The 54796-nt window shown below is 44.2% G+C and overlaps 2 protein-coding genes across 3 annotated transcripts; both read right to left on the bottom strand.

The window, feature by feature from the left end:
* Positions 1-1202: 1202 nt before the first annotated feature.
* On the bottom strand, positions 1203-12176 carry EIF3J (eukaryotic translation initiation factor 3 subunit J). 2 transcript variants are annotated; one of them, XM_074156645.1, is made up of 8 exons: positions 12125-12176; positions 11941-12041; positions 6880-6937; positions 6529-6620; positions 5940-6054; positions 4831-4989; positions 3758-3831; positions 1203-2286 (listed from the first exon to the last, which is right to left on the bottom strand). In XM_074156645.1, exons 1-8 carry the CDS (start codon positions 12150-12152, stop codon positions 2155-2157), a joined length of 759 nt encoding a protein of 252 aa, XP_074012746.1. In that variant the 5' UTR covers positions 12153-12176; the 3' UTR covers positions 1203-2154. The 2 variants fall into 2 exon arrangements, with proteins under 2 accessions (XP_074012746.1, XP_074012747.1); XM_074156646.1 differs by having other exon boundaries at positions 1203-2283.
* Positions 12177-18194: 6018 nt separating this feature from the next.
* On the bottom strand, positions 18195-39403 carry CTDSPL2 (CTD small phosphatase like 2). The gene is made up of 12 exons (XM_074155857.1): positions 39212-39403; positions 35216-35354; positions 32974-33123; positions 32296-32511; positions 31333-31411; positions 30950-31061; positions 30003-30089; positions 24895-24957; positions 24722-24801; positions 22311-22437; positions 20771-20866; positions 18195-20241 (listed from the first exon to the last, which is right to left on the bottom strand). The coding sequence occupies exons 1-12, from the start codon at positions 39401-39403 to the stop codon at positions 20176-20178; spliced, it is 1407 nt and encodes a 468-aa protein (XP_074011958.1). The 3' UTR covers positions 18195-20175.
* Between the last annotated feature and the right edge of the window lie 15393 nt (positions 39404-54796).

Raw genomic sequence — 54796 nt, 5'->3', positions numbered from 1 at the left:
CACTTGCCGATACAGTGCCATACTCTCGTACCACGCTGAAGAGCACAGGCTCCATGCACTGCTGTCTTGGAGTAAGACGGGCGACCAAGCACAAGTAGGTTCTTAATGGTTATTGCACTGTAACTCCTTTCCACGCTCAGCCAGTCCCACGGGGCAGACGGTGGGTACCGACACCCCGGCAGGAGCTGACAAGCAGAGGATTCCGCCGCTGGGGTGCTTTGGGAAGGTCTCAAGATGGGGTTGATGTAACCGGGGAGGGGGATGAGCCTGCGACACCCCGTGGGGCAGAAACCCCCTCTCGTCTCGGCCACTGTTCGCTCCCCACAACAAATGCCGCCTGTGGAGCCTCCGGCTGATCCAAACCCCGTATCTCCCGTCCGAGCAAGGGGCGGGGAGGGCTGGCAGCCGACTGTAGCACACAGACAACTTTTAGGTAAAATTAAGCAATATCATACTATCGCTAAACATTAGCCCAGCAAAACTACATTTGCCATAGCAACCAGCTAATTAGCAGAGATGCTAACTCTGATTTCTAGCTTAGTGTCCCTGTGGGTGGTGACCATCTCTCACGTTGGCAACCGCTGCGAATGACAAACATTTCCTTGCAGAGCCTTTATCCGAGCTCGGCAGCAGCCGCACACGGGTGGGCACAGCACGAGGCGCAGCTCCTTTGCTAAATAAAACAGTTCATGTCGGGAAAACTCCATTTACTATTCCAGTTCTAGTCAGTCTCATAAGACCAAAGGAGTCTGAGCTGGCTGTGATTAGTCAAAGTTCACTAACGATACACAAGCTTTGAGCTTCAGCTTTAAAGTTCCTGGCAAGAAAGGACACCCCCCCCCCCCCCCCCCCCCCAGCATCCTCCTGAGAATTTCCATCCCTGAGCCTTTAAAAGCTCGGGCCCACTCACAGTGGGAAGGGCTGGAAGGGTCTGCATCGCGGAAGTACCTGCTTCACCACGGAGATGCTTGGATTACGGCAGCCCTGGAAGTATTTTGTTCCCCGTCAGCATCTGTAACAGTCTTGTCATAACAGACAGGCATTTTACAAGGATGAAAACCTCCCCCGTAACAAACACTGGTTAAACTGGGCCCGGACCCAGCACCACGCGCCCAGCACACGCCTGTTACACAACTCCACCACCTCAGGTGTTTCTGTTACACGATGCTAAAAGAACTGCTCCGAAGACAGCTGTAGTGAAGTCCTCAATAGTGATTTTTATTAAATTAGTTGCTTTATAAAACATTGCAGATGTCATAATTGTTAACATAACAATTTGCCCAACTGTAGTAACTGTTGCAGTTTGCTAAGCAAGTTTTTTTTGTTTGTTTTTTTTTTTTTAAATGAAAGAAAATGGCTGAGTCCTGAAAGATCTGCCACAACCCAGGAGAGACCAAAAGGAAGTCTTGGGTTTTGGTGGGTTTTTTTGTTGTTTTTTTTTTTTTTTTTTTAAACACTTAAACCAGGCAATTAACTGTTAAAGAATACCCAACCCACACAGCTGCATTAGTAGAAATTTAGATGAACGGAAACTAAACTTCATGCTCAAGAACAAGTCTTTTGTTGGTGTTTTTTCTCCAATAAGCAACTTTTTCCTTGTTCTGACCCACCGGTGGTTGTGTTGGGGTGTCTCGCTCCGAGCGGTGGGTGCCCCGGCGCAGCGCCCTGGGGCTGAAGTCAGCAGTTCCCCTCCCCAATGTACCGAAAACCTCAAGCTGTAACGCAAGACGAAGCGACTGTAACTACGTGCACACCAAGCCCTTGCCGCAAACTGCTCCTGTCCAAAGGGGCCCTTCCCGGGTACAGTTAAGGCCGTGCCTCCGAGCTGTGCTGGGAGTAATACTTGAAATTCATCTGTTGAAATTCATCTCCAATTTAGCGGCTGTTACTATAAAATTAAATAGCAACAGTTACCATTATCAGAATTTGGGGGTTTTTAACTGCAATTTACGTAACTTTTAAACGTCTTCATTCTACCCCCGAGGCGGGACAGGGAGTGGGGCTTTCGCACCCACCCCTCGGGGAGTTCAACCACCAGCACAGAGATACTGCAATTCTGATTGTAGCATTTGGCAGAATTTAAAGGAAGAAAAGTTGTGCTACATGTTTAAGGGATTATGGGCAACAGAAAGACAAGAGAAAGGGAGATAAATGTCACATGAAGTCTTCAAAGTCTTGTACGTATTCCCCGTCGTATCCTCCGTAATCGGCCAGGTCATCTTTCATAGTAGCCTTTAACCCACCTCCGGGCACAACACCTTTTTTCTTCTTTTTGGCTTTATTCTGCTTAAATAGGAAGAGCACGTTTGTTTACTTGAAAATGCAGAGTCATTTGTCATTACTGCAATTAGAGCAGAGCCACCTGGCTGAGGAACCAGCACTCGCCTGCCCGTGCGGTGAGCCCTCAGTCCCAGTGATTCCTCCCCACGACACGATCTGTTTGGGGCGACCTGTGACATTTTCAGGTGTCACAGGATCACAGAACGGTAAGGGACTGGAAGGGACCTCTGGAGATCGTCTAGTCCAACCCCCACAGCTCCCTGTCAGCTCCCCGCGTCACACACTGCCCGTGTTTTGTCACTCATCCTATTTCACCTTGCCGCTAAACCCGTAGAACTAAGCAGTAGTTTAGCAGTAGTGTTTAGTTTTGTGGAATCACCACCTTCATTAAGGAATTCCACGTGGCTTTTCTCACCACAGAGGCTGAGTATCTTCCTTGCAAAAAAATTCAAGTCTTAAACAAACTTTACAGGACATTTCCCAGTGCAGCTCTCACTGGAGTGGTGTAGCCGTAGCTTTCCGTGGCTGACCAGACTGATGTACGTGGAAAGCCGGGAGAGAAGGGTATAAAAAGCGGAAGTATCTTTTTCTTTTCGAACCCGTTTGGTTCAGTAAGTCACCGGCTTCTCTGCAAAGTGCAGCTCAGATTAAAGCAGCTGATCCCACTTGCCAGCTCCAGACTCAGTGCATCAACGCTGGGCATAAAGTCCGGTTTGCACTGAAGTGCTGGGAGCTGGAACACGGCCCCAGAGGGACCCGTCACCGCAACAGTCTGTGTCCGAGGGGTTTCCCATCTCACACTGACAGCCCCCGGCCGGTTGTTCCCTACCAATCCTCCCACTGATGTAAAACACGCCAAAAGAGTCCCACTGCGAGTCGTATTTTCTGCTTGATTTTGTTGCTACCTGACAATTCAATAAATCACTGAACTCCACCCCACCTGGAGCTTTAGCACAGACGTGTGCTATAAAACGCGGTGTTTTGCAGCACATAAGCATCAGTTAAACTATTACGTCACTTTTTAAAACGTACTCTTCCTTGTCTACGCAGTTATTGCTCCTTTAGTTTGCACATCAGTGTGAAATCCTAGTTATCTGCTATTCAAAATCCCAGACTTTGGCAAAGATTTGGGTTACTTCCACAGCTGGGTATTCCATCGACAGGTCACTCTGAACGAGGCGGCTCCTGCCCCCAGGACACCCCTCAGCCCTTGGGACTCCAGGACGGCACAAAATGGCAGGAGGTGAGCACACAGGTAACAATCGTGTAAATCAATCAAGGTTTTGCCTGCGATCTCCAGAGTCCATCAGCTCCCCACTACCTGGCGCAGTGAGGAGCCTTTAACTCTACACCGGCACCCGGGGTTTGCGTCTCACCCCCTGCTCCTCCCTCCCGCAGACCAGCAGCTCGGGCCGGAGCCAGACCCGCTCCCACTGCCCGGGTTTGTTACCGCCGCAGAACCGTGATGAACTCTTACCTTTTCTTGTTTTTGTTTTTCACTGCATAGTACTGTCAAAGTATTCGTGATCTTTTTCAAATCATCAATTTCCACTGCATCGGGGGAAGAAAAAAAAATAAAAATTGAGCAATATTGTTCTGAGAAGACAGTTAAACAATCTAACGTCAAATTCTCTATAAACTAGAAATAACCATTAGTAATAAGTACAGGCAATTGCTTGATTTAAATCAGCAAAATACAGACTGGGTAATTCCGGTCCTTACAATCACAGCGACACTTCAGACGGTCTCTAGTGAGCAGCCTGAACGGTGTGGAAGGTAAAGCTTGTAAATTAAGCATGAACACAAAGTCTTAATGAGGAGGCTTTGACCAGTAAAATATGGATCCAGTAAAGCTTATCAAAAGGAGCAGTGCGTTAACAATAACTGGTCGAAGAGGTTGCGAGTTCCTTCCCTTCAGAAGATCCGGAATCCATGTGAAATGGAAGTTCCTGGCTCCGCTCAGCCAGCGACGGCCGGATTCACACAGCACTGAACACACCGAGTTCCCACCTCTCTGAAGGCCAAGGGGTACGGCACAGGACAAGAGCTCGAGCACCAAATCCACCGAGTTTCCCACTGCCTTCAGCTGACCAGGGCAGTGGGAAAAAGGGAGTTGGGGATAGTTTCATCTCTGTATTGTTATATGTTAAATCCCAGCACAATTTATTTTGCGGTCCCAGAATTACAGGAGCTCAATTTTATAATAGTTTCCTTCCAAATGTTATCTGGCTCCAAGATTTTTTTTAATCATTATTATTTTAGAAATGGCTTCAAGAAAACTACGTAAGATTTAGATCAGCATAAGAATTCACACATTTTAAAATGACTGTCTTTAACTGCCGTCAGAACGAGTGACTCCTGTACAAGCACTCCGTGTGAAATAGTTTGTGGGATGGAAGCGGGTACTGGGCAGTGACACGGGTCAGTACTTCACTGGGTAGAAACTACACAGATCAATCTGACGTAACAATTACTGCAACAGCAGGTTTTCAACCTCCCTCATGGCAGAGTTGTTGCGGTGCGTTCTAGGATGTCTTTCACTCAACTTACATGAAATACATACGTCTCGAACTAACGCTTCCAAAAAACTGGCATAATGTAATGATTTTTCATACTGTGTAATTTTCTCTTTTAGTAGTTTGCCGAATTCCGTAAAGTCATCTTTTGAAGAGGGATTCATGGCATCTATTCCATAAGTGTTATTTACACCTGCACAGAAAGACAGAGGTACCATAGAAAAATTAGCTGTGATCCGGAAAAGACATCCCCAGAGGAAAAAGAGACCCGGCTCTTTTTCTGTCCTTCACCCCCAGACGCTCTCCCAAACCCACGCTGAGCTTCTCTCACTCACTCCCCTCTGGCTTCTGGCACAGAATCACAGAATGACGGGCGTTGGAAGGGACCTCTGGAGATCGTCTACTCCAACCCAAAAGTCCAACCACACAGAAGCCACCAGCCCGAGTTAATGACCCGGACGGAGCTCACTCGTTCCAACCAGCTTCTCCTGTTCCCTGCAGCAGCGGGCACTGCACGGAGCCCCTTCCCTTAAATAAGGAATTTCTGTCTTAAGCCCGTAAGTGCAAAACGCAGTTGGTTCTGTGGAACTGCATTCAGTGCACCCCCCCAGGCACTGTGCTCTCTCAGAAGACTCACGGAGCAGCATTTTCACTGCGTAATAAGCTGTGTAATTCACTATAATGAAGGAAACATGCTTTCATGTTTGAAGAAGGCTGCTATGAATCAGTATCTAATTCTGTCAAAGCCCAAAACCAGAATGATCTGCTTTAAGTTTACTGCATCTGCACCAGGGACCAAGCTCACGCCAACTTAGAGGCAAGTCTTTCTCAGCACCCAGCTCGTTAGAGACTGCCCCAAGCGAAGCAGGCACGAGTTACGCTGTGCCACACTTGTCCGAAGCCCCATTAAATCCACATTTAAAGCACCTCAGAACATGAAAAAACAGCACTTTTTTTTTTATTTTTACACAGTGTCATCTTTTTACCAGCAGCACCAATACGTTGGGAAACGTGGTCACCCATCTTTTCGCTACAGCCTCCTACCAAGACACGTTAAGAAAAAGCACCTTCTATTCTAAAGATGTTGTTGCAATAAAGATGTGATGTGACAGTTCCACCGACTCGCGGCACTCGGGCACTCACCAAATGTTTCTTTTGCTAACTCCAGGTCCGACTCCTCTTGTAACTTCTTTAGTCGTAGTTTGTCTGCTAACTGTTCTTCTGGTGTGAGCTCTTTATGCTCCTCTGGTGCCTCTAACTGCAGTAAAAAACGTACAGAGGGAGAGCGTTATATTCCTTACCCTCGAGCAGAGCTGGGCCAAGAAACCGTGGTTACTCCAGTGCCACTGGAACAGCTCCCGTCTGCCCGAAGTCACTGCACCTCAAGCGTGTACAAACCTGAAACCCCCCCGCACGGCGTAACAACGCCACCCTGGTAAATAAATTGTTCATTTTACAAGAAGTAGGAAGAAACACCCCAGTTCTAAGTTTCACAACTGCCTGTTTTATCATGCGGTGTGTGCAAAAGAGCCAGCGCTAAGCACTACTCCAGCAACCTGGGTAAATCACAGGGAAATTAAAGCCATCATCCCCCAGATATTATCAAGTGCAAGACTTAAGTTTGTTTTATCAGAATAGTCAAGATCTTTACAGGTTTGTTCAACATCAAAAAAAATAATAATCAAACCTGCCCTCTAACTTTTATGAGACCTGGAAGGAAAGAAGGAGTTACCCTTTTTTTGAGCTCCTCTTGCTTTTTCTTCTGTAGCTTTTCTTTTTCTTTTATTTTTTCTGCTATTTTCTTTTTTTCTGAAACCTTCGGTTCTGTAAAACATTGAACAATACAGCTCTCAAGAGGTCTACTGATAATTTTTTTCCAGCAACTACAGAAACATCAACCAAAGACAAAGCCACAGAGCTCGATCACAGGGACCCGAACTTGGAGAGAGTTAAAAGACGCGCTTTGTCAAAACCAAACCGGCCCCATTTGGGAAGTGGGTTTGATTCTTCAGATCCCCTCCAGACAAAGCCGGTGTCTGCTCTGACGCCGCACACAGAGCCACATATTGCTTTTAAGGCTCACCTTGTTTTACCTCTGTCTCCTTTACTTCCTCCTCTTCCTCCTCATCATCCCAGTTATCCTACAAAATAAGTTTTAATTATGATTCTTTTACAGACACTTTCTACTTTTTTAGGTAACAAAGAACAGGAGCTTACACACCACCTCTCTCAATGCTCACACATCCATTGACCGTACCGTGGGAGCTGCAAGGGCACGGCTTTGGGGAGTCGACCAAGATGCTCAGGACCAGTTCTTACCGTGAAAGAGGCCACTTTTATTCAAGGAACCAGAAAGCTCAGGTCAATGTAGTTACACCAGCAAAATCATGAACAGTCAAATCAACAAATTGGCTGACACAGTTTTAAATGAGAACACGCTGTGCCCGTCACCAAAAGGCCCACTGTCCCCCCAGCTGAGCGACACTGGCATGTCCCTCTCCCCTCTGCTGGGACAAGCATTTCAGGGGGCGTCCCTGGAACCAGGACACACGAGGGACACTCACTCATACACGGTAGTTGGGGCTGTGCTGTCGGAGCAGGGACAGTGGCACTGAGCAGCCAGAGAACGCAAGGGGCCCAGCTTTGGGCAGGAATACCAGCTTTTAACAGCCACAACATCCCATTTCGAACCAGTTTTGGACCAGCGACTACTGCTTTTTTAATAAGGAGCTACCAAAGGACTCTTCCCGCAAACAAATCACTTAGATGTTCTCCAACAGCCGTCAGGTTCTTGAGTGTATTTTCCAACAGCCTGAGCTGCGGTGTCTGCGGTGACCCTGCCTCCAGCGTTCACCTTCAGCACGGTCAAGACTCCTGCTGGTCCTGCACCCAGGTGGATGATCCCTGGTCCAAAATACTGCATATGGTTCAACCGAGTACGGAGGGGAAGCATCGTTTCCTACAGCACTGACCCAGGGATGTCCCCACAGACCCTGCCAGCAGCAATTCTGCAGCTTCTTCCCGACAGTTCCCAGGGGAAGGGCTCTGGGAATGTACGTTCTTCTCCCAGTGCCCCTCCCAAGGCAAGCGAATGGCCCCCGCGTGGGAATCAAAGCTCTAGAACGGATCTGAAGTTACACACCAGGTACCACACGATGCACAGCCCAGAAGTTAAAGCCAACAAATCTCACAGGAATCTAATTTTAGTTACCCGATTCAACTCAACTCACAAGCTTAAGAGAGTATATTTGACAAGACCTGGTTTGCACAAAAATCACACATCCTGTCAGTACATCACTGTAGGTAAACTTAAGAAATCCTAAATCCTGAATTTTGTGATTTCCACCTCACAACAGTCATGCAAGCTATTTATTAATTTCTAAGGGTCGCTCCTGGCACGGCAAAATAAGAGACGCTGGCAGAACTGGGTATTTCACTGCAAAGTGCTGATCCAAGCAGGGAAGACACCGAGCTCCTCTCCCAGCTCACTCACGTTAATTGGCACTTGTGAGGGCTTCAGCTTCCCTTCCACATTCCAAGGAGCTGACTTGAATTTGGAGCAGCATTATTTTAGCTCATATCTAATTAAGAGTTTGCTACACCCACTTCTTAAATAGCTCTTTTCATGACTGCTGTACATAGCTCAGTACCTTATCCCTTGCCCTGACCTTCACAGATTTTAAAATTGGTATTTTACAGGAAAGGTGCTGCAGGGATTAAAGGAAACCACTGCATGTCGTTGGTACGTGTGGGAGACTTAACAGAGGGTACGTGGGCAAGAGCTTCCCCGCGATGACAGACACGCTCCGTCCCTGCAGCCAACCACGTCCCTGCCCGCACGGGGACGGTGACGATGGCAGCTCCAGCCTGGGAAGCCAGGATGATGCAGCAGCGCAGAAATAGCAGACCCTTCAGAGGGCAGCGACCGCCTGGCCCAACCTCCCCCGAGCTGTTGGGTGCAATTTAATATCTCGGCTTTATCCAAAGGGACCGTCGACCGCCGGGATCCCGCCTGCAGCCCCCCCGGCAGAAGAGCGCTGCTGGGACAGGGGACACCAGCTCAGAGCCACCAGAGGAACGCTCCTGGGAGGGCAACTCGCCAGACACCGCCATCTGAGGAGTCACCACAACCTGCTGTGTGAAGATATGTGGGTCTCCCCACTATGCTGAATGCTGCCTCGCTTGGCTCCAAGATTGTTTTTTGTTTTTAAACACCAATAGAACATGATTAATATACTGGGCAGGCATTTTTTTTTTTTTTTTACTCAGGATAAGGGGGTGCATCCAAATATACACCTGCTTCTGTGTTTTACAGATTCCAGTGAACTCTCTGGGAAGAAAACAAAACTGCTTTGGTGTTGTATCTTCACACCGATACTAAGTAATTCAATATACAACTCAAAGACATCCACTGAAGTAGCTTAAAACTTTGAAGTATTTCAACAATACTCATTTACACACACTTATCTAGAATAGGACTATTGAAAACATCTTCCATTTCACGTAAACAAGCCCTTGGTGAGAGCAGCTCCCTTACAATTTCATATGCTCCATCAGAAGTACCTTAAACATACGATAATACAAGTTATTCCCCCAAATATATTCCCCCAAACCCCAGAAGACGTGACTGGAAGGTGAGAGGTACTCCAGCAGTGAGAGTCCCAGCTGAACCCCAGTGCTCCCCGTCTAAGAGAAGTGACCGCACCGTGACAGGGGCCGTAGCCTGGATGAAAACAGCACATTTCCCAGTTTTGGCTTTGTTAAGCACAGAGTTGCCCAAGAGTAAATAGCTGAAAATTCCTTGGCAGGAGGCCTGTCTTCTGGGAAACGTGTGCGCTGGGTAACCCCAGAGAGCAGATTTGTTACCGATGAAGACGCTAATTTTAAATCCGGGGAAGTTAAAGTTTCCTGAACAGTTATTTTAAGTTCATTACTAAAAAAATCTTCCAAAATAAACTCCAGAATCTGAATACACACAACACATGCCAAGGTGTGAAATGCCAGCCTGAAGACAAACTCATGGTCAGAAAACCCTTTGTTCTATTTTAGACCATGTCATTGTCCTTACGTGGGTACTTCCCCGAGGTGGACCCTTGCAAACAAGGTTCCTACCACCCAAGCAACCACCTCCCAGGCACAGTTCTGTGACCTCTGGTGTTTATACAAGAAGAGCAAATCAAAGATAAGTAAAACAGCTTTTTCTTTTTGCTGCACCGGTCCTTCTCTCTAGGTGCAGCTCCAGCACTAAAACCATAATCCCTCAGAACAAGTTCAGTAGCTGCATTCTTCCTACAGGTGGGAAAAGTGTTCCCTTGTGAAAGGAGCCACAGAAAACACGGGTGTCTTCAAAAGAGTAACACTTTAGAGGCCGGTTCTCCTGGACACATTCTATCAGAGCAGAAAAGCTTCTCACTTCCAAAGAAAGGAGGAAAAACAAGCCTCAAAGAGACAACTGAGTCCGAGATACGTGTATGTATGCACATATATAAACTATATATATATATACCCTCACATAATGTTACATTCTAACCACACTCTTTACAAATGACTGTAGTTACTGTATTACAGAGATACCTTTACTGATTTTGCCTGCTGTAACGTGGCACCTGTGGTAACTATGATAACCCTACGGTAACTACAGGGTGTGGGTGTTCGCAAATTAAAGAAAGTAAATGGACAGGTTATAACTTAAAAAAAAAAAAGTTGAACAAATATTTGTAAGAGTAGATGAACTACTTGTTTCGTACTGTTTATAAAAAGAATGCCCACCCTAAGCTCCAAGGACAACTGTGCTGGTGTTTTCCAGAGGTTCTGGTAACAGAGTCAACGGCCTAAATAACAACCCCAACAGGAGTCCTGTCCCGGTGACAGCAATGCTCTGCTTCAGAAAGCTTCATCCTTGTCACCGTACTATAGTGACCAAGTCACCCCGTGAGATTGTCGACAGCAATATCACAGCAGCTGGATTTGAAACATAAAGGTTTTTTTTCAATTGACCTACTTCCATTCCTTACACTCATCACGCACGTTCCCTCTACGTTCCCTGGGATAATTTTGCTTATTTTCCACATGAACACGGAGCAAACGGAGGTTTCTGTGGCACCCACCACTCAGTCTCCTCGCCTTGTGAGGGACAGCTGGAAGAAGGAGAAAAAAGCTTTTGAGGAAGCTCTGCTTTCATAAGGATCAGAAATGAACATCTGCACATTTTAATACTGATTCCAGTCTTCAAAACACAGTAAAAATCCATTTTGAATAGTGCCTTAAGTGAACTTATTTTAAATGACGTGGGCATTACCAAATCTGAAACTGCACAGTGAGATCACTGCGCTTTCCAGCCGTGGTGGTGGGGCTGGGGGTGAGAGGGTGTGTGAAGTAGGAAAAAGAGGTGGAAAAGACATGCTGCCACGGCACGCAAATTTCTGGTTGACAGCAGAAGCACAAATACAGCACTGCTTTCACTAAATCCAATCCTAATGTCTCGCCCAGCACGCCATACTCAAACCCACGAATCTGAAGGGCTACAGAAAGCAAGGGGAAACTAGTCGGTCCCAGGGAAGCGCCCGCAGGCTTGGCAAGCAGCTGGGAAGCAGCAGGTGGATCCCACAGAGCACAGGAGACGCCTCTTGAGGCCTGAAAAGTGTCTCTCTGTCTGTCTTTTTCTGCCCTGGAAGACCCAACAGAGCAGGAACGAAGGGCAGGCAGAAACGCCCGCTCCGAGCGGGGCCCGAGGGGCACAGGGACTCCTTTCCCGCTTGGCATTTCGACTTGTCATCCGTAACCCACCGCTGCCCCGTCGGGGCACCGACACCCGAGAGTCCTTCCCGCACAGGCCCGGGCCTCCCCGCCGCTCCCCCCCGCCCCGGGCCAGGGCCTCACCGCCGGAGACGCGTGAATGCAGCCGGCCCGACGAGTCCGACCCACCCGGCCGGAGGTTTCCTCACCCGCCGCCCGGGCCGCCCCTGCCCCGGGCCGGGCCGCGCCGCCTCGGGCCCGCGTCCCCCGCACACGCGGCACCATATGGCAGCGGCCTGCGGCGGGCCCGGCCCGCTCCCCGCCGATCCCGGCCCGCGGGCAGACAGCGGGGCCGGCCCCGGGGCCACCCCGCGCCGCGAAGGCCCGGCGAGGGCCCGCTCGGCCGCACCTTCACGTCGTCCTCCTCATCCTCGCCGGCCCAGCGGTCTCCGGCCACTCCCGGCACCAGCCGCTTCGCCACCGGCTCCACCACCTCGAAGCTGTCGGCGTCTGTGGGGGAGAGGAGAGCGGGTGAAGGAAAGAGGCTGAGGGCGGGCGGGGGGCGCCGGCGGGGCGCGGCGACCGCCACCTACCCCACGAATCCGCCGCCTCCGCCGCCATCTTCCTCGCCGCGCCGCCGGCGCTCGCAGCAGGCACGGTGAGGCGGCCGCCCCAGAGCGGCCCCAGCCAGCGCCGCGCGCGGGGCACGCCGGGACGGCGGCGGACTGCCGGGGCCGCGCCCCGCCCGCCCCCAGCGCGCGCGCCCTCCCCGAGCCCCGCCCGGCGCGGGGCGGGGCGGTCCCGGAGGGGCGGCGGGCGCCATGACGGGCCCTGAGGGAGGCGGCCGTCGCTCCCCGCAGGGGCGGCCTCACCGTCCTCCTCCTCCCTCACGCTCCCCTCGCCGGGTCGGGTCCCCTCAGGCGCGGTGCTGTCCCCGAGGGGAGGGCCCCTTCCCTGCCGGCTCCGCCGCGCTATCGGGGAGCGGCAGCCGCGGCCTGGCGGGACAGATAGGCCGAGTTGCGAGCTCCGGCGGCGGGACGGGTGGGGCGGCTCGGTCGGAGCTCCGGGTTGGTTTCTGCGCTGGATCGCAGTGTATCCACGCAAGGGCGAGTTTTGAACTACGGCTGTTGCGGGAGCCGCTGCCCTGGTACATTGCCCTCTGAAGGAGAGGGAAGAAAGAAGCTGTGCTGCTACAGGAATTTTTCCGTGACTATAACTGAGCCTGTACTGGGCACCTGCTGCTTCAAATACCCCGGCAGGGTTCAAGCAGTCACATCTCGTACCTGCGGAACTACTCCGTACGAGGAAGCCGGTGATTTTTAAACGCTTCTGACACCGCTGGTGCATGAAGAGCCTGGGGAGTCAGCTGGGAGTCCCGCTGGAAATGCATTACACAAGTAATTTAATGGAATGATTAGATGGCTGAGTGGGAGAAAAAAAGAAAAATAGTTGAAGTCTTGATTTCTGAATGTTGCAATAAGGTGTCTCCTAATCCCCTAAATAATAGAAGCTTATAGTAAAGGCAGGTTACAACTTAGTCATTTCCCAGCTTTCAGGAAATGAAATCCAGGAGGAATGACGGGCGAAGAGCAGCGCTACTGGTGACAGGCTGGCAGCCAGAATGCACTTCCAGAGCTTACCCACGATGCTGTTTAGGGTGTGATTTTTAGCTCAGCTCCCTGAGGGATTGTTGCCTTGTGACCACCAGAGGAGTATGGGCAAGTCCTTGCCTAAAAACTCTGAAGGCAGTAGCTGGCCTTACCCAAAGGGAGCAGGAGTGTAAAGATCGCCCAGGAGAACGAGGCGTCCACAACTACAACACTCGCTCGTCAGCCTGCAGCCAGGCTGGAGCCCCAGGACACGAACCCAACTGCAAGCCCTCGCCCTTCTCCAGCCTCCTCCCACCGAGTCCAGGAACGTTTTATTTGGAAAGTCAGGCCCATCTCATCCCTTTGGATGGCTCTGCCCAGACCTGGAGAGAGAGACCATGGTGACTCCCGAGCTCTGGTTAGTCAGGGGTGAGCAAACCTCCGTCACAGACCTGGTGATGTTTGATGCTCCGCCTTGTTTGGATGCTGCTGATGGACCAGGTTAGAGGCGGAGGACACCTTCATCTCGGGATGAAACATCAAAGCCATGATGCGCCTGGGAGCTACAGACCAGCGCCCCCCCCGAGCCTCCTCCAGCCCAGCCTGTCAGTGGTGGTTCCTTCCACCTGGTCAGATAACATCAAACCCATAACAGCTGGACACATTCCCTGCATCCAGGGCACTTCACTGCCACCTCCCGACTGATTTCTGTGAGGATCTGAGCAATTAAGTGGAAAAGGAAAATATATTTTCTCTGAAAATAATAAATTTAGAAGAAAACGTCTTTCACATAAGGAGTGGAATGATATATGATACTATGATACATGTTTGCTAGAAAAAAAAAAACCAACCTTCCAAATTTACCATCCTTTTTTTGTTGTTACCCATTTGCCAGGCAATATAAATAACAACAGAGACACAACTATAGATCAAATAGTGTCGAAAGTTACATCCTCACCAAGTCTACGCGGAGCTTCATAAGCTCAGTGTGTGGCGAGGATAATTATGGAACCGCCAAGAACTGTGCGATGGCTGGGAACATGTTAATTAGAAAAATACTATGTATTTACACAGCACATTTAAAGTAATTTAAACATTTGGATTAAAACAGCAAAGAATTATTCCCATTGTATAGATGAGGAAATTAAGGCACAAAGGAAAAAAAAGCCGCTCAGCTGAGCTGTGAGTCAGAGGAACTCCTGCCTTTCTTTTTGGAGAAATCTAAAGGTTTCTACTTAGAAGAAACAAATAAAAATGAGGCAGATCGGGCCTTGTGGTCGTTTTACAAAAGATATCCATGGAATGTGTAGCACATACTGAAAATCAAAGCAAGACCATCTTAAAAAACCTGCTGTGACAATTTTAGTACAGAAACCACCTCTGGTTTTTTTCCTCTTTGGCCTCCGGTGTCCTTAGCTTTTAGAACACATCCCCAACACTTCTCTTCCTTCCCTGTTAAAGGCTGAAAAGTGATGTGAGAAATGTCTTCCTTCACAGAAGACAGTCTTCCGTGGAGGATGATACCAGCTAAAAATCATGAAAACGGTAGCCAGTGTAATATTTAATATAAATCTTTATGATTCTATGAACTAGAAATGATTGCAGAAGAAACACAGATGTGTGGAACGCGAGTTCTCTTCCAATCGTATGTTACAAGACTCAGCCTATCAGTACAATGACATTTTCGCAAGTATCAAAAAAATAAAGCAAACCAATATTACATTACACGGTCAAGACAACCCAAATAGTGATGTGCCTCACAAAATCTGTACAAGCTACTCTTCAGCAGACCATCCTTGCTTGCTGCCAAACAACAACGCTCGCTGCCGATGGTTTGGGGTTGTTTTTTTTAATTTTTTAATATTTTTTTTACAAAATGCTGACTACTAGCTAAGCAAGTGATGCCCCTGTGCTACTTGTCCTCAGCCATTTATCAACTTGTTTAGGATTTAAGTATGAAGAACCCAAGATGCAAATGTGAAATGAGGTGGGTTTGGTGTAACTGCATCTTTGAGAGCAGTCCTTTAGGTTGTCCAGACGCACAGTGACACCGTTCTCCAGCTGACAGAGTTTAATGCAACCGGTATTTTTTCCAGAAAAACTGTGTTCCCGCAAACCTTCGCTCAGCTCCCGCTCCCCAGAGCTGTACCCGCAGCCCTGGTCGCCACAGCCTCCCCCCGTGGTCTGTCTCGGGTAGATTCCGGCTGACCCGCTCCTGGCACCGGCACTGGCCAAGGCAGCGGGTGACAAAGGTGACCCCGGGAGGGAAGGAGGAGAGAGGGGCTGCCAGCATTCCATCAGTCCGGATGGCTGGGAACGCTGCTGCCATCCCAGGTTTTCCTGGCAGTTTGCACATCCCAACTTCAGACTATTCACTATTTTAACTCCCTTTTAACTCCAATCCTCAAAACAATGGTTTTGCCTGAAGACTGCGACGAAAGGCCTTGGATGGACGGCTTCTCCCAGGAAGAGCCGTTTGTCTCCCCAAACCCAAGACACTGACCTCGCTCTCGGGAGGCACGGGCCGTGATGGGGGGTGTGCTGCGTCTGACACTCACCCCCTCGCCTGCGGGACTGTGGCTGCTTTGGCTCTTCTTTGTATCCATCTTCGATAACGAGTTTAAAGAAGTTTATGGCACGAGCCCTGGAACTGGCATGGCCGCAGGTCACAGGTACCATCTCTCCTCTTTGCCACATACATCCATACAAGTCCTTTCACCAGAAAAGCGCTGCCTGTTTAACAATGCTCTGCTTGCGGTGGAAGACGTTATTTTAATAGGGATTAGTTTCTCTTGGCACCTGCTGGAACAAACCCGTCCAGCTGAGCTGTCTCATGCAGTAGGTAGTGTCCACTTTTTAAACGGACAGAAGTTGGTGAATGTTGAACTCTCTGGCCTTGACTTCTTGAATTCTACGAAGTTACAAGCAGCGATCCGTACTGGAGCCATTACAACTACGCACTCATTTCACACGGAAATCTTAGCTTTGCAAAGGGGTGCTCTGCCAGAGGAAGGTAACGGAGCACAGCGAGGGATGCAAGAAGGCACCGGTAACTTTTTCTAATTCCCCACTCTTGGGCGTACTCAGCGCTACTCCAGCACGAGGAGGGACAGCAAGGGTGACACGACTGGATCAGCAGCCACAATTCCCTGCGATATAGGGGCTTGCCTTCGTTTTCATGTAATTTGTGAAGTTATGAACCTCATCTTCTACTTTACTGTACTAAGAAGTTGGTTTAGACAAAGAATAAAGGGTAGGATTTGCAATGTGATGCTGTAAGAAAGCCAGAACCAGAAGGAAAAATAAAGGAATATGGGTGTTTACTCAGAGTCACACTGTTGTTGTGTTTCTGGACAGCCTTCCCTACCCACCAAACAAGCTCTGCCATTGGAGGTGGCTTCAGAGGGACCCACGTTAGTTCTGTTGGTGGCGGAGGAGCTGATGAGATTTCCACCCACTCCACCTTCTACTCATCCACTCCCTTCCTGGTCCCTCTCCCCACGGGGGCTCAGTGCTTTTTCAGCTGCACCAGTCCAGCCAGTACAACCAGTGTGGGAAAGCACTGAGTCTAGGGAGGGGGGACGTTGTGCTAGCAAAAGGACACTGGCTCCTCGCAGCCAGCGAGACCAAACTACTCCCACCACCGACCCGGCCCCGTGACCTGTTCCCCTCAGCTCACGTACCTCGACAGCTTTGGTAACGCTTGGAAGGGCTTTGTTTAAAGAAGGTCTGGCTCCTTCGCAGGCCTTTGGCTGATCCCCACTCTTGTTTGGGGGAGACTTTTTAATCAGGTCTTGAAACATTCAGGCTTTCTGATACATTTCAAAAGTAATGAAAAAATGCTTTCCTACATAGATGGAAAGTGAAATGAATCAGAAGGTGGAGAGGAAGGCAACAATACCAAGGTGAAGGCTGTTCTGGCTAGATAGCAATTTAAGGGGAAAAAAAAAAAAAAAGACTGAACATGTACTGCCAAAATAAGTATGGAAGACGTTTTGCTGTCAGAACTAAGAGTGCTCCAACCTAGAACAGAATACACATGGACGTGTAAAAGTAACACACGATTACCACGATCAAGCAAAAGACCACAAATGAAATCATTAAGAACTTTGGAAATAGGACGCTGTTTTCTAAAAATACATAAAATTGGAATAAATGATACAGCTTCAAGATTAAGTGCTGAAGTTGCGCAGTTCTACATTCACAACTGGAGTGATGCACGTGGCTGAGACTCCCCCGTTCTCGGTGTCGGGTTTGGGGGGCACAGTTTGATCCGGACTCACATCAGAGGAACAGCGGAGTCTCACCCTCCAGACTGATCAGAGGAAAATAAAACCTGACGGATTGTAACTTCGCTTCACGCAAGGACTGTTTATGCCGGAAGTGTTTGACGTTTTTAGGAACTGAGATTTTGAAGAAGGTAGACTCATTCTGCAGAGAAAGTTCAGAATGATAAATACCAGACTTGCAGCACATTAAAATATTAATATTTAATATGTTTACTAAGCAGTCTCTGTTACTGTCGCTGTGCATCTATGTAGAGCTAAATCCCTCCATTTACATTTTGATTTCCCTCACTGATCTGATCATCACAACACAGATACAGCTGTAAAGTGCAATGTATGCTTTGGTTTCCTTAACTAAAGAAAGCACTTTTCGAATGGTTTTAGCCAAAGATCGGACCCACGTGGTTAAGGACATTATTTGAACAGATGATCGGCTCTTTTTACAGTCGGAGAAAAGCGATGAACTACTTAACAAAAATTGTTTCATTCCGGTAGAGTAGTGAATTTTAAAGCAGTTCTGTTACGTCAGTTACTTGGAGGAATTTGGAAGAATTCCACATTAACCAAGGATTCACTGTTAAACTAATTAAAACTCTCCGATTTAGATTTACATTTTAAGGAACAACTGAAAAATAGTTGGCAAACCATGTAGCAATTCAAATACAAGCTGACCATTTTCAAAATCTATAAATATTTCCAGAACCATCTTATCGACATAAAACCAGGAAGGCTCGGGGCTGGTTACAGGGTTCACACGTCTGCGCAAAAGCATATATAAAGGTAATGTTATGTACATTTTATTTCAATAAAGACATAAGACAAACAGCGTAAAGATGCCCAGATGCCCTAAAGATAAATACATTTAAAAGATTCTCATTAAAATGAATCTGTAGTATTTCTTTCCTGCAAGCAAAATACCTTTCTTTAAATACAAAAAAAAATCAGTATTCTGAATTGCAAATGTTTTCACTTTTTTGCAGAAAATCTGCCATGATGATTTTTTTTTTTTAATGAATAAGGATTTTCCACAAAACAGGCTTGCTCTACATGCTAAGTTCTTTAAACAGTTCAGTGACACAATGTGCTAACTACATACACAACAGATAATATAGTAAGAAAACACTCAACCTGATGAAAAGTTAAAATCTTCATTAATACACTGGAAAAAGTTGACATAACTCATGCCTTTTAAAATCAAAAATACAAAAATTAAATGTTTTCCTAAAAAGATTTTCCTTATTTTAAGGACTCATTTGAAAATGAAGCTGCATGTAATTTGTACAATAAAATTGTACAAGTAAACAGGTAATATACATAAAAAATTAATTGACATACTTCTCAATTATCAGTTGTCCACCTTTAATTTCCAATACTGTACTTTCTTAACAAGCATACAAAATATCAAACTTCTCTTTAGAAAAAGTGCCGTTCTGTGACATCTTTTACACAAAAACAGTCTGAGCCTGGGGCGCGTTAATGCAGTCGAGAGGCAAAGCGTCCTCACTTTTACAAATTATCCCTTCCATAAAAAGCCTCCCGAAAAGGAGATTACACCCCGTTATAAAAATATCGACCTCTGTAGTAGCTGCATTAGAGACCCAAGGCTGAGAGACTATTTCCACAGCAAACCAGTATGATAGCAGGCGGCGGGAGCTGTCACACCGCGGGGACACCGGCAGCAGTGCCGGGTGGCACCGCGGCCCCGGCAGCCCCTGCCCAACACCCTACAACACTGAGCCGCTGCGGGACCCGGGGGTCTCGCAGCAGAGAGAAGGCAGCAGGAATCGCACCGCACCGAACCTACCGGTGACCAGACTGGTTCTCCTCTGGAGACCTGCACAGCGTCGCCTGAGGTATCCCTTGTCCGTCCGTCTGTGCCACCGCAGGGGATCGGCCATCCAGGGCACGTGCCATCACAATGGTTTAAAATATTCTGAATATTAGTAATTCTTATATTCTTCTTATCTAGCCAGTCTCTTGATTTTGTTTTTGAAAAGATTTCAACTACAGTAGAATATTACAGAAAGAAAATATAAATGCAGGGTTGGGTTTTTTTTTTTTCTTTCTAAATGAAACTTACATGGACTAAAAACTAGAGAATATCTGGAAACAAATATACAGTATGCAGGCAGACGAAGCAGGAAAACGGCCATCCAACTGTTTAATAAAAAAACTAAGAAAATTTGGCTATTTCCAGAAAAAACTATGAAGCGCCTCAACTAAAAGGAATGCATAATGAAATTCTAATCTAATACAGGTCAAAAATGTAAAAAGGTTATAAACCTTAACAGGAAAAAATAAAACAACTTTTACTGGCCATTCCTGTTGAAATGAGAATCTTAAAAGTAACAGAAAAGTGGCTACAAACCCACTTAGAGCACCGAACAGAGAGAAAATCAGAGTCCATTTTCAATCTCTGTTATATCATAAAATCCTGTGTTTCTACAGGTCAAACTGCTGGTGGCAGAAACAGAATTCTTTATAAACTGCAGATGTCCTGTACATTAAAAAATTTTCCTTGGAGTTGCACTAGTTCTAAAGACTTTTCTGTTCTAGCCTACCTCCCGCGCGGTACTGGATTGTACTGGGTGTGTTCAACCTCCGATATAGAAAGTCTCTTCCTGTAACCCTTGATTATTGTTGGGCACCAAAGATAAGAAAAGCAAGACGGGGTACAAAAATGCAAAATTTCAACAGTAATGGCAATGTTTTGTTTTAGTCCAAAAGGGTCCTGCATTTTCTCCCCCTTCAGGAATCAGACAAAAGGCTTTAATCCGGGGGTAGCAAGTCATGCAAGCGAAATCTGTCTCTGATGTGAGGCCGCACGTCTTCATTCTGCGGGGGGGAAAAAGGTGCGGGTTTTAGGAGAACACACACAGCCATAAACCAGACTTTAGCAGGGTCACGCTTCTAACACGGTATTTTACTATAACCAAATATAAGCCGTGAATATCTGTAATTACAAGAGACTTCCAGAAATAACTACATTGCATTCACAACTATTTAGGAGCACTTCGTTTGCATTTTAAGAATAAAGGCACACACATCCCAGCCAACGATAGACATTATTTAACCTAATTGCCTACAGATTCCCAATTTCCTTGTCACTGATGTTACAATTCTCCATTTCTTGATTAAAAGCACAGTTAGAAATAACGAGGTTCTGTCTTTTACTATGTAAATCAGTCCTTATGCAAACCTGAATTACTGCCCGGAGTATCCTTTTCAAAACCAGATACACACAACTCTTAGCAGTCTGAATCTCAGTGACTCAAAACATCTTAAAATACGTAAAAATACTTAAAAGAGGTAACTAACGATTTTGGGCAGGGGGTGGGGAAGAGCCGATGAAGGAAACACTTACCAGCTCTACAAGTTTCTCCAGAAATGGAATCAATTTTAGGAGTTCGTTGTCATTTTTATCCATGAACCAGCTTTCTATAGGGATTCCATTTGAAAGCTACAGTTAAAAAAAAATAAATATCATCAACATGGGGTTTATACTTAATTTATCTAAAAATATGACTTGTGAAATAACGTTTTGGGGAAAAATGTTTCCAAGCTAGAGTTTATTAATATGTATTTTCCCTCTAAAGTTTGCATTGAAATTCATTTCCAAAATATCTCCTTCCTTTGCACACATTGCTACTAAAATCTCCACATCAAAGCTGGAACAGAACCAGCTCTGAGAGCCCTGCTGAGCTGGAAAGCGATGGTGTTTTGAGCCAATTTCACGTTAAACCTCACACGGATGCTCCCCGTGTACTGGCTGTCCCAGTGTGGGCAAGTCAGGCCGAGGCAGGCAGGTTTGGGGTTTTTTTGCTTCTCTCCTGCAGGTGAGACGTCCCAGATCTCCCGGGCACCTCCATCTGTGTGATCACAGAATGACATGGGGTTGGAAGGGACCTCTGGAGATCATCCAGTCCAACCCCCTGCCAGAGCAGGTTGCACAGGAACGTGCCCAGGGGGGTGTGAATGTCTCCAGAGAAGGAGACTCCACCACCTCTCTGGGCAGCCTCTTCCAGGGCTCTGCCACCCTCACAGGAAAGAAGTTCCTCCTCATGTTGAGATGGAACTTCTTATGTTCAAGTTTGTGCCCGTTCCCTCTTGTCCTGTCACTGGGCACCACCGAAAAAATATTGGCCCCATCCTCCTGACACCCCCCCTTTAAGTATTTATAGGCGCTGATCAGATCCCCCCTCAGCCTTCTCTTCTCCAGACTAAACAGACCCAAGTCCCTCAGCCTTTCCTCAGCAGAGAGATGTTCTAGGCCCTTCATCATCTTCATAGCCCTCTGCTGTACCCTCTCCAGCAGTTCCCTGTCCTTCTGGAACCGGGGAGCCCAGAACTGGACACAGTATTCCATGGGACTGACTGGGATGGTTACACACTGCGCTTCTGGGGAAAGCTAAATCACAGGGTGGAACTTTATCACATTTAAGCATAAGCGATTTTCACAGCTGTGTGTCGTTTCAACCAGCGATTCGTCCTTAAGCATCTCACTGGCGTTAACTAACTAAACCCACAGCAGAGTTAGCAAACGGGGGGTTCCTCAGGAAAGCTGCGCGAGGAGGGGAAGTGCCTGGGTAAGGGTCTGCTCATGGGAGGAGTCACTTAGTTTGCACTTAATCAGCTCTTCACAGAAAGAGAAAAGCAAACCTGAGCGACTGAGCAACCTGGTCTGGTGGGAGGTGTCCCTGCCCAGGGCAGGGGGTTGGAACTCGATGATCTTTAAGGTTCCTACCGACTCTAACCATTCTATGATTCGTTAGAGTTTGGTTTCTAAACTTAAATACAAATTTCAGCACAACACTTACTAAGTGCAATCAGAGTAGTGTTTGGCTGTCTCCCTTCAGGAGGGTTTTTGCCGTCCCCGAGAGCTCACTGACGTCCACCGTCCTTACCTGATAAGCAAAGGCTTGCGGTGAATTGTCAATGATGATCGTTTTTGAAAGATCTCTACCGAGAATGTTTAAATCCTTTATGTAATTTCCTTGTACACAAACACAATGCTCACGGAAAAGTCGATGCCTGCGATTAAAGTAAAATACTAGTTAATGAGGCAAATGACATCATCTGCATAGCACAGGGGAAAAGAAGAGTTAACTGTGCCAAATGTTACCCAGTTCTTTTCTCTTCTGATCTACTTTGCTGCTCTTAAAGTACTGATCCCTTTTTTCCATTCTCTTGTGAGCTTTTTACTGGTAAAAATACAAGTTAATCTAGTTCTGCTGGAGGTTGGTTGTATTTAAGCAGAAAAGCTCAACTTGGATGTAACAACTGTGTGTCCACGGGCTCTTTCTAACCCTTTTTGCAGACGGGTCGACAAAGGGACCCTGAATCCCCCAATGATTTTGCAGGGCCCCGGGATCGGAGGGGAGTCCTGCACAGGAGCCGGTTTATTGGGGTTTATTATCCCTCGATTTTGTTCCAGCTGGTCCAGCACCCGCCCCCTGCGCCGCTGCCTGCTGGAACAGAAAGGAGCAGGAGAAATGTTGTTTTTTTCACGTTACCCCTGTCCGCAATTAACCTATTTCAGTTACTAGAGCTTGAAAAAAGCCTCCAGGCCAAAACATTCCATCAACTTCTTCCTTTCCAATTAGTCTACTCCCTTTAAATTTATGACACAAGAAATGCATAGAAAATGAATGGAGAGACTAAAAGGACTCAGCTGAAAAAAATGTATCAGGAATAAAACTGAAATTTCATGGAATATCAATGTAATTATAATTTAAAAATAAATTGTAAACTAGACAGATTTTGCATTTTACAGTGTTTTTACAATGCAGTTTCTTTAAGGCTGCTTATCTTTTTAAAGGAAGTTTTTAGAAGCTGTACACAGTGTGCTTAATTTCATCAAGGGGTTGAGTTCCTGATGTTGCTATGGAGGAAAATAAGCTGATGCCTCAGCAGCAAATGAATTTATATATAGATCCTGAGTCACACGTGTGGAGTCCTGACACCTCTCCCTTTCGGGCTGGTGTCAAAGCCAGTCATGCCTGGTGGCAGCCTGGCAGTGCCACACGAATCACAACCACTTCGTGCCTCACACCAACCTTTCTGCAAGTTCTTAGAATACTGTTTGGTTCTGTATTTCATTAGCTTTCTCCTGTTCCTAACAGTTAAAATTGCAGTCCTGAGTCACACGTGTGAGATCTCGGAGAGAGGTGTGTAAGGCCAGGGCTGCACGCCTGGACCCATCTGCTGCAAGTGCAAGCACCTCCCCGGTTCCTGCTCCCCTCTGCCTGCGGGGTTCGGGCTCGGGGATTTTGGTGACTAAAAGGATTTGAAACTCTGGTTTTCCTTGCCTGCTCAAAACGCAGCGGCACATTTACCAAAGCCAAACGAGGCTTCTGTTGTGCGCTCCACAAAAACAAGCAGTAAGATGACTCTTCCTGGATAAAAACTAGTGAGCAGTTTATTTTCACACTCTTAAGGGAAATGAGTTACGATGTGCCTGGACCTCCAAGTGAAAGCAACAAATGCAACCACCGGCTCAGGCCAAATGGGAATTTTATTATGTGTGTAAAGAGAATCAAGTTTTCACTGAAGAATCTGACAATAAAATGTCACGGAGCGGTGCTTTGCCAGTGACGTCCCAGGCAGAGTTTACACAGCTCCGACTCTACTCAAGCCCAGTCATTGACTTCCCTTCCCTGGGACACCCTGCAGAGAGGAATCCCTGGGAATACCCCTCTTGGGTTTCAGCATTCCATGTGACAGCCCACCTTCCGCATGAGCATCACAGAAAGAACCTCATCCGGCAGGATTTCCTTATGCCTTCAGGAACTGTGGGTGAGAAATGCCCAACCCCTCCAAAAACAGCTCAGGGTTCAGAAGAGAAATGAAAAACCAAACCAGAGCTACTACAAAACCCACAAATTATTTTGTGATTGAGTAAGGAATAAAAACACGCTCATTGTAAAGATAACTATACACTTTGTGGTTTATAAATAATAAATAAAGTTTTAATAGTTTAAAAGTAATCTCAGTTCATTTTCTTTATTTGTAAGGTGTACCCCAAAGCAGCTCAAACCCGGTTTTGACCCCCAGGAGGCCATTCCCGAGAGCGGGGGGGGGCGGGTTTGGGCACCGAGGGCAATGGAAAGCTCGCCGGGTTTATCTTAATCGCCAAGGCAAAAATCAATCACTTCGTTTTATTTTTCTCTCACTCTAAGACCAGACAAAACCACAAAGAATCAGTTCAGTGACACGCTGCAGTAACGGCCGTGCCACAGTCGCCTCCGCAGCACATTCGTTAGGGAACAGCAGTCAGTTTGTTACAACAGGGACAGTCACAACGCTCTGGTTTTACCTGACCAGTTGCTTTTTAGGGTCTAGTATGTTCAATAACTTGTCTGCATACACCTTCTTAGAAGCGGTAAAAAGAATGATCTATGGATTAAAGGGGAAAAAGCAATTATTTTAGATATAAGTGTGTGAATATAATTTAACAATGAAATTCAAAGGTAGTGTCTTTGTTTTTACCTCATAAATCTGAGACATACGTTCCAGGAATTCTCGGAAGAATGGCCTTAACCGGACATAAACCTGAAGCAAAGACGGACTTTTGTTAAAAAGGTTCAGAATACTTCAGCTGTGCTTCTAAGTATCAGTTTGTAAAGATTAGGGCAAAATGAGCATTATGAACAGAGGAAGCAGCAAATATTAACTTCCTCTAGAATAACAACACAATTAAAACACTATTAAATTAGCTTGCAGCCTAAGCAGCTCTAAGTGTAAGTCTAAGATGATAAAATTAGGCTTAACAATTTTCTTGGAAAATTTGATGGAATTAGAAATAATTTCAATTAAAATACAAAAGTTGGCCAATCGCTATAGGAAAAAAAGGAAACTGGTTGCTTTGACTAATGATTTTGAATCAGCTCTCACCAGCTGGGCAGCATCAGCTCAGTAACGAGATAATGTATGCCAGCACATGAACTGCATAATCTTCTTAATAACCTTCCTTCTTCCACTAAGAATCACACATTGAATATGGGGGTGTCAGAAGTGATTTAAAAAAACAAAAACAAAACAAAAAAAAGGCTTCAGCTGTTTCCAAATTTCCATAAATTCAAATTCCACCAGCACAGAACTGCACAAAGACGTAAATTATTCCCTCTAAAACATCATAGACTCAGGAGAAGAGATACCAGTTTAGGAGAATTCTGCATCTCTCTCTGATTTACCCCAAAATACCAGACTCAGGCTCACGTGGAAGCACCTATATACATCATAACTGGGGCAATGGCTAGCACCAGAACCCACCACGCGCTGCTCTGCTCCCGAGGCACAACGGGCACATTTCTATGTGAAACCTCCGTTTGGTGGCCCGGGGTGAGGTCTGGCACCGATCTGGGCTTGACCTAAGGCAACAGCAGTGACACCGACGCCGAGGGCTGGAACTGCCAACCCTACACGCTGCTTACCTTCCCTCGTGGTTCAGGAATTGCCCACACAGAGAATTCCAGGTTTGAGGAAAGAGTTACTGAAATCTCCAGAAAGAGAAGGGAGCGGCCTGAACTTCTCTTTGCAACCAAGGTAATTTCAGCTTTGTCAATTTTTTTAACAGCCGGTTAGGAACAGGCTTAAATTTACCTTTAAATCACTGTAAATCTTCACAAAGGGTTTGTATTATTGAACTGATTTGTATCAAATTTATATGTGGACACAACCAAGTGCTCATCACACCCTGTTATTTCAATGGCAACAAATTCTAAATTTGCAAAATCAAAATTGCCATTCAATGTCTTCCTTGTTCAAAATGACTTTAATTATACCCCCAACAAGAGATGTGTTCCACTTGTCCTCAAACTCTCTGTAATTACAGTAACGAATCTCAGTGTACCTGTAACATTCTCCACACCTGGTGATTTTACTGTCATTTGACAACTGAAAACCAGAGCCAGGTGAGTTCACTTGCCCATGTGAAGCTGGTCCACGTCCCCACTGCACATCCCAGATCAGCACTCTGCAGCACGGCCAGGCCCCCGTCCTGCCCAGCTGCACCCCTGTCCCCCACCCAGGACCCCCGTCTGGCTCCCACTGCCCCCAGCTCTCCCCGAGACAGACACAGAGGGTGCCTGGAGCTGGATCTCGCCCCAGGTCTGACCCCAGGCAGGATCTCCCAAGGTGAACAAGCCCAACTCATTTCCCACTGGACCATGTCATAAGTGACTGAAGAGGAAGATCATTTCCCACCAGCCAGACCTGCAGCAGTGTAGCCAGCCACGGCTCTTCAAGGGGCAGAAGTGCAGTTCTAGAAGTTCTACTCAACTAAATTAAGCCTTCCCAACCTAAGACAGGATTTCTTTGTGGATGCTGCCCAAGATCCACCAAAGCTCCCTGGCTTTCAGACCCAAAGCTGGACGGCTCTTCTGTTGTTTCCGGGAGACAGAGAGGTGTTCATCAGAAGGGAGAGCCAGAACTCCCAAGCATTGTTTGCCTTGATCCACCCCAGTAACGGAGTAAAGGACCTAAGTCCCTGCTGGTGACAGTAAAATGGAATTCACGTAACACTATATTCAATAACCTGCCCCTGACCTATGGAGTTCCAGAACATCTTTCAAGGATCACAAAGATCAAAGGGAATTATTCTGTGATAAACCCACAAAGATGCATTTCATCTGAAGAAGTGAGTGAAAACATCTGCCTCATGACCCAGGAAGGTGCCCCAGGAGCGGACCAGGGGGAGGTGACCTCATCTCTGGGACTTGAAGCCAGAAACAGAAGCAAAATCTCTTTACCAAAAAAAGAGAAAAAAAGAGAAAAAAAGATAAATTTCTTCATAAGATAAGCTGCTTATCTTATTATGTAAAGCGATCCAAAGAGTACAAAGTCTAAAGCCTACAGTTAAAGAGCTGAACACTTGTTTTTGTTTGCAAGTGAGCTGTAAGATAGCACTTAACAGATACGGTATTGAAGAATAGTTTTGCAAAGACTGCATTTTTACTAAGTCCAAAACTTAAACACGGGCATAATTTACAGATTTTTTTCAACCAAGAAAACACAAACAAATTCATTGTCTCAAAAGCCTGACATAAGTAAGCCCAGCTGTACCCATTTCATAGATTTTTTTTTTTCAATTTTTTTCCTTTTTTTTTTTTTTAAACAGAAATCAGTGACTCATCCAAAGGTTTAAAAATCCTGTATGTCAGCGCTGGAATCACATGGTAATTTTTAAGTTTGCAGAAACCTGCTCTATACTCAGATCTTCTGCTCTATACTCATTGAATGGTTGTTCTCTTCTGCATAACTCTGGGTAAGCTGGGAGAAGTAACTCACAAACAAACAAGCCCATATTTTTAGAAACCTTCCTTTAAAGCCAGACCATGACTTACTATCACTGAAACAAGCAACAACGGAGCTGAGTTCCTGGAGGTGAAACTCGTGCTGGACTCCCGGCGGAGCTCAGCTGTATTTCATACTTTCTAGAAGCCAAGTCAACCTGACTCTCCCTGGGGCAGTCTCCCGCGACGGCCAGTTCTGGAGCAGCTTTTCACCAAGCGCCTGGTTTTCCATCGCCCTGGCACAGCGCAGCACTGGCTTCAGGCCTTCCGAGGGGTAAGGAAACTGAAATGCTATGAACCCAGCTCACATTCACAGTTTTAGTCGGATTTAATGTGAGAAAGGTAAGATACTCAGTAGGAAAATGAGCACTGAGCTGGGTTCTACTCTTTAAGAAATAATTAATAGGTAATTGTCAAATATTTCTGGAAAACCTCCAGGGAAGTAGTACATATTTTGATACTAATGGAAAACATCTTCAGAAATGTCTCTTTCACATCTAGCATTATTTTCAGTGGGTTATATTATGCAATAATTTATATATAGTAACTTGCTGACTTCAACTTTGCTCAGACAGCTTAGTGTCCACCTCTCTGCTGCCAGCTGAAATGACTTCCACAACAAAATACGGAGATGTGAAATTCATACAGGACTGTACCAGAGGTGATGGTCACATTGGTAAGCAGAAAAATACGTTTTGAATGCTCATAAACAGCTAATCATTGACTAAAAATGCTAAGAAAGGTATGAAATACCAACAAACTTCTTTTCAACTTTTATCATAGGAGAAGATTATGTCTTTTTGCATATTATACCCTAGTTAAATATGAAATGATTTGTATCCTTAAAATATTTGTCTTTCTTAGTAAGAGGTGACTGGTTTGTCAGTGTCTAGTGTGATATAAAATCAGCAAAACAGAATACAGCGATCAGGAGAGCGCGCTCAAAGACAGCAACCAACTTTCTGAAGGCTGCAAGAAGCTGTTGTTCCTTGGCAAATCCAGGGCAGGCTCCAGAGAGAGCCAGGAGAGAACTTCTCCAGCCCCCCCAGTAACTGCAGTGTATTGAGAGCCACACAGCCTTGTGTACAATGCCCTGAAATAAAGCTTCAGAAATGCTGTAAGTCACTCCTTCCATTGACTTTTTCTAAAGGCAAAATCCCGGTTAGATCTCAGCATGAACATACCAGAGAGACCACAGTTTTAGACAGAAAATAGTCAAATCATACTGAGATCTCTTAAGAGAAAGAAGGGAAAAAAAAATGAAGCTTTCATCTTCCTGATTCTGTTGGCAGTGTCAAGAACCTCCAAAGAATTAATTCTAAGGCTCATTCCAAGCTCAGCCTGGAGGAAACAGCGCATGGCTGTCACCAAGTAAGAGAGAAGAGAAATCCATGTTTAAAAACTATTTCAGCTTTTCAGATTCCAAGAGTTTTAATATGAAACAGTGAAGAAAAACATTTTTAAAATCAGGAAAAATACCTGGACAAGTGTCCTTTTAAGGTGCCTGATGACTGGCTCATTCTCCAAAGATACTAGAGTGGGGTCCAATATCATGCGAACTACATGGTGGGGAAGCTGTTGCTACTCCCAGGTACATCACACAAAAGGACCTGAGAACAACAGCCTGGGTCAGTGCAGCATCTTTGGCGGTTGCTGGAAGAGATCTCCTTCCCGCGCTTCCTCCTCTACGGTACGGCATCATAAAACACACAACTGACACCACCTCCTAAAGCAGAACAAACACCTACCAGTCTCCACAAGACAAGCAAAACTCACTGAAGTACCCAGCAGAGTCTCTGGGAGAGAAGAGGGAGAACTGGCACTGGCAAAGCCTGTAGCAAGACTAACAAGAGGGACAGAGCTAATTGATGTCAGGCTCTGAAGACGCCTTCTCTATAGAAAGAAAGGATGAAGTTTGTGGATGGGTTTGCCCTGCCCAGGGAAGGAAGCTCCCAGCCTGGAGAAGCTGTTCCTGGGAGAGGACACTGCCTGTGCTGTCAGGGTTCCTGTCCCCGCCTGCTGAGGAGACACACTGCACACACCAGTCACACTCTGGTGTTTACAGCTGGAACCAGTGACTCACGTCACCACGTCCTGGTGGCAATAAACGGTGCTCCACGGGATTTCTGACACAGCACAAGCCACCCCACAAACCCAACACCTGCAGTTTATAACCCAGACCGTTGTTAAAGGCCAGACACTTACTTATCTCTCTGTAAACACGATGATAACAAATACCCGCAGCAAGAACTCCAACGTTAAACATAATAAAGAGGTATGTATTTTTCTAGGCACACTAATTACCTGGTAAATGACATCTTGAAAAAGAACTGGAAAAGTGAGTGCAGCATCTTCTAATTCATTTAGACTACAGTGCACTAGTGTTTCATCCTAGTAAAAAAAAAAAGGCATAAGAGAAAGAATGTTGAAAATAGATGTAGTTTTCTGGATTTTTAGACTCGTTTTAAAGTAGTCTGGAAAATTTATTTTTTGTGTAAGTGCTGTCAAGATTGAAGATTTCTTAGAATGGATTATACATTTCATTATTCTTGCAGTGTTTGAAAAATTTCCCATAGAATTGTGTGCTAGGGGCATAATTATAGGAAGATACTTTAATTTTGTAGGCAATCCTGCCATTCAGTTGAAACCCGCATCTCTCCGTTTGAGTACTCTCTGCATTCCCACCACCACTGGAGGCCACGCCAACTGATACTGTCCATGATAAAATCATGGTCCTGACATCATTAACAGGGTCTGAAACAACTTTCAAAACAGAGAGACTAAAAGAAATTCTTATAGAGACAAATATATTTTCTACGAATATTTAAGGAAGTAGATTTGTGCCCTCTAAGAATAAGAATGTTCTAAGGATTAAAAGATTCATTCTTGATCAATCCTGACACAACACACACAAAGCTCAATTTTCCTATTTATTACATCTCATTTTTCCCCACACTGGATACAGGAAAGCTTTATGGGGACAGATAATTCTTTGTTTGAGATTACAGAAATTGTAATGCTTTTTTTTTTTTTTTAACAGGATGTTAAGTATTCAACAAATACAGCCCGCGTTCTTTTCTTTTTAAATTTCCCTTTTTAAATGCAGACTGTCTTTAACTAAAAATACTATGAAAATTATGTAACATTCAACAAGGCCTTTTTGTTTAAAGCAAGCACTACTGATTTCGGCAATAAATAAATGAAATGCTGCATCCCCCCTGCTCTTGGTATGTGTTTATAGAGATATTTACCAAGTCTAGAACTAATGAGAATTCTGGTGTGCTTCTTGTTTTCAGTGGCAGAGCTGGCTTCCTGTTAAGTTGTTCTTCTGTTAGTGGTGGAACGTGTTTGATGAAATAATATCTGAAAAGAATACAGATTGAGCTGTAGAAACGTACATGCATTATTTAACTGGGAATGTTTTAGCCCTACTTAATATTTCAAATGTTTAAGGCTGCGCAAGAAATAATATTTTAAATTGGAAAAAAACCCACATCAATATACACTTATTTTTTAAGTTAAAAGCTTTTGGAACTCATTACCATAATATAAAAATGTTCCAACTCAAAAAAATGTTGTTATCCAATACCCAAAATGATCAATTTAATATTTTCAGTACAAATATTGCACTTACGGATCAAAGACTTCCCAGTCTTCTTCATAGGTGGCTTCCGCGTGAGCTGATGAGTAGCCACTGTCTGGAGATACTGGCGCTAAAATTCAATGAAAATGACCAAAACAAAAAATAAAACAAAAAAACCACAAGAGCTAGTCTTATTAGTGCAGTTTTTAAAAGTGAAACTTGGCACTTTATACACGAGTGCCTCGAACAGCAGTGAAAAAACCACCTCCTTTCAGCCCCACACTCTCAGCCCCAGGGTTCATCTGAAGTATCCCACCCAGCTCCTGAGGAAGCCACCTGAGAGCCACTGAAGTAGCCCACCCAGCTCTCCCCCCTCACAGGGACCAGCAGCTCCTCTACTTAGAGGTTAAATTCACCTCCTTGACGGGTGTCCTCAGACCCCCCAGTGCTACCAACCACCAATGCTTTGAGGGCCTGGGGAGGATTTGGGTAACTTGAGAATTTGATGCTGGCCATCCACAGAGAGGAGAAGCCGACTTTTATGGATACAATTTTTGGTGAGTCTTTTGAAGAAAATGTGGAAGATTAATGTAGGATCTCTATGTTTCTCATTCACCTCACCATGTTGTTCTAATATAAGATACCAAAATGTTGCAGATTTCTCTTTGGTGATGAGCAAGCCCGAGGTGTGCATTTTTAATGGGGGGAAGTAGGGCTGGGAAGGATTCAGTATTAATACAAATGACTTTCTTCTGGAATCTTTGTTTTCATTGAAGAAATGGTATGAGGTCAACTGAGTTATACCGGGAATAGATGAGACTTGCCAAAACTGTGTCTTTAATGCATAAAAGACATTTGTCTATTAAACATTAAAATCAGTATTAATAGTGTTTGCATGCCCTAAGCAAATGTGGAATACTAATTTACACAAAACACGGGTTCTGGGATTTCGCTCAGAGTACAAATTACAAGCAGCTTCAGTACCCGAGTCCAAGGCAAACGCACATCTCGTACCTGTGAGGGGCGGCAGGTCCCGGTCATTCGTTTCCTCCGCTTCTTCCAGGCCATTGTTGACGGGTGCCCGGACCTGCCCGGCCTGGCTGGTGTACGCTGCCCCGTTGGTGGACGTGGCGGTGCTTGTCGTGATCTCGTCTACCTGCTCCATGTCCAGCTGCTTGACTATTTCTTCAGCTTCAACAGCTTGTCCCGGAGAATCCGATCCCGATGTTCCTGAATGAAGATTTCAGCACACTCGTGGTCATTATCTGTAACCCCCCAGGATGTTCACCATCAATACTGACTGCACATACAAAGTTTCAGACTAAGTGAAGGCGGCTGCAGTCGATCCATGTTACAAAAACAAGAACCAAAATGAAGAAAATGACAAATGCCTTTATGTTTGGGATAAGGAACTTAATATCAGGTTTGTTTTGGTTTTTTTTTTAATAAAAGGTACACCGGTAGATACTTATATCTGTGAAAGAAACGTTCTAATGCCTATAAACTCATTGCTTCTTTTATTATTGATCAACCCTTCTAAGAATTAAGGAGGCCTTTTATCTGCTAGTAGGAACTCTCGGTCTGTAAATTAGAATTAAAAGCATGCTGCCACTAGAAACAGCGTTTTCTTAAAAAAAAATAAAATCTATCATTCTTAGCTTTAACACTACCAGCTTTATAAATAATACTCACCATTTTTATTTGCTGGTGAAAAAAAATTGAAAACAGGAGAAAATATGGTTCCCAGTAATGTAGTTCGTGGGGGACTGCCCGTGGTAGGATTATCTTCCAATTTTCCATTTTGCTTTACATGTTGGTTTGTCATTTCGTAACTTCCAGCTTCTGTAAAAGAAAAGTTACGAGGTGTAATACCATGCTTCTGTTCTCCAGTCACATCCTTTCTTTTATTGTTATTATTCTCACTAAAGGGAAGATCCCTCTTGCTCATGGTTCAGCTGGGTCGACAAAAAAATTGGACTAAGTATTTAATTAAAAAAAAAAAAAAAAAGAAAAAAGAAAGAGCTAGCAATTTAGTATCAACATAAAACCAAAATGCCAATTTTAAACACCATCTTAAGTTTAGCACTTCAAATTAGGAAGCACTATATATAAAGTATGCTATAGTTCAACAAAGAACAGAAGTTTAAATCCTTTGTATGGGCCTGATGGTGGAAGACAGACTTAAGGACGCCACGCACCTTCCCCAACAAATAGGTGTCAGTGCTGGGGGGACTCCACTAGAGGGGAACAGGAGAAAGTGGCCATGGAACCCCACGGGCTGAACCTCCAAACTGCACACCATCAAGTCCATAGCTTGTTGTTCTCCACATATATACCCATGCACACATATATGCATAAATACGATTATGAAGTAAAATAATGTGTAGTTGTTATCACAGGTAACAAAGGACAGAATTAAATAAACCGTCACATTACAAACATAACAGTTAAGGTTCTCTATAAACGTGCATTTACAGTGAAGTACATGCTAGAACTAAAAATCGCCATCTCATGGCTGCGATCCAAGAGGCAGTTCGGAGACTGAAATGAAATTATTTCCTTCGCAGGAACCAGTCTGTGAGATGCCTGTCCATATGGAAGTAAGCACATGTATTTTGTGCACGTGAGCTGAGAGCCCTTTGGTCAGCTGAGCCTGCTGGAGCTGCTCGAGGACTTCATGCTTCCCAGTGTTTCTGTCTAAAACGGGGCCAGCTGCAGCTCTGTACCTTCGTAATATGGAATATCTTAACCACGAACCTCTATCGCTGTAACAGCGATGTGGGTTCAGTGTGCTCTGGGTGTGTGTCTCACACCACTTCATCTAAGTCAACAGATTCATCTTTGAGTGCTGTCTGCATGCATCACATACCCATTCTCTCTCCAGGAGGCAAAAAACCTCAATTAACGTCACAAATACTGGAAAAAGGGGTTTCTCCTAGACCCAGGTAATGCTCTCACTCTATAACCCTTCCACCACTGAAGTCGCTCATTGGGAGCTCTATCCTCTACTTCGCTAGCACCTTTGCAAACCTTGTTGGACTCTGAAATTTCTGCGAGCTCTGCCTTGCTGGCAAACCTGGCAGAAACCAAACAGTGTCCTGAGCTCTTGGGGGAATGAGGAGTGAGGGAACATGGACAGGCAGCACGATGACCTAGGTCTTGTTTCCTTAGAAAAGAAGTTAAAAAAAATTTTTTTTAGAAGTCAAATTTGGAATCACAGCTGATACTTTAAATGTCATTGACCATTTTATCATTTATTAGAGATATTCAAAAAGAAACAATTTTCACGGGGAGGTAGTCAGACTCTGGGAAAGGGTTGTGGAATCTCCATCCTTAGGGATACTAAGAACTTGACTGGATGAGGCTCTGACTCCAAAGCCAGATCTCCCTTCAAGCTGGATCCACACTGTGAGTGGAGCAAGGCACTGGCCCAGATCACCTTCAGAGGTCCCTTCCAATCCAAATGTTCCTACAATTCCACGACAGAAACCTGTCTGTTTGACAAGTGCTTTCCATATCTAAGGACACTTGGTTGCTTCCACCAAGGACATGAGTTGGGAAGTCTTATTTCACTTTTTTTTTTGGTGAGAAAATGACAGAAGAGCTAACTAAAAAAAAATTATCATTGGCTTTTTGGAATAATGCTTAAGAAAAGAAAAGCTAAATTAGTTCCAAAATAGCTGGTCATGATCACATATCCAAATTGTTCTTACAAAGATACAATGGATGTGTCTGAGAAGAAATGTTGGAACTGCTGCTTACAGTCTTAGAAATCTTATTTTGCTACTGTGAGCTCAGCCTGGCTCCCACTGAAGTCAATCCCAAACCCTTAACAACCTCCCCCACTGATGAGACGTCCTACAGTAGTTATCAGCTGTAACACCACCGAATCACTCTTACACTGGAACAACCTACAATTAGAATATTTACAAACCTCCATTCATTTGACTTTTCCGCCGTACTCGAGAGATCTGTTTGTTAGGCTTTTCTCCTGTCTGAGGTGTGGATGTAATCAAGTTGTTATCGATATCCCGTTCAATTCTACTTCTTTTTGCAGGATTTTCTCTTTCTTCCTTAAAACAGAAAAGAGGAGGAAAGAAACATATTGAATAGTGCCTCTTTTCCCCGCTGAGTACCACCAGAAAAGGGTGGCTGTTAGGGAAAGTTTCACAAAGATCCATCTATTGTTCCACGTCCAGATGCAGAATTTGTATCTGCCCAGCTGGAACTTTAAACTTATTTAAACAGACACAACTCAAGGTAAATAGCAAAGTACCGGAAAAGAAAACTGTACTTGGAACTTCTACAGTAGAACAACTGGCTTTAAGTACTATTTCACTGCATAGCCAATTTGTAAGCATTTAATTGCTATGGAGTTGGTGAAATGTAGAGACAAGGCAAATAAATTATCTGAAACTTGATTTCTCTGCCTGTTAAATGTACGGGAAGTAAAGTGCACAACAGCGTCCCATGTGAAATTCTGTACCAGAATGGAACCTGCTGCTGCTCAGTCCACGGCAAAAGGAGCTGCTGAAATGCTGTAGGTGAGGACTGTGACCCAATGGTTTTTCTTACCTTCAGGGAAATGCCTGTTCTCCATTTGGCACTTACATCAATGATACAGAACCAAGCAGTTTTACGTATTTACATGTAGGCACACACGTTTAAGACAGGTTTCTTCCCCTTTTTCCCCAAAGCACCTATTATAATTTAATAAAATAGCAATCTGGTATCTAAAGCATGACCATATAGAGTACATGGAAATGTAGGGTGTGAGACAATGCAAAATAAATGGAACTAAATATCAGAATAAATAACAAGGCCACAGACCACATAAAAGTTAATTAAAATTTCAATTTTAGAGTCACAGTATTACTTTCTGGAGCAGCAGTTTCACATTTTTAAAAAGAAAAGAGAAAAACAGTTTGCGTGCTCCAAAAAGAAAAAGTAAATAGATCTTTCAGAAAAATTACTCTAAAGCCCATACTACAGTACAGTTGGTAGAAGAAATACGAACAATCACGGAAATGCATTGACACCTTTATCAGAAGACAAGTGACCACCACTGATCCCCAGAGCTCCCCACTGGCAAGAGCCTTCACCACCGAGCTCGGTGAGAACAACCTAATTACTGCCACTCAGAATTAACAGTACTGTATATACCATAAATCCAGATCGTGAGAGCAGACGGATGGCTCCCTGAGTTGGTAAAAGAACAGTAACGCGCCTCATCTTCTAGGTCGTTTGTTCAAATGTTCAACACCAAGGAAAAAATGGGAGAAATTAATTAACTTCTAAAAGCTATCTATTGGCCTTCATAAAATGAGCTGTGCTCTCATTCTGCTTTACGGAAAACAAGTGCAGAAACGTTACAAAAATGGCAATGGAAACAGGGAATCTGGCTGAAAGTATCAGCAGAGGCATAAAGAATTCACTGCATCTGGAGACCCCTCTTGTCCTCCAGAGGAGGAGCCATCCTGATGTGGTGGGGAAGCTCACAATGCCCTGCCCCAACTGTACGAGTGAACAGAATTCAAAAGCGAAATGTTATATCAAGTTATTGTGCTATTTGGTTTATCCACTCAAAATTTTATTGCACAGATATAGAATTAAATCTACCTTTTATATGTATTTATATAATGAACTGTTTGAGTTCCACAATCTATTCAACTCAAGATAACCCATTATTACCAATGATTGTGCCACAAGGAGCACGGCAATGCCACCCCGACAGAAACATCTTGTTTGCTCTTAGGCTATTTTCAGAGACCGTGTATGTTTTAGGGAATGCCCTAAACCGGGACTAGGAGTCGCGACAACACACTGGAAGACAATGCAATTTATGGCAGTGCTAGAACTCCTAAAATTGAACGAGTTTAGAGGAACTTGCAACAGCAATATTTCTGATATTAACATTTAACAATTGTAATGGTCCTTCCTGTACACACAGGTGTATCAGTTTCCCTGGTATATCAGATTTGTCATTCTGTAGGTGACCAATCCTGCTGCACACTCCATACCATCGCTGACCCTGAGGTAGCAGAAGATCTCAACACCTGACCTACCACCACCCATGTTTGAAGAGCTGCATTCTAGTGTCTGCTTTCTGTGACTAAAGAGCTATCATGATTGCCGAGGTTTTGTTTGTTTAAGGAACATTTCTCCCACGACACCCTTCCAGTAGCAGGTAAGTGACCAAGAGCTACGATGGAAACTGTCAGGACATACGTGGGATGAAGACACTGCCATAAATCCTACACCCTCGGTGGCCATTTGGATTTTAGCATCCCCACAAAGGAACTCCTATGCAAGTTGTACCCATACACCATCTTGAAGAGTTATAACGTTTCCATGGCAACCACAGACCACTCTGTTAAGTCATTAAGGCTCTGGAAGATCGCCCGGCAGTATCGGTATCGTGCCATGCTAATGCCGCTGGAACCTCTCCAAGTCCCGCTACAGGCCCAGGAGAGGACACAAAAGGAAACGGGAGAAAAATGTGGGCATTTTTTATTAAAAACCCTGTCAAGAAAAAAAAAGAATGAAGTGTAATTCAAAGATTTGGGAGAGGAAGAGAAGAGGGGAAGAGAGAAAGTTAACAAAACCTTAGAGGGACAAAGGAGAGGAAAACCAGACATATTTCCCTTATCTTAAAATTCCAATGGGAGATGTTTTGCTCAGATTTCAGCATGTTCTTGCAGTGGTTTTGCAGCCAAACCGTTGCACCGCTGTGCTACAACACAGCGTGCTACAATATCGATGCTGAGTGTAAAATACATTAATTGTCCCGGTTTAATGAAAAACAAAACATAAGCAGATCTCACCGTGTATTTTTACTGAACAATGTCTTTGCTGGTACCTCAGTGTTTCTATGATAGGCAATTAACACATGCCATGAAATATTAAATTTCACTATATTTTTGGCAATGTAAGGATATACTGTTACTTCAATTAAAATTATTTCAACGTCAGCTTGTTACAAAGTTATTGTTTGAACACTTACTTCAAAAACCAGAAAATACTTCTGAATTTATATCATATTTTATTTAGGAAGTAATTCATCTGGGATATGTTTTAATTTAGTTATGACTTCTTGGCTACTCTTCTTTAAAGTTTACAGCTACATAATTTCAGTATCTGGACTGCTGGGAGCGAATGAAATGGGGTTTTTAACTGGCCTCTCTTTGCAGAAAAAAACCACAGGTTTTCAAAGCAATTGCAAGGTTGTAGTCAGCCTATCAAAGTAAAATATATATGTAAAATTCACCCTCAAAATGAACATGGAATAGGTTTTAACTTGTGAAGATTAGTAAAGTTCCGATTTCTGTCCGGATCAAGACAGATGAGGTTGTTGGTTTAGCCCCAATGATGATTGACCTGGACCAACGAAGCGGGGGTAGCGCTGACTGCAAGAACCCACCGAGTGGTCCCAGCAATGTCATCGTAGTAGAATTTATGGGGTTAGACCTTTATCGATTGATGGACTCCTAAACAATTTTGAATAAAAGTGCTAAAAATATTCAGCAAATTTATGCTTACAGCCTTGCTTTTCTTAGTTGCCAGTACTGGTAACTCGCAAATTCACAGAATCCTTTAACCTAAAATTAAAAATCTATTGAATTTATGAGTCAGTATTTTCACAAAGGAATACTTAGGTAATAAATCTTGTGATTTATTGGACTGTCTTAAATACGGCTACAATTGACTCCTGTAGGGTTGGAAGGCCTGCTTTTTGGTTTGGGTTTTTTTAAAAAAATATCTGTTACCTGACACAACTGTCACAGGTACTTTTTGCCTTCCAGTTCTTTACAAAAAGGTTTTGCTTCCACCACGACACATTTGCTTATTCTTAACAGGGATGTTTTTAAATCAAATTTAACTGAATATGACCTAATTAAAAAACAAAAGAAGGAACCCACTGACGGTGTACCTTGGGTGTGCTTCCTTTAATAAACTTTTTGATTGAAGACAACAAGCCGGTTTCATTTTTCTGGGGTTTTCCTCCGCCACCAGGTAAGCTCTCCTCCACCTCCGAGTGTTTCCTCTTCGCCCTCAAAGCGCGTTGGGTGTGAATTTGATTCGACTGCTGAGAAGCTTTCCGCGTTCTCAGCCTCATCTTCATGTGTAACACATGTAAAGCTGGAAAAGGGAAAAACAACAATACTTAGTCAGTGAAGAAATCATGAATTCAAAATTGCTGTAACACTGACAGTGTTCTGGCACACGGAGCTTTTACAGCCATATTATATATGGCTTCATTTAAATCAAAGAGAAGAGCTATTTAATTTAAAGCATAACATTGGCAGAAGAACAAATGAGTATCATGTGGTTACGGACACATCTAACCATTAGACCAATGAGGTTTCTGCGTAACCTCCAATCACAGTAGTAGGAACAAAAAAATCTACCCGCTTTTAAGATGCAAAGGGCCACGTGGTATCTCCAGCACCGAGCGACTGGCCTCAACCACCCAGGCAGTCCTTTCCAGCTCTCTGCTCCTCACAATACTTTAAGTCTCTACATTAAATTTGAGATAAGGCATATATCTAAATGTGTGTCAAGTGTTCACAGAAGAAGACCTGGTAAATGAGCCTGTGCATTTGGGATGGGTGAGGACACAGCAGTCCAACTGAGGAACCTATGAAACCTACCAACCAACCTGGGGGACCTACTGAGGAATCCCCATCACAAGTGTATCTGGGAAAGAGATCAGGCTGCAGGACAACTCAGGCAAGGGCAGGATTGATCACAGCGGAGTGAAGCTCCTACTTGGGTTGATTTGATTGGGACAACTCATGTGCTTAAAATTACGCATGTATTGGATCAGGAGCAGAGAAAAGTAGTAGCAAGAAATCCCTCTGAGTTGTAATGCACAGAAATACCAGTAACAGACTAGTATGCATTTCCTACCTGAAGTCATGACAAAAAGCTTTTTTTTTTTAAAGAAAAGCCTATGCTTATCACGATAGAAATCAGTATCTGCCTTTCTGGAGTTCATGGGTTTTTTTGCTGAACAGACAAAATAAATAAACTATAACATTAAAATACAAGTAAAGTCACAACAGCTCTCTGGTTTAAGAAAAGACAACAGACATGATTCACAAACACGGAAATATTGTGATCATATTTTTAAAAAACAGTCCGAAACCTGTACCCAGTTGAAGTTGCTCGCAATTAGGTAAATCTCAATCTCAAATGAAAGCTGTTCAAGCTCATGAAGAATGACATAACTACTGACACTATTTTTAGAAGACTTAGCAAAAAAAATACACAATTGATATTGTCAAGAGTGAAATATTTTAGTTACATACAATAATTGTTTTAACTGCCAGCAAACATGGGATTTCGTTTCTCAGATGTACAGGTGCAGCATTTTCCATCAGCAGTCAACACAACGACTGGCTACAGACGGGAAAAGGACAAGTCAAGATTCTTAAATGACTGAAGTAACTACAGCAAATATCTGATATTTGAGGCGTAAGGAGAAACAACAGAAACTACAGGCTAAATTTATAAAACCTGGTTCCTTATAATCTTGCGCCCTCTAGTAACAGAAGCATTAAAACTTGGAGTCCACATTAGTATCCCTTCACTATGAATATTGGCAAAAGAATTTGCATTTCTTTTAAAAGAATCTACTGTATGTGGAAAAAAGCCATGCAGAGAAATAATGGAAAAAGAATTCCCAAAGATTTTAATCCAATTTTCTGTTCCTACTCCTTGCCACTAGAAAAATAAAAAGATAAAAATAACATTCTTACACAAAGATGTAAAACAAATATGCCTGTTATCAGAACTTGCATCTCAACTTCTCTTCCTTACAAACTGCTGCCAGATTAATTTTCTGGGTATGATTTATGGTGGGAAGGAGCCACCCCAATAGACACACACTCCTATTGTACCGCTGTACAAATCAGGAGGATCTAATTATAAAATTGAAGAAATTATCAAACATCAATGGACAGGATGGTCCAAAGACACCTTAAAACATATAATGTATTTTCACTTCAGAAATATTGAGGAAAGCATTACTTTTTAATCACCATTGTGTGGATTAAATCACGTACTTTAGGTTAGTCTGACTTACCAAAATCATATTATCCCAGGCGGCTGAAAAAAGAACAATTACATTTAAGGTTTCTCAGCATTCTCGCATGTGGGAGATGAACTAATTCACAACCCTAGCAGGAAATACAGCCCAAGACAGAAAATGGCCATAAAAACTTTTAAACCAAATATTTTAAATATATTAATGTTTCAAGTTAAATAGTTAGCAATTTGTTGGAATGAAGTTACAGAAAAGCACCACTGTTTTGGCACGTTAAAAATATTCTTAAAACTCTCCATGGAGCTCAAGTCCTTCCGTGCTTTGGAAAGGGAATTTTATTAGTAGTATTATCAACCTGTTTAGGAATTATTTTGGTTGAATTATAACTCTCTGAGAGTCTTCAATCTGTACCCTGGAAGGAGACACACACAGCTCACAGCCAGCAATCTCAGAAGCGACCAGAGGAGTGCAGACAGCGGAGTCATAAACACCTCAACCATCCCAGCTTCAACTGGTTTCCAACGGGGACGCCAGGCTCCCCCCCTGCCTCCAACACCAGCCCTGGCCCATCCAGGCTGGCTCACCATTATTTTCTCTGTTCCACAGGCTGAGTGGATTTTTGTTTGCAATCCCTCCTGCCAGGAAGCCCCGTGTGGGTACAGAGCGAGAAGGGAGCCTATTTCCCACCATGGCCCCTTGCGTACAGGAACCATAGTGATGCTGAGAAGTTGAGAGGTGGGAAAAAGGGAATAAAATCAGAAAGATAAAGGAGAGAAGGTACAAGAATATGCAATCACCAGAGCAAACTTCTCAAAGGTACTTTAAGATACGGTTCGATGGCACGAGGGAACCTCTGCTTCCTCCTCTGCCTCCTCATTTCTTTCCCACACTCATTTCAGAGTCTGTCTCCTCCCAGAGACCAGGCTGGCAAACTGAGCCAACGAGCGTTTTTATGCCAGTTTAATCAGTTTATAAAAGGAATCAACTCAGTCAGGACTCCCTAACATATACCTGTGAGTATATAAACATATACACAAGTGAGATTCTTAATTCTCATTTACCTAGTTCAAAAAAACCTCTGAAAGGTAAGAAGAGAGTCACACCGAGCTAATTCAAGATTTTGATTGACAATAGATAATCATTTACCATGGGGAATTAGGAATTAAGTAAATGAACACTAAAATATAGCGGTATTTAGTATATTCAAAGATGTAAGCCACAGTCATTAAAATGTCACTTGTACATTTTGAAAAACTGGAAAGCATCCTGCAATGTGACTTTATAAAACAGCCGTCTTTTAAAATACTCTGGTGAGAAATCTCAGATGACTGTCATGTCCTGGGAATTAAACAAGACTATACTAAAAACAAACATGCGTAAAAAGGAATTAGACAAAATTGTAATACATTGAAAGGAGACTGACACTAGTGAAATTCCAATTCGAGAATGAAAATATTACTTAAAATTTTCTATACTACAAGTTGTCTGTTTTTTCTAGAACTAAGACAAATACGAGGCAGACAAAAGATGAACCAATTTAATGATGTCAATGGCGAGGATGTGTTTATCCAGCAAGGAACCGTTCAGCTCATCTGTACACTATTGCCAGAGAGTTCCTTCCTTGGCTCATTCCACCTCCTGGGTATCAAGCCTCGGGTTATAAATATCTCTAACGGACTTAGCAACAGTTCCCTACAATCCTCTCGCTGACACAAGTTTGCTTTCCTAATGCCCGATACATATTTGTGTTTCTTTCCCAAAACAAGCAGGACCCAGACTACAATACTTCAATACACGCTCTCTCAGTCAAAATAACCAAGTCTAAACATGTACGTGCATTTCCTTCCTCAAACGCCTACAATCGGGATTCCACCACAGCGTGCCCGAATAAACGACTGTGTGGCCAGGTCTCCCAGTTGGCGCCGTTGAGTGGGGACCGGCTGGTGGCCGGGAGCCGGACTCGGACCGGAGCGAGCGGCCGGACGGTCGCGGCACGTGGGATGGGACGGAACCACCCCCAGCAGCTTCTGCACGGCAGTTCTCCCTTCAGCACATTCGCTCTCGGGACCCTGTGCTCAAAATCCTCCTGCTGGGCAACAGCGCGATTCCTTCACATCCCAAAAGCTGATACTGAAGCGGAAAAACCTCAAATGTTCAGAAGAGAAATACAAGGCAAAGAGGGACTAAATGGAATTCTCATCAAGCAATTTGAGAGACAGGAAAATAAGACATGAAGGAGCTGTGAAAAAGCAGCGGCTGAACAAGCTACAGCTGCAATAAACGCCCCGTTTTTCCCGAGTCCCCACACATTCAGCTGTCACCTTCACTACCCTGTAAATACTGCTGTTATTCCACGGCCCAGGTACCACGCACCTACAGGAAAGAAATTCCTGAGAATGACTCATATTTCTAAATAAGAATATACCTCCATGAAATACTGTTGGGGTGATTTATTTCCCCACCACATCTGGTACTACTGTTTTATCTGGTTTTCCCAAAACTATTAAAAGAAAAAATAGGTAAGGCACATATAATTACAGGGTTTAAGGCTTTTTGATACAGGAAAAAGTTTAAGATGGTAAAAGAACAATAGTGAGGAACAATAGGAAGAGAGAACTGACAAGAAAATGTAACATTACGGTGTTGAACGATTTCTACATTTAATCTGGCACTCCATAACCACCCTGAGCTGCCACCACCGAACACTACGTATTCCAAGCCTGAACACCATCAGTGTCCCACCATCTTCCGGCTCAGACAAGGCAGACATCGCTGCTGAGAAAAACCTCTTCATTCCACTCAAAGCTGGATCAAATCCACAGGAAGAGGAACCAAGAACAAATGTTTTCTTCAGTTTCCCTCTAAATAAATAATCCCCGTCATATTTTGTCAGCACATTTCACTACTGCGACGTCACCCAGATTTCAAGTCTGAAGAAACATCCCAAGGAGAAGCCGTGGCCGTGGAGCTAAGTCTGCTCCCATGGTACTAGTGATGCTGTCCACAAACACAAGATCTTATGCTTGGGCACAAAGAAGCCCGAGTCCCCGTGAGAAAGGGGCAAAACCTTGCCAAGCCTGTGCCTGGTGGGGAGAGAAACAGGGGACAAGCGATAACCCGAGCGAAACGATGTCCCGGTCTGGACTCACCGCAAAGTCAAGGAAAATTGCTTCTAGACAAAGTCTCTCACCCAGACAGGCCCCAAAGCACTTTACAAACTTCAAGGAAATGCTTTTTGTTAGTTCAAAGATGTTGAGACTTTTCCCCCCTCAAAGACTCTTGGACTTTCTTTAATCAACTTAGAATATTCTCCTTCCCTACAAAATCACTGCAATTTCGTGTTATTCCAGCTGATGGAGTTCCTATTTTGCAGCACATGGCATTACTTGTCACTCTTATCAACTCCTCAAGTGTGTTTTTCTGCCACTGCCTCCCAGAGAGACAACTATTAACGAGGAAACCACGGTTCAAAGAAGTCTGGACATAATGCTGGTATAGTGTAGGTAAGAGCGAAATAAAAGTAGCAAAGCACACAATATTCAAATGTTGGTGCTTGGTTATGAAATCTGGATAAACGTATAAAGAAACCACAAGTTTCATCCCAACAATAGCCAGCAATTATAACTCCCAGACACAATGCAAATGGCACCTCTAATTTTTTCTTATTTCATGGAAAGCACCTTTTATTCTCCTCCGTATCTCTCAGGTTACAAAGTCATTTCAACCGGAAATAAAACCACACTTGAAAACCCTGGGCTTCGGTGCCCTTGTTTTAACCACGGGACACGGTCTGCCCTGGGCTCACACACGTAGCTCTATGCTCCCGAAGCTTAAGAGTCTCCCCTAAAAGAAATATTTTCTTAGACAGATTTTGCCAAAGAACGAAGACGGCTTTTTATAATTGGCCTTAACAGAAAATAGATTTTCTGTTACTTTATTTTTCTGCTGCAGCAATCATATTTCCAGGCACCATTGTTTTGCTCGTGAGCCTTTGTTTTGATTATACTCTATGCATTTGGAACTCAAAGTTTATTCCCTCCCAGCCAAGATATTTTTCTCCTTGCGACTGAGGGTACACGCTTGTAATTAATTCAGTCTTTTCAGTCTGGGTCAGACAACGAACCAACAAAGGAAAACGGAGAGCCGGGTTAACCGTGGAAGACAATCTCAGAACAGAACCTCAAAATCCGCTGCTGAAGAAAGACACTATTTACAACCTCTGAGGTTGCCACGAGGAGAATTTACATTAGTCATCTTCAGATCCCGGGGGGGGCACCAAGAGCCGAGACGTTTTGACATAAAAGTTTGCGGCGCTGGAGTTGCAGAGGAACGAGTAAGGAATTCCAGTAGGACCAGCACCGTTCCTCGGAGGTTCTGGGAGGGCCCAGCTGTCTCCGGACACATCAGCCGCTCCGGACATTTAATCCACGCTGCTGGGCACACAGGGAGCCTATTTTTGGAAGTCGTCTCCCTCTTGTTACAGCCCGTGGTACAGACAGGTTGCTAAACACTTCCTGAACGGACCCACCAGGATGGTGTCCAACCACAAAAAAAAAAATAAATCTAATTAGCTATTCTTTTAATCGTTCATCTCATCCATTTTAGGTACCTTTCTAATTAAAAAAAAAATTAAAAAATAAAATAATCAAGATTAATAAGTCTGTGTTGGAGTACAGAAGCCATGGAGTAACTCCTGTGTTCGTTAGGAGAAACTAGTCATTTTTGCAAGGTGTACGCAGAAGGGAGCTGCATTTTGGTAAACTTCACCAGAACACCTGATCTCGCTCCACCTCACCCTAATCTCGCTGAGGGATCAGAGCCCCAGTCACATATTCCACGGGACTTTGTCAGGGTGCTGTCTTTTAAAAGGCTAGATAACATTTTGGGCTGCTCCTCTGGCCTTAAAAATAGCAGACTATTTTTGTTGTAGGACAAAAACTCTTTAAATGATAGTATGATTCTTACTGCCCTGGAAAACATTTTTCCTTGGTGCACTATATAGCTTAGAAACCTTTCAAAAGAGTTTAAACTGTGCTCTCTACCTTGTAAGGGGCTGCTACTCTGCTCTTCTCACATCTGGCTTTCCTGATTTAAAAACAAAAAATAAAAACCAAACCAACTCTTGTTGTTAAAAACAGGGAAAATGCCATCACGGTCAAGATTTTTATCAGTCACTGTCCATACAGATTTTAAACGAACCCTTTTCCATTACACACACCCGCTGATTTAAACCTGACTCTTTCATAGCCCATTCTGGTGTTTCTTGCACGGAAAACTTCATTCTTACAAATTCCTGTCTCGGATTAATTTGGTAGTTCATGCACATACCTAAGCTAAAACTGATACAGAAATCAGTGTTAAAGTTTTAGCAGCTTTACTAATTTGCAAGTGGTATTATGTTTTTACATATAACCTTAAAACATAATACTAAGACACTACGCACTTGACCCCCATGCAGTGTCAAAAAATTAACTGAAATGAGTTCCAGGGACCCATCCGATCCCATCACAAGGCTAATTTACACATTTTATTTTCTTTCTCTTTTTTTTTTTTTCCCCCCATTTTATTTTGGGTGAAAAATCTTTAAGAAAAACCAAACCTCATTGGCTATTCAGTGGAAAGTTATAGGAAGTTTCTGGTCATTATTTCAATAACTTCAAGTACAATAAGCACAAGCTACCAACAAAAATGCTGTAAGCCACAAGTGCCCTGCGCACACACTGTAACGTTTCCGTTGCTCTTTGATTCTACCCTGAATTTCACTTATTTGTTTCACAAACTGATTGCCTCCAGTCTAACATATCTCTGCCACTTTAAAATGCGCGAGATGTAATGAAATAATTATTTTATGGCCGTAAAGGAGCAGATAGTGCTCTGTAAACAAGCGGAGAATTGCTGTGTGGAGTGAGGAGACAGCGTTTGTCCAGGGCCTTACTTTGGAGAGTTTGTGTTTGAGCAACAGGCCGGAGCTATAGAACTATTAACACTACCACTACTGATGCTGTGTGGTACAAGTTGGCCTTCTTACGAAAAACCATGCAAAATCAGCTAATGTTTTAGTGTGCCTGGCACCCGAGAGGCTTTTTGAGTCAGAGGCAAGGGAGGTTGCCCATCTGGATGACAGGGCACAGACTCGCGCGCCACACTGGTAAATCCGAATGGAAAAGGGGTGGCTGAAGCCCACTGACCTCCACACTCCCCCCATACACCCGGAACTATAGGCTGTAAAACAGAAATCCGCAAAACCAAGAAGTACTGGTATCACCTGTGACCCTGCACCGTTGTTGGATATTTTTTCTCAATCATTCCCCAGGATTAGGAGCAATCCCGGCCTCTCCAGCAGGAATCCCCCAGAGTAAGGCATGGCCATGCCACGTTCCAAAGCAACGCAAGTCGTCTTGACAGCGGTTAATTTATTACATTGCAAAGCAGTTACGTTATAATTTGGGAGAATTTTCCAGATACTGAGGAGACCTAATTTAACTTAAATACCAAACTTCATGCAAGTTAACTTAAATACCAACCAAATACTTGGAAGAACGTTAGGTATTACCTTTGTGCCGTCTTGTATGTATGACGGCACACACAATACTTTTCACTACAAGCGCTGAAGCAGCAACGTAACAAAAATCATGGAATAGTGTTCTTGGTGTTTAGAAATGCGTGGATGAAAATAGAAGGAATGCTTTCTAATTTCCACACCTCCTTCCTCTGCATCCCTTCCGGCTCAGCAGGTACTATTTGATTGTGCATTGTGACTATAGCTCAGCGATGCTTTCTCCGACAGCAAAGTCAGTCTGAGGAGCTACTCGTTCCTCTGCCCGGTGCCATTTGCTGCCTTTCAGCACGTAGTCGAAAGACGTTAGTTTTCACCGAGCAGCTGGTGCAGGGAGTTTCAGCCTCCCCTTCCCGGGCACAGCTCCCTCTCACCGCACCGGGAAGAGTTTGGTGCTGTGACAGGCTGTGGCTCCGCGACAGCCTCAGCCCATCTGACTCCCGTCACACTCCCCGAGGCAGCTCTGGCACCCAGCTAGCCCTCCAGTTAGCCACATTTTTGGGCCAGCTTAGTAAACCGAACTGTTTCAACACAGAATCACAGGAAAAAGGGGTGGAATAAAAACATACAACTGCTAGAAGGGGGAAAGGACAGCCCTAGCAGTAAAGCAGCAGGTCCAGGGCGAGGGGTTCCAGCACCATACCACGCTCGTCCCTGTATAACTACATAACCCGACACAACCGCGGCTGCCGGCACATCTCGGCACAGCCAGGGACAATGCCAATGGCACAGCCTTCTCCTGGAGGGTGCCCCAGAGCAGCCCAAAGCTCCACATGGGAGAGGGCTGGTCCCTGGTCCCTATGGCAAGGCAGGGAGGTCCCCCAGGTGTGGAGAAAGGAGTCTGGCTGGGAGGATGCAGCCTGGGGCACACCACTTGGTCCCCAGGGGAAGGAACACATCCCAGCCCATTTCACTTACTGGTCAGAGGGACTGGAGCAGAGAGGAGACTCTGCTGGGCTGCTGCAGAACCACAGCCTGGGCTGCTCCAGTAGCAGCCCTGAGGCTGGTGGTTTCTCTTTGTTGATGTGATCAGTGAAACTATTTGGGTTTAAAATTTTCCTTTGTTATGTTAACAAAGACCATCCGGTCACAAATTTTTAAAGCAACAGTATCTTATGTCATGGGTTTTATTTCCTTATTGTACTCTTTGAAGGGCTGTATTCTTTAGCATCAACATTGATAAGCTTTTTCTGTTACAGTTGATTTTTTTTACAGCCTGGTTTCTAGAGAAAATAAGGCTTATACACTTGCAGCACTGTCCATCACTGTCTGTGTGTCTGTCAGTGCACCCCTGGGAAACGCAGATCCCACTGACCAATATCAGCCCAATTTCACAGAGGGAGAGAAACTTCAAACATACCAAGTTCTACAAGTTTTCTGAAAATCAGAAGCTATGTAGGTAAGACAGACCCTGTTCGTATTCCCAGTAAGTGAAAAAGCCACAGCCCCGTCCCTACCCCTCGTCCACCCTGACCAGGTACAAAACGAACAGCCACACACCTCTTCCCGCTCAGCCAGCAAACCCAGCGCTGGCCCTTCTGACACCGGGAGGGAGAGCTAAGAGGAGCCGGGGAACCTTGAGATCCTGTGGATAGATAGTCTGGAGGTTTTACAGGAGACCAGAGGGCTGGAAGGCACAAAAGGCACACGAGTCTGTGGGAAAACAGACCTTAACAATTCTGTTGTTCAAGAAACAACATACTAACTGGATTATTTTAGCTTCTGCTCCTGATCATCTTCTTAAGAAGAATCCTCATTTATGACACAACATGACAGTAGAACAACTCGGAAATAGAGTTTGGAGAAAAATGCTAAGCACACCATACACGTAAACAGCCAACAACTTCTGTCCCTGAGCACCACACGGGATCAGAACTCCTACACAGTAATATTTAAAAACCTGCACATTAAAGTCGGGGCAGGGGGGTGGGGGGGATAATCATTGTCTCTTCATCCTTTCAGTATCATATATGTTATAAAACAGTACTTATTTTTTTTAACTCTCTTTGAACACAGACGATAAACAAAGTCCAGCCAGGTTAGTTCAAACAACCGTCTACTGGAAGGCGGGTTAATTCAGAGGACATTGCTCAGCGCAGATGAGGAGTGTCCATCCAGCCCCGAGGAAGAGCAGAGCTAAGCTAAGGAACTCAAGTACAGGGGAAAAAAAAACCATTCAGGCATTCAGAAACCTCTGCACAGGTTTCACCTGATTTGCTGCTATCCTTTGATGGTTGACTGGGGGCTCTTAACCCTCTTTTACAGCTTTTTCACATCAGATTTGTCCCTGCTTTATCAACTGCTGCGTGCTTCTCAATCCTTTCACAAGGAGCTTAACACAAACAAAAACTTTAGGAGTGGCATCTTCTGCCTTCCCATAAGGCAAGATGTTGTCTACCACAAATCTGCACCAGTTTTCAAGTTTAGATCTAGCGTGAGCTTTTGAAACACATCCTCTCATCATCTCACTTATAGTGCTTGGGTTCACACTCAGCAGTCTCAGAGCAACCCACCGGAGCCCTCCGGCTGCAACTATGCTGGAAGATACACTTCAACCACTAAAGGACACGGGACCAGACGGAGCTAAAGCCTCCAGAAACGCCAACAACACGGGCATCAAGTCCTCAACACCAACAGACCCATTCTGCTCCTGCTACTCCTACTGCCCCACGCTATTTGACAGTACCAGTGACGGCTGACAACCCTCTGAGGAAGCTAATGTACCAGTAGTGGGTTTATCGGCATAGTTACTTTAGTTTACAAATAAAAATAAACCCTCAGACAACAACAACAAAGCCCTTCACCCTGGTAATTCTGACACAATACCAGCTATCTGAAAATGCAGGCAAAGAGCCTCTCGCGCTCCCCGCAACAAAGTCAACGAGCAGCTCACACACCCCTCGAACCGTACAGCACCCCAGCCAACAGGGAACAGAAATATACAGCAGAGAAAGAGCGAGGAGCAATCTTCCTGAAATAACTTTTTCATTTTGAAGGCATGGACCACTGATGACAAATGTCTATTTTTCTAATCTTAAACTATTTTACGGTTTGGAACCTTATTATGTTAATTGTCTCAGGACATTTTTATATTAACTATTAATCTTCGAGATTGAACATTATCAAACATTTTCCAGGTATATAATAAACCCATCTACTATCAAAAGAGAATTATCTTCAAGTAAGTCCAACAGGGTAATTAAGCGTAAGACATCTTCACCCAAAACTGTATCTCTCCAGTACTTTTTTTTCAATGGAGCTCTCCAAGACTCTCCAAAGGGCACCAGTAAGCTGTCTTGTCCCTAAGCAACACAAAACTAAGGCACTCTAAATCCAGTAATTACAGTTGTTTAAGAATATCACTTTATCTACATTCAAGTCTTCAAAAGTTTCTTCTAAATCTATATTTTTAAGAACATAAATTAGAAGTATCAAGATTCCACTAACTTTCTTGTTGCCTTCCTTAACGTTCATCAGTTCTGTCTTGATAAGCAAAATAAATGAGCTTTTCCAAGCATATTTCAATTGATTTAATTACAACTGCTTGGTCTTGACAAGAGTTTAAGGTGTCAAATAAATTGAGCTAGGTAATTCAATCAAATATCCTATATTTAAGTCTAGGATACACAAAGCCTGGAAGTAGCTTTAATGTTCTTGTAGATGTTTCTGCTATCTATAAATTGCCTCTTCCTTCTACAGTTTTTTCCCCTTTGAAAACAAATGTTAAAACTTCAGTTCATACCATGTTTCTCTTTAGCAAACACATAAACAGCAAAACTATTGCCCACGGTGCCACTAATAACTAGCTTTCTCTTATCCTCCTTATTTATTTCTTAACTCCTTAACGAGGTTCCGTCTCCCGGCCCTGCACGCAGGCAGACCCCAGCCCCAGGGCTGTGGTACCGGCACCGTTTGCAAAAAGGACTGAACTCAACCCTCACCTACAGGATTTATCTCCCTCCCAGGTGATGGATGTGACTCAGGTGAGCCCAAAGGCATCATTCCATATAAAAGGCAGCCTGCTGCACCAAAATGAGCTCCCCCGGGACAGCAAAGTGAGAGAAGTTCCTTAGAAAGAGAAGGAACTCAGGCAGTGTTATCTCACGTGAGGAGGCTATTGGGAAATGAAGCAGGGACAAAGGCGACTGCGGAACCTCAAGTCAGCTCACTGCTCCCTGAAATCGGGAACGCTTCAGGAACCCCAGCTATGGGACGGGAACTACAATGGATGAAGCAAAATCCCAGCACAGGGGTAAGAAATAAATATGCCTGTATTAGACTCTTTGCTCCAGCGCCTTCAATCCCTGAAGCAGATACTGAGTACCCCTGAAGCTCTATCTAGACTAAGGGAATTTGTTAGGTTGTGCCTAAACCAGCAGCTCTACCAGTACAATACAACCTGCTAGAAACGTGAAAGGGAGGGGAAATACTCTTTTTCCCTAGTCAAACACAGCTAGGGCAACAAGCCTCCCAGTAAGTGCACAACTGGTGCTGGCAAAAGGAACCCCTTTGTGTAGGGGTTTTACCACTAACTAGGCTGGTATTGCTGTGCCACTAAAGTCCTTGTGGTACAGTCTAATCCTTAGATTGAATTACCTACCTGCCTCTAATTAACACCTCCTAAAATATAGGGTGAATCAAAGCAATGGTGTTTTAGAATGGCCTAAAGTAAACTTAAGTTATGTTCTAGCCTGAATCAGTGCAGCCAAAGCTACATTGCTTAAAACTACTGCTCTGATTTGATCTGAGTTCCTGTTAATTTATTAATTTAAATTAGCTATTCCTAACCATAGTCTAAATAAGGACAGGTTCCTCTTCATATGGGGCTTCAAGGATGCCAATGTGCCCTACAGTATCCTCTTCCTAGGGGAAGCCTTGCTCTGCTGATAACAATACTCCTGCCGTCTTACCACTGTGTGTGTTTACACATATATATATATATATAAAGTAACTTATTTTTAGGTAAATTCTAATTCAAATGGTTTAGAGTTAGATCTTTTATCTCCTACTTGGTATACTGGCAATGAGTAGTAGGACATATTTTTAGCCTTGTGCTACTTTAAGTACACATAGCTTATTTTCCAGATGCTGCGGAGTTAGAACTCCTTTTAGTTAAACTTATTTTGATGATAATGTTATACTTGAAGTTACACTGCTAAAATAAATATTATGAATTCAACATTAGAAGTGTTCTATGGCTTCTAACTAGATTCCTCACCCAACAAAAAGAAATTCGGAATTCAGCCAGGAGTTAGGACTGAAAGGGATAAGCTCAACTTCCATCATCTTTCATATGCCGCTCTGGCACCCACATCACTCATTAGATCTAATGCAAGAGATAGGCAGCTTCCTAAATGTTGGCTTTGGGGTTATTTTTAGCTAGATGCAGAGAAATCGGATTGATGGGACTGGACTCCCATTAAACTTTCCCCACAGGGCGCTGTATTTCATATAGCACGATGCTGAGAGATCAATGTGGCTGTGAGGGAATCCTGTCCACCAGCGCCTGCACCTTTCCTCCCCGTTGGCTTGTCCGCAGGTCTCAGTTTTGCCATAAATACCAACCCATCAGACAGGGAAACTGAGGCAGCGAGGGCCGTGTGTCAGACCACACACCTCACAGGGCTGGCAAAGGTGAGAACACCCTTCAGGCTGATAGCCAGCTCATTATTTTCTTATACCAGACCGTCCCGACAAGTGTTTTCTTTGGATCACGAGGTACGATGAAAGAACTTCTTGTTTTCCATAGTGTAGAGGACCTTAATCAAAGTAATTACTGAAACGGATCTGATTGGGAAGTAATCTATTTAGAAAAAGTTAAGACTGCCAACTGGGAAGCTACTATCCATCCAGCTGCTGAGACTGATTACTTTAAATGTGGATGATTTCACACTTAATTTTTCAAGTGCTATTGAAAATGTCTTCACCTGTGAACATAAAATATTTATAATGTAAAATACTAAGTAATGGCCATCCAGGCAACTCAACATGTAAACAACATGTTATGCTGGCTTTCAAGTATCTGGGTGTATGTGAGTTTCTCCTCTGAGCAATCGGAAGCGATACCCGGCACCACGACTACCCCGCACTTCAGGAAATGAACCCGCGTTTGAAGTGCTCCGCAGGGCCCGGCACCGGCGGAATCCCCCCGGAGACACCTCCTCTCCCTACCCGGGGTAAAGAGCTTACTGTTCCCTTCCAGGATCAGAGCAGCACGAGTCAACTTAAATAGTCTGCCCCTTAAAAATTGTAATCCATTATGAATTTGATTAATCAACTATGCACTTATGGTGCGTATTTGCATTTTTTGAAGACTTAACTGGGATGTATAAACATCAAATGAACTTTTCATATACAATAGATGAAAAACAATCTTCCATTTAAAATTTACAAGAGATTGGTGCCAATGCTTCAGTGGCAATGTAAGCTGCCAGCAAATGAAAGAATTTCATTCAGGCTTAGTCCTCTACTTTCTGGGCTAATAAGAGTGAACCATCATATCTGATCTATTCGCAGTAATGAACCAGAAAAGCACTTGTCTGAGAGGAACGCTCCTGAGAACGTACGGAATAAGGATGCAGCCACAGGGGGGGTGACCACAGACTCAAAATCTGGGATAATGCTAATAGTCCTATGCTGACATTATCAAAGTCCAAAATCCATGACACACAGGAATTGGTTCCCCTGGGGAGACCGGGCTGAAAACACATGGATAGGGAAGAACCGGCACAGGGTTTGAATAGGGAAAAGCTGCACATCCCTCAACTGGAAAAGGCAATTTCAGAGTTATACAATTACACTGGCTTCAGCTGGGATCTTGAAATTATCATGATGGTGTTCTGGAACTTCCAGTTATTCCTTCAAAAGGACAAGTCTCAAGCTTCTGTCAGAGTACACATAAGTCTAAAAAT

The sequence above is a fragment of the Numenius arquata genome, chromosome 11, assembly GCF_964106895.1.
Source record: "Numenius arquata chromosome 11, bNumArq3.hap1.1, whole genome shotgun sequence".
In the NCBI taxonomy this organism is placed as follows: Eukaryota; Metazoa; Chordata; class Aves; order Charadriiformes; family Scolopacidae; genus Numenius; species Numenius arquata.
The sequence above is the reverse complement of the archived record's forward strand: the minus strand, read 5'-3'. Positions and strand labels throughout refer to the sequence as shown.

Coding starts and splice junctions, on each gene's coding strand:
- CTDSPL2 (XM_074155857.1), bottom strand. CDS start 39,403: ATGAAGATGAGGCTGAGAACGCGGAAAGCTTCTCAGCAGTCGAATCAA. Junction 31,412..32,295: donor GGACCTGCCGCCCCTCACAG/GTACGAGATGTG, acceptor ATTGAATTTTAG/CGCCAGTATCTCCAGACAGT. Junction 20,242..20,770: donor TGGAGAAACTTGTAGAGCTG/GTAAGTGTTTCC, acceptor TCCCCCCCGCAG/AATGAAGACGTGCGGCCTCA.
- EIF3J (XM_074156645.1), bottom strand. CDS start 12,152: ATGGCGGCGGAGGCGGCGGATTCGTGGG. Junction 3,832..4,830: donor TCGAGACGTATGTATTTCAT/GTAAGTTGAGTG, acceptor CCCCCGATGCAG/TGGAAATTGATGATTTGAAA. Junction 2,287..3,757: donor AAAAACAAAAACAAGAAAAG/GTAAGAGTTCAT, acceptor TTCCTATTTAAG/CAGAATAAAGCCAAAAAGAA.